The sequence below is a fragment of the Capricornis sumatraensis genome, chromosome 8 (assembly GCF_032405125.1).
Source record: "Capricornis sumatraensis isolate serow.1 chromosome 8, serow.2, whole genome shotgun sequence".
In the NCBI taxonomy this organism is placed as follows: domain Eukaryota; kingdom Metazoa; phylum Chordata; class Mammalia; order Artiodactyla; family Bovidae; genus Capricornis; species Capricornis sumatraensis.
Genome location: NC_091076.1, coordinates 23,482,239 through 23,554,327, shown reverse-complemented (window position 1 = coordinate 23,554,327; position 72,089 = coordinate 23,482,239). Strand labels below are relative to the sequence as shown.

At 39.2% G+C, this 72,089-nt stretch overlaps 4 protein-coding genes and 4 pseudogenes across 5 annotated transcripts; all 8 read right to left on the bottom strand.

Annotated features, from left to right (window-relative positions):
• Positions 1 to 2,042: 2,042 nt before the first annotated feature.
• Positions 2,043 to 7,456, bottom strand: LOC138083924 (olfactory receptor 8B3-like). Of its 2 annotated transcripts, XM_068977912.1 has the most exons (2): positions 7,443 to 7,456; positions 2,043 to 2,976 (listed from the first exon to the last, which is right to left on the bottom strand). In XM_068977912.1, the coding sequence occupies exons 1-2, from the start codon at positions 7,454 to 7,456 to the stop codon at positions 2,043 to 2,045; spliced, it is 948 nt and encodes a 315-aa protein (XP_068834013.1). The 2 variants fall into 2 exon arrangements, with proteins under 2 accessions (XP_068834013.1, XP_068834014.1); XM_068977913.1 differs by lacking the exon at positions 7,443 to 7,456 and having other exon boundaries at positions 2,043 to 2,984.
• Positions 7,457 to 12,748: 5,292 nt separating this feature from the next.
• Positions 12,749 to 14,491, bottom strand: LOC138083488 (olfactory receptor 8B8-like; annotated as a pseudogene).
• An 8,094-nt stretch (positions 14,492 to 22,585) lies between these two features.
• LOC138084404 (olfactory receptor 8B8-like) lies at positions 22,586 to 23,886 on the bottom strand (annotated as a pseudogene).
• A 5,293-nt stretch (positions 23,887 to 29,179) lies between these two features.
• Positions 29,180 to 30,112, bottom strand: LOC138083937 (olfactory receptor 8B8-like). The gene has a single exon (XM_068977940.1). It carries the CDS (start codon positions 30,110 to 30,112, stop codon positions 29,180 to 29,182), a length of 933 nt encoding a protein of 310 aa, XP_068834041.1.
• A 12,925-nt stretch (positions 30,113 to 43,037) lies between these two features.
• LOC138083487 (olfactory receptor 8B3-like) lies at positions 43,038 to 44,064 on the bottom strand (annotated as a pseudogene).
• Positions 44,065 to 49,662: 5,598 nt separating this feature from the next.
• LOC138083486 (olfactory receptor 8B3-like) lies at positions 49,663 to 54,121 on the bottom strand (annotated as a pseudogene).
• Positions 54,122 to 54,251: 130 nt separating this feature from the next.
• LOC138083365 (olfactory receptor 8B3-like) lies at positions 54,252 to 55,193 on the bottom strand. The gene has a single exon (XM_068977211.1). It carries the CDS (start codon positions 55,182 to 55,184, stop codon positions 54,252 to 54,254), a length of 933 nt encoding a protein of 310 aa, XP_068833312.1. The 5' UTR covers positions 55,185 to 55,193.
• A 2,963-nt stretch (positions 55,194 to 58,156) lies between these two features.
• Positions 58,157 to 60,710, bottom strand: LOC138084744 (transmembrane protein 225). Its single transcript, XM_068979115.1, has 4 exons — positions 60,533 to 60,710; positions 59,801 to 59,947; positions 59,373 to 59,507; positions 58,157 to 58,392 (listed from the first exon to the last, which is right to left on the bottom strand). Exons 1-4 carry the CDS (start codon positions 60,708 to 60,710, stop codon positions 58,157 to 58,159), a joined length of 696 nt encoding a protein of 231 aa, XP_068835216.1.
• Between the last annotated feature and the right edge of the window lie 11,379 nt (positions 60,711 to 72,089).

Here is a 72,089-nt window from a genome sequence, read left to right as displayed (position 1 = left end):
GGGATCAGAAAACGTTATCTTAGTTTTCTGAATGTTGCATTTTAAGCCAACTTTTTCACTCTCCTCTTTCATGTCCATCAAAAAGGTCTTTAGTTCTTTGCCAGAGTCCAACTCCAGCAGCCAGGGATTCAACCTGAAGAGATGAACGGGGTCAGTGATGAGACAGCCTCTCATTTTTCTTTTGGACTGCCCTTTTATTCCAAGTTTAAGATTCTCTTTTATACTTTTACAAAAACATTAGGCCAGAGGTTTGACATTTTCAGTTCCCCCTCTCCCAGATTTATTATCTCCATAAATCATTGTTGCTCTTGGAACAGAGTTCCTGCTTCAGGGATTCTCTCAGAATCAGCCTTATCATCTATTATCTACCTCTTCTAATGTGTCCTATAGTTAACTTGTGATTACATTGTAACTCATGCTACATTCCTCAGTTTACTACTTATGTTCCTAAATTCTGTGTGCCCCTAACATCCTGAGGTCACTATCTCTTAAAAAGGCTGCTAGCTATAGTATCTCTAGAAATTCCTAACTTCTATAAGCTATAGTAAAATATGCTAACTTTAAAACATTCCTTAAATCTTTAACTTGTAACTATTTTAATTATTTCTAAGCCCTAAATTCAGTAAACTCCTTTGCCATAGACATTTTCCTCACAAATAAGTTTCAGATAGCAATCTTTCCCATGGCTTCAAGCTATGGCTTATGTGTTCATCCTGGAACACTCTTTTGTAAAAGTTCTTGAACAAATGTCAATTATTAACTTTATGAATGGAGCTTCCCCTTCTGAGCACAGCTGCAGAAGGCTTTGTGCCTTTTCATGCTTCTCTCAAGAACAATAAGCACCTCAATATTCCTTTTCAGTCAACTCAGCCAAGGAGAGGAAAAGACAAGTCAGAATTACAAGGCCTAACTTCTTCATCCCGGGTCCATGCCTGCAGAATAAGGAGAGGACTGGGGCCATGCCTCCACTTTGTCAGTAATGCCTAACGCGGCTCCTGACAGTTCTTCTTCACTTTCAGCCATAAGGGTGGTGTCATTTGCATATCTGAGGTTATTGATATTCCTCCTGGCAACCTTGATTCCAGCTTATGATTCATGTAGTCCAGTATTTTTTCATGATGTACTCTGCATATAAGTTAAATAAGCAGGATGACAATATACAGCATTGACATATTCCTTTTCATATTGGAACCAGTCTGTTGTTCCATGTCCAGTTCTAACTGTTTCTTCTTCATCTGCATACAGATTTCTCAGGAGGCAGGTGAGATGATCTGGTATTCCTGTCTCTCTTGAACAATTTTTCCATGTTTTTGTGATCTACACAGTCAAAGACTTTGGCATAGTCAATAAAGCAGAAGTAGAACTTTTTCTGGAACTCTCTCACTTTTTCAATGATCCAACGGATGCTGGATCATCTGTTTACCTCTGGTTCCTCTTCCTTTTCTAAATCCAGCTTTAACATCTGGAAGTTCATGGTTCATGTACTGTTGAAGCCCGACTTGGAGAGTTTTGAGCATTACTTTGCCACCGTGTGAGATGAGTGCAATTGTGTAGTAGTTTAAGCATTCTTTGGCATTGTCTTTCTTTGGGACTGGAATGAAAACTGACCTTTTTCATTCCTGTGGCCACTACTGAGTTTTCCAAATGTGCTGCCATAGTGAGTGCAGCACATTCACAGAAATATTTTTAGGATTTAAAATAGCTCAACTAGAATTGTCTAGTGTTTTGAAATGCATTATTTGGAGAGTATTCATCTTTTCCCAGTGAAAAAATAATTTCAAAATGACAAATAAAATAAAGAGATAACATATTTACTATTTAATGACATAACTCAGCAGGAAATACAGATGATATGTAATTTGAAAACAGTAGGGAAAGCAAATACTTATATAAAAATGTAAATAAATCATTCAAGCAGGACTCAAATTTCTTTATGGTACTAGGTAAAAAAAGATAACATAAAGAATATGGTAAGAAAGCTGTCACTAAAATTAAAGAGATCTCACTGTCCTTTAACTCATGCATATAGTGAGTGTTTCTAATCAAAACTGTCTCCTCCTCAGGGTTTTTCTCAGAGCATGTTTGACATCTTTGTTCCTCACACTGTAAATTAATGGGTTAAGGAAGGGAACAGTATTGGTATAAAAGACAGAAGAGATTTTCCCCTCATCCATAGACACAGCAGAAGATGGTTTGAGATACATAAATGCCCCTGATCCAAAGAACAGAGACACAGCAATGATGTGGGAACTGCAGGTGCTGAAGGCTTTGGACCTGCCCTCCGTGGACTTGACATGGAGGATGTTGGACAGGATGAGACCATAGGAGACAAAGATTGTGAAACTGGGCACAATGATGTTGATGCCTACCACGATGAACATTTCCAATTCATTGATATAGGTACTTGTGCAGGAGAGCTCGAGCAGAGGGAGGATGTCACAGAAATAATGGTTGATGGTGTTTGCATCACAGAAGGTCAGTCTCAGCATGCATCCAGTGTGAGCCATGGCACCAGAAAATGCCATCAAGTAGCAACCAAACATAAGGCTGGAGCACACTTTAGGGGACATGATAACGTTATACAAAAGTGGCTTACAGATGGCCACATAGCGGTCATAGGCCATTGATGTCAACAGATAGCATTCAGAAATGACAAAAAAACAGTAAAAGTAGAGCTGGGTCATGCATCCCATATAAGAAATAATGTTCTTCTTTGATATGAAATCACTTAGCATTTTTGGTGTAAACACAGAAGAATAACAGAGGTCTATAGAGGACAAGTTAAAGAGGAAAAAATACATGGGGGTATGCAGATGTGAATTTAGCACAATTAGGATTATCAAGCCCAAATTCCCCAGCACAGTGATGATATATATTCCTAGAAATAAAAAGAATAGGGGGAGTTGGAGATCTGGTTGGTCTGTTAATCCCAACAGGATGAATTCAGTCACAAAAGAGTCATTTCCAGGAGCCATTCTTCTTTAAGGGAGTCTGTGGGCACAGGAGAAAATGTTCCTTTAGAGAACAACTCAGCGCTTGCCACAGTGTCTCATCTACAGGGGAGGGTAAACACTGGGAATGTCAGATACTAGTCCTACCTGGTCCAACAGAATCTGCCTTTATCTTTATCAGAATATAGAATGGTGTGGACTTATATAGGCTAAATGCAGCAAAGGAAATCACACACTTCAGAGTTAAGGCCAGTACTGTTCTATGCAAATACATTTCTGGAAACACAAAGGGCAAGAAGGATAGATCAGGACAGAGCCGCCTAATGTCTTTAAACATTCTGTGATGACCCTCTAACAGATTCCTCTGCCAGTTTCATGTAAGTCTCAGATCTACACAAAATGACAAACAATGGGCATGCATTCAGTGACTGTACCTTCATTTCAAAACAGGGAATAAGTATATAAATTGAATTCAGAAACTAACCTGAGCTCAGAAAACCTCAGGGCTCACTGCCTTATCCTTGGTCTTTACCCAGTTGGGGCTGGAAATGAAATTTCAGATTCCTGAGGCTTGATTTCTTTTATCCTGAGAGGTACGAGCCTAGACATATGGCTGAGAAGTCTCTCTGCACCACTATGATTTCTGATAGCTATTTCAGTCCTTTCAAGCAGCAGAGAAAATAAAGCCTTTTAATTATCACACTTGCTACTGGATTAGACACAGAGGATTCACAGTGAGTGTAATGATGAATGCACTTGGCAAAAACAAGCTAGAAGCTTCTCAATCTTTTCCCTAGGGAGTAGGTCATATGTATAGAAGGGAATATGGAAATCATATATCCTGGATCATGATCTGCCTTTAGTTCCTTTGGGACTCACTCTTTTGCTCTTTTTCATTTTACGTATGGTTCATCCCTCAGTGTAGATCCATAGTAAATTCCCATCTCCTCATTGTCTTCACCTCTGAACAGAGGCCACTACATTGCTTCATTCCCTTTTTATTCCAGCTTCTCAAATGGACATATCATCTGTAAGGCTCTTATTTCCAGGTTTCTGTGTTTTTTCATCAGAAAATTTTCAAATGTTTCAGTAACTCACTTCAGCTCTTCTCACTATGAAATGTCTCTGAAATAATTTGCAACATTGTATATTCTTTCTATAACTTATTTCTTAAATATAAATTTATTTATTTTAATTGGAGGTTAATTACTTTAAAATATTGTATTGGTTTTGCCATACATCAACATGAATCTGCCACAGGTATACACGTGTTCCCCATCCTGAACCCCCTTCTCCCCAACTCCCCATACCATCCCTCTGGGTACTTTAGGAAAAAAAAAAGAAAAAACTTGTAATTTCTATCTGATTCTCTCACTGGATCATTTTCTGCAACATGTCAGTAATTGGAGTTATCAATTTCTTCTCATCATAGAAATGAGTAGGGACTATGGAGCTAGAGAGAGCATTGTGAATCTTAACTTACCTACATCCTATAATTCTTTGGGAAATCTATTTAATCTTTCAGTTCAAAGTTGTAAAATTGGATGGTAAAAATGCTATCTCTTTTATCATGATGCAGAGTTAACTAAATGAAAAATATCTAAGTAAAATGGCTGAGTCAGTGCCTGGCATATGGTAAATAGTCAATACATATCAGCTGTCGTTATTCATGTTCTCATAAATTCTACTAGATTCTCCATCATAACACACATCAGAGTTTTTTTTTTTTTCTTTCTTCCCTGAATACCTGTGTTCCTTAATAAACTCTGAATTCTATAAGGAAAAATATTTTTCCTATCTTGTTTACTGTTTGGCTCCTAGATCTAAGCACAATGTAGAGAACATGGAAAGAACTTAATAAATATTTATGATAATCATGTTCTTTTTGTCCGAGAATGTATTCAACATTTTTCAAATGCTAAACCATAGCATCTAAAACCATAATGACCTCCACCCATGTACCTCAGCCACCACACAACTTCTGGCTTTTTGTGTTTAAGCTGAACTACTGTAATGTTGAATTATAGTGCTTCCTAATGATAATTTTAGTATTTTCCAAGATACTCCTATTTAGCCCTAAACACTGAGATCTGAAATCACAGCTCTGTCCTTCCCTAGTTCAATATTTTCAATGGTTCTCCATTACCCATTTGAAAATTGAAGCATGAATTAAAAGTATAATTCTCAAAATTATGATTAATCCTTCATTATAACTAAGGAAAAAACTGAGTCCATTTTATCTTTGATGAGAAGCCATGAAAATACCATTTTGATTGATATATGTATTTTGTGCAGATTAACCTTTGTAAAAATTTTAACCTTCTCAAAAATCTAAATAGAAAATTGGAGAATTTTTACTTTTTACTTGTCTTAAAAATTTTTTTTTTACTTGTCTTGGGAAGTTCAACCTATTCTATAAATATATGTGTGTTTGTGTGTGAAAAATAAAAGATATATATGTTTATATTTACACACATTGCTTATATATATTGGAAAGAAGGTTAAGAATACTACTCTATAATAAAATAGGGTTCTCTTCATAGTATAAAAGCATCGAACTCTCAAAAAAGTTCTTCAAACTGTTCATAAAGAAGGAGTTTCCTCCACAGTGACTTGTGCTATCATGATTATGTGATTTATTGATTTATTTTTTTGCATGGCAATGCCTAAGAGAGAGAGATGGAAAAGACCAATAGGCACTACATTTCTGATGAATCAAAATAAAGATAGTGTTATTTGAAATTTTAATTTTTGGCTTCTTTGAAACTTTACATAATTCTGTATTACTTATTTTGAATCTTTCCAAAATATTGTATAATATTTAAATCTACTAATCAAACTAAATCATGTAAGGAGCTGTATGATACATGATGCAGCATTATGAAAAAGGATTCAATGTAAAGATAAAATTACTAATTATATGAATTGAGGTTACAAATAACCCAGGAAACTTCACAAAAGCTTATAATATTTAATGAGAAGCTAGACAATAAACTGTGAGAAATTCTTAAAGGGATGGAAATACCGACCACCTAGCCTGACTGCTGAGAAACCTGTATACAGGTATACAGGTCAAAAGAAGCAACAGTTAGAACTGGACATGGAACAACGGACTGATTCCAAATTGGGAAAGGAGTACGTCAAGGCTGTATATTGTCATCCTACTTATTTAACTTACATGCAGAGCATATTATGCAAAATACTGGGCTGAATGAAGCACAAACTAGATTCAAGATTGCAGGGAGAACTATCAACAAACTCAGATATGCAGATGACAACATCCTTATGGCATAAATTGAAGTGGAACTAAGAAGTCTCTTGATGAAGGTGAAAGAGGAGAGTGAAAAAGCTGGCTTAAAACTCAACATTCAGAAAACCAAGATCATGGCATCTGGTCCCATTACTTCATAGGAAATAGATGGGAAAACAATGGAAACAGTGGCAGACTTTATTTTTTGTGGCTCCAAATCACTGCAGATGGTGATTGCAGCCATGAAATTAAAAGACGGTTGCCTCTTGGGAAAAAAGCTCTGACCAACCTAGACAGCATTTTGAAAAGAAGAGATATTACATTGCCCACAGACATCCATATAGCTAAAGCTATGTTTTTTCCACTAGTCATGAATGAATGTGAGAGTTGGAACATAAAGAAAGCTGAGTGCAGCATAATTGATGCTTTTAAAATTGTTGTGTTGGAGAAAACTCTTGAGAGTCCCTTGGACAGCAAGGCGATCAAGCCAGTCAATCTTAAAGGAAATCAGTCCTGAATATTCATCAGGCCCTCTATCTATCAGATCTAGTACCTTAAATCTATTTTTCATTTCAACTGTATAATCATAAGGAATTTTATTTAGGTCATACCTGAATGGTCTAGTGGTTTTCCCTACTTTCTTTAATGTAAGTCTGAATTTGGCAATAAGGAGTTCATGATCTGAGCCGCAGTCAGCTCCTGGTCTTGTTTTTGCTGACTGTATAGAGATTCTCCATCTTGGCTGCAAGGAATATAATCAATCTGATTTTGGTGTTGACCATCTGGTGATGTCCCTGTGTAGAGTCTTCTCTTGTGTTGTTGGAAGAGAGTGTTTCCTATGACCAGTGCATTCTCTTGGCAAAACTATTAGCCTTTGCCCTTCTTCATTCCGTATTCCAACGCCAAATTTGCCTGTTACTCCAGGTGTTTCTTGACTTCCTACTTTTGCATTCCAATCCCCTATAATGAAAAGGACATCTTTTTTGGATGTTAGTTCTAAAAGGTCTTGTAGGTCTTCATAGAACCGTTCAACTTCAGCTTCTTCAATGTTACTGGTTGGGGCATAGACTTGATATTGAATGGTTTGCCTTGGAAACGAACAGAGATCATTCTGTCATTTTTGAGATTGCATCCAAGTACTGCATTTCAGACTCTTTTGCTGACCATAATGGCTACTCCGTTTCTTCTAAGGGATTCCTGTCCACAGTAGTAGATATAATGGTCATCTGAGTTAAATTCACCGATTCCAGTCCATTTTAGTTGGCTGTTTCCTAGAATGTCAGAGTCAGGGGCAGTGGCCGGGAGGAGCTACCCCATGTCCAAGGAGTGGTGGCTGTGCGGGTGCAGGAGAGCCTAGAGGAGCTACTCCACGTTCAAGGTCAGGAGGGGCAACTATGAGGAGATACCCCTTGTCCAAGGTAAGGAGCAGTGGCTGCGCTTTGCTGGAGCAGCTGTGAAGAGATACCCCACGTTCAAGGTAAGAGAAACCCAAGTAAGATGGTAGGTGTTGCGAGAGGCAACAGAGGGCAGATACACAAACCATAATCACAGAGAACTAGTCAATCTAATCACACAGACCACAGCCTTGTCTAACTCAGTGAAACTAAGCTATGCCGTGTGGGGCCACCCAACATGGGCGGGTCAGGGTGAAGAGGTCTGACAGAATGCGGTCCACTGGAGAAGGGAATGGCAAACCACTTCAGTATTCTTGCCTTGAGAACCCCATTAACAGTATGAAAAGGCAAAATGATAGGATACTGAAAGAGGAACTCCCCAGGTCAGTAGGTGCCCAAATTGCTACTGGAGATCAGTGGAAAAATAATTCCAGAAAGAATGAAGGGATGGAGCCAAAGCAAAAACAACACCCAGTTGTGGATGTGACTGGTAATAGAAGCACAGCCCGATGCTGTAAAGAGCAATATTGCATAGGAACCTGGACTGTTAGGTCCATGAATCAAGGCAAATTGGAAGTAGTCAAACAGGAGATGGCAAGACCATTCAGGTATGACCTAAGTCAAATACCTTATGATTATACAGTGGAACTGAGAAATAGATTTAAGAGACTAGATTTGATAGACAGAGTGCCTGATGAACTATGGACGGAGGTTCGTGACATTGTAGAGGAGATAGAGATTAAGACCATCCCCATGAAAAGAAATTCAAAAAAGCAAAATGGCTGTCTGAGGAGACTTACAAATAGCTGTGAAAAGAAGAGAAGTGAAAAGCAAAGGAGAAATGGAAAGATATAAGCATCTGAATGCAGAGTTCCAAAGAATAGCAAGGAGAGATTAAAAAAAAAAAAAAAAAGCCTTCCTCAGCAATCAATGCAAAGAAATAGAGGAAAACAACAGAATGAGAAAGACTAGAGATCTCTTCAAGAAAATTAGAGATACCAAGGGAACATTTCATCCAAAGATGGGCTCGATAAAGGACAGAAATGGTATGGACCTAACAGAGGCAGAAGATATTAAGAAGAGGTGGCAAGAATACACAGAAGAACTGTACAAAAAAGAGCTTCACAACCCAGATAGTGACGATGTTGTGATCACTCACTTACAGCCAGACATCCTGGAGTATGAAGTCAAGTGAGCCTTAGAAAGCATCACTATGAACAAAGCTAGTGGAAGCGATGAAATATCAGTTGAGCTATTTCAAATCCTGGAAGATGATGCTGTGAAAGTGCTGCACTCAATATGCCCCCAAAAAGGGGAATCTCAGCAGTGGCCACAGGACTGGAAAAGGTCAGTTTTCATTCCAATCCCAAAGAAAGGCAATGCCAAAGAGTCCTCAAACTACCACCCAACTGCACTCATCTCATACGCTAGTAAACTAATGCTCAAAATTCTCCAAGCCAGGCTTCAGCAATACGTGAACCGTGAACTCCCTGATGTTCAAGCTGGTTTTAGAGAAGGCAGAGGAACCAGAGATCAAATTGCCAACATCCGCTGGATCATGGAAAAAGCAAGAGAGTTCCAGAAAAACATCTATTTCTCCTTTATTGACTATGCCAAAGCCTTTGACTGTGTTGATCACAAGAAACTGTGGAAAATTCTGAAAGAGATGGGAATACCAGACCACCTGACTTGCTTCTTGAGAAATCTGTAAGCAGGTCAGGAAGCAACAGTTAGAACTGGTCATGGAACAACAGACTGGTTCCAAACAGGAAAAGGAGTCAAGGCTGTATATTGTCACCCTGCTTATTTAACTTATATGCAGAGTACATCATGAGAAACACTGGCCTGGAAGAAGCACAAGCTGGAGTCAAGATTGCTGGGAGAAATATCAGCAACATCAGATATGAAGATGACACCACCCTTATGCCAGAAAGTGAAGAAGAACTAAAAGGGTTCTTGATGAAAGTGAAAGAGGAGAGTGAAAAATTTCGCTTAAAGCTCTACATTCAGAAAACTACATTCATGGCATCTGGTCCCATCACTTCATGGGAAATAGATGAGGAAACAGTGGAAACAGTGTCTGACTTTTATTTTTTTGGGCTCCAAGATCACTGCAGATGGTGATTGCAGCCATGAAATTAAAAGACGCTTACTCCTTGGAAGGAAAGTTATGACCAACCTAGATAGCATATTCAAAAGCAGAGATATTACTTTGCCAACGAAGTTGTGTCTAGTCAAGGCTATGGTTTTTCCAGTAGTCATGTATGGATGTTGAGAGTTGGACTGTGAAAAAAGCTGAGCGCTGAAGAATTGCTGCTTTTGAACTGTGGTGTTGGAGAAGACTCTTGCGAGTCCCTTGGACTACAAGGAGATCCAACCAGTCCATTCTAAAGGTGATTAGTCCTGAATGTTCTTTGGATGAACCGATGCTAAAGCTGAAACTCCAACACTTTGGCCACCTCATGTGAAGACTTGACTCATTGGAAAATACTCTGATGCTGGGAGGGATTGGGGGCAGGATAAGAAGGGGATGACAGAGGATGAGATGGCTGGATGGCATCACCAAATCGATGCACATGAGTTTGGGTAAACTCCAGGAGTTGGTGATGGACAGGGAGGTTTGGCGTGCTGCAATTCATGGGGTTGCAAAGAGTCTGACACAACTGAACTGAACTGATCTGAACTGAAGTACCTACTGTCCAGAATACATTCAAATCTAAACACATGCAATCTGTTTTCCAATTTTAAACACGTTTCTTCTGGGTTTTGAAATATAATCACTTCCTTGATGGCTCAGATGGTGAAGAATCTGCCTGCAATGCAGGAGACCTGGGTTCAATCCCTGGGATAAAAAGATCCCTTGGAGAAGGAAATGGCTACCTACTCCAGTATTCCTGTCTGGACATTTCCATGGAGCTTTTGGGTACAGTCTATGGGATCACAAAGAGTAGGACACTACTGAAAGACTAACACTTTCACTTTTCTTCATATGGTAGTGCGCAAGTTTAAGGTGTACAGTATAATGATTTGATTTACATGCATCAGGGAGTAATAACCACAATAAGAACACCCATCATCTGATAAGGATACAAAATTAAATGGAAAAAAAAATCCTTTTTTCTTTGTAATGAGAACTCTAAGTATTTCCTCTCTTAACAACTTTCATATAAAACATAGAGCAGTGTTATTTACATTTATCATATTGTGTATTACATTTAATCTTTATTTATCTTAGAATGGGGCATTTGTCCTGCCTTCATCCACTTCCGCTTCCCTCCAGATCCCCACCTTTGCTAACCAAAAATCTGATCTATTTTTCTATACATCTGTTTGTTTGTTTGCTTTTAAAGTATAGTTTACCAACAACATTATATTAGTTCCTAATGGGTAATAAACTGATTTGCTATTTATATACACTTTAAAATTAACACCACTATGTCTTGTTACCACCTTTCAGCATACAAAGATTCTACATTATAATCAACTACATTCCCCACAGTATTCATGCCTATCACTTGTTTCTTTTGTAGCTGGAAGATTATACCTCTTAAACTATCTAAATTCTCTCCAATCCCCTCTTCCTTTCCTCTGGAAACATAAACAATCTGTTTATGCTCTGCATCTGTAAGAGTTTCTGCTTGCCTATGTTGTTAATTTTTCTGTTTTGTAGATTCCAAATATAAGTGAAGTCATACAATATTTGTCTTTCTATTTACATTCTGTAAGTTCATTGATGTTCTCTCAAATAGCAAGATTTCATTCTTTTTTATGTATTAGGAATATTCCACATTTCCTTTATCCATCCATCTATTATATCACTGTGCCTTTAGGCAAGCATAATGAGGATGCAGTTAGCTTCAGGGTATGTATATACGTTGACTTAATGACTTTATTTCCTTTAGGAAAATGCTCAGGAGCACAGTGGCTGTTTTCCATTGTGTTTACATGCTGCCAATGGTGCACGAGGGTTCCCGTTTCTCCACATTGTCAGCAACAAATTTTGCTTGTTGTCTTTCTGTTTGCCATTCTGACAGTAGTGAAGTATCTTCTTGGATTTGATTTGCATTTTCCTGAATTTAGTGAAGCTGAGCATCGTTTCATGAGTCTGGTAGTCATCCATATATCTTTGAAAAAATATACCTCTGCCCATTTTTAAATTGAGCTTTTTGTTTTCTAGATGGCTGAGTAATACAGGTTATTTATATATTTTGGATACTAGCCTGTTATCAGACATATGGTTTTCAAATATCTTCTCCCATTCAGTAGGCTGATTTTTCATTTTGCTAAGTTCCTTGAGCTGCACAATGTCTTATCAGTTTAATGCAGTACTTTTTGTTTAATTTTGCTTTTATTTCTTAGGCTGAGGAGACATACCCAAAAAACTTTTTTATACTGATGTAAACTTTTCTGATACCCATCCTGAGAAAAAGTCACATACCACCCAAAGACAAAGTAAACTTTCAAATTAGAGTATTTTCTCCTTTCCATGTTTACTGAAACAAAAACAATGACATAAAGTAGAAGCAAAGTACCATTCTCAACTTAGCTCTCTCATCCAGGTAATATATTTTACCAATGTGTTACGTGCAGGACTGGATGTGCCAACTAAGAAAATTTTTTCCATAATCATAATGCTTAGAGAAGTAATGTTTAGAGAAGTAAAGTTGTTTATACTTAATCAACATAATGGAATCTGCCATCTCAGGCATTTAAGGAGATACATTCTTGCTCAAGAAAGACTGAAAAGATGGGAAGAGAAAATTTTGTCTGATTCATACTTCCAGTGGAAAGTGTCAGATGAGACATTCCCAGTGATGCTATTTCACCCTAATGTACCCTGATTTCATCAACTATAGAGCAGTTTTATATTTTCAGAGGGGGAAAATGTTCAAACTGAGAAAAAAACAAGAGGTAATTAATTTTTCTAAATAGTATTAATAAATGGAAGATGGTGAGAAAGTCTGCAAATTGTTAGGTAAGACACAATTTTGGCTCAACACAAAGTGGAAATAGAGAGATGACTCAGATTTCCTTCCACCTGGTTAAAAAGAATCAAAAGTATTCCAACAAAATTATTTTGATTAAACCCAGAAATTTCTACCCTGTGACAAGCTGCACAGAGAGATACTCTATCCATTCAAAATTCTCTCCTACTAAGAGGTTTTTCTGAGAGCAGCTTTCACATTTTTATTTCTCAAGCTGTAGATTAAGGGGTTCATCATGGCAACCACATTGGTATAAAAGAGAGAAGAGACTTTTCTTTCATCCATATACCAAGCAGATGAAGGTTTAAGATACATAAGTGTACATGATCCAAAGAAGAGAGAAACAAAAATGATGTGGGGACAGCAGGTACTGAAAGCTTTGGACTTGCCCTCCATGGAGCAGATACGGAAGATGTTGGTGAGGATGAGACCATGAGACAAAGATGGTGAGAGTGGGCACAATCATATTGGTGCCCATCACAATGAAAGCTACTAGATCATTGATGTGGATACTCGTGCAAGAGAGCTTGAGCAGAGGAAGGATATCACAAAAATAATGGTTGATGGTTTTTGCATGACAGGTCAGTCTCAGCATGCATCCAGCATGACCAATGACTGAGAATGTCATCAGTAGGAACCAAGCATAAGGTTGAGACACACTTTAGGGGATATAACAACATGATACAAAAGTGGTTTACAGATGGCCACATACATCTGTATGTGTATGGCTATACAGATGTCCAATGATGTCAGCATATATTTCAGAAATGGTGAAAAAACTGAAAAAATAGAGCTCTGTCATGCATCCCATATAATAGATAATATTCTTTGATATAAAGTTAATCAGCATTTGGGTGTAAAGACAGAAGAATAGCAGAAGTCTGTGAAGAAATTCCAGATGATCAAGTTCGATTTAGAAAAGGAAGAAGAACCAGAGATCAAATTGCCAACATCTACTGGATCATTGAAAAAGCAAGAGAGTTCCAGAAAAAAACATCTACTTGTGCTATTTTGATTACGCCAAAGACTTTGCGTGTGGGGATCACAAAAAAACTGTGGAAAATTCTTAAAGAGATGGGAATACCAGACCACCTAACCTGCCTCCTTAGAAATCTGTATGCAGGTAAAGAAGCAATAGTTAGAAATGGACATGGAACAACAGACTGGTTCCAAATTGGGAAAAGGGGACTTCAAGATTGTACATTGTCACCTTGCTTATTTAACTTATATTCAGAGTACACCATGCAAAATGCTGGGCTGGATGAAGCAGAAGCTGGAATCGAGATTGCCAGGAGAAATATCAATAACCTCAAATATGCAGATGACACCACCCTTATGGAAGAAAGTGAAGAACTAAAGAGTCTCTTGATGAAAGTGAAAGAGGAGAGTGAAAAAGTTGGCTTAAAGCCTAACATTCAGAAAACCAAGATGATGGCATCTGGTCCCATCACTTCATGGCAAGTAGATGGGAAAACAGTGGAAACAGTGGCAGACTTTATTTTGGGGGGCTCCAAAATCACTGCAGATGGTGACTGCAGCCATGAAATTAAAAGACACTTGCTCTTGGAAGAAAAGCTATGACCGACTTAGACAGCATATTAAAAAATGAAGACATTACTTTAACTACAAAGTTCCATCTAGTCAAGGCTATGGTTTCTCCTGTGGTCATGTATGGATGTGAGAGTTGGACTGTGAAGAAGGCTGAGCGCTGAAGAATTGATGCTTTTGAACTGTGGTGTTGGAGAAGACTCTTGAGAGTCCCTTGGACTGCAAGGAAATCCAATCAGTTCATCCTAAAGGAAATCATAGTCAGCCTACAGAGGGAAGGCCCATGCTACCATATGCAAACATACCTGCTGGAAAAACCAAGGGAGAAGAAGGTTGGATTAGGACACTATTTTGTACTCTCATCTTAACATTTCCTCTTTCAGTGACACTAGTAACCTTGCAGTGGTTTCTAATACACATTTAGACTTCATGTGGTCAGAACCAAGAATTGTATCTCTAATCCAGGAAAATAGTCTATGAGAATTAAGTAACATCCCTTGTCACAACATTCAGAAAACTTAGATATGGCTTCTGGTCCCAAAACTTCATAGGAAATAGATGGGGAAACAGTGGAAACAGTGTCAGACTTTATTTTGGGGGACTCCAAAATTACTGCAGATGGTGATTGCTGCTATGAAATTAAAAGATGCTTAGTCCTTGGAAGGAAAGTTATGACCAACCTAGATAGCTTATTAAAAACCAGAGATATTACTTTGCCAACAAAGGTCCATCTAGTCAAGGCTATAGGTTTTCCAGTGGTCATGTATGGATGTGAGAGTTGGACTATAAAGAAAGCTGAGCAGAAGAATTGATGCTTTTGAACTGTGTTGTTGGAGAGGACTCTTGTGAATCCCTTGAACTGCAAGGAGATCCAACCAGTCCATCCCAAAGGAGACCAGTCCTGCGTGTTCATTGGAAGGACTGATGCTGAAGCTGAAACTCAAATACTTCAGCCACCTCATGCGAAGAGTTGACTCATTGGAAAAGACCCTGATGCTTGGAGGGATTGGGGACAGGAGGAGAAGGGGATGACACAGGATGAGATGGTTGGATGGCATCACCGACTCGATCCACATGAGTTCGGGTGAACTCTGGGGGTTGGTGATGGAGAGGGAGGCCTGGCATGCTGCGATTCATGGGGTCACAGAGTCGGGCATGACTGAGCGACTGAACTGAACTTGTCACAAAGTAAAAGCCATAAAGGTGAAAGAGTGAGAGTTTTATCCTCTAGAGGAAACTTCCTTACTAAAATGTTTGAGCCCACTCATGTCTTGGAACATTCTCTGATCCCTCTCCAAAAGATTCCCTGGGTTCAGTTGAGTCTCAGAAATATACAAAATGAGAAAGAATAGACACATATTAAGTTCCTCAAATTTCACCTAAAACAAGGAATAAGTATTGTAAATTGAATTAGGTATGTAAGTTGAATTCAGAAACTCACCCTTCTTAGTTCAGAAAGCCACAGAGCTGGTTCCCTTATCATTGGTTGCCATTGAGTTGGTATAGGAAATATAATTTCAGGTTCTTGAGGCTTGATTTCTTTGATTCTAAGAGGAGACAGCCTAGACATAGGCCTAGGAAATGTTTATAATCTAGTGTAATTTCTGATTATATTAAGTCCTTTCAAGTAGTAGGAAAAAAACAAAGCTTTTAATTACACACATTATTAATTAGAAACAGAAGATTTAATGTGACTATAAAGATGTAATGCTCTTGGTTAAAAACTGGGTAGAAGCTTTCTAAGTCTCTTCGCTGGGGTATATATTATGTGTATATATATATATATAGAAATTATATATATATATATGGAATAAGGAAATTATAGATCCCAGTGTGTGATCTGTCTTTAGTTCTTATCAACCTACTCTTTTACTCATTTTTGCTTTACTCTGAGGACTGTAACTCCTTCAGGCAGATCCAAAGTAAATACCCATCTCTTCATTATCTTCACCTCTGAAGGCAAAGCTAGGACACTGCTTCAGTCCCTCTCTATGCCCATTTCTGAAGTGGACATATTTCCATAAGAATCCTACTTCCAGGTTTCTTTATTTCTTTATCTGAAAATTTTCAAATGCTGCAATATTCAAATTTTGCAATAATATGTTACATATTATACACGTAAGCATCCTAACTTGATTGGCCTCCTTTTAGTGAGGTTCAAACAGACACACAGAGCTTTAGTTGGTAACAAGATGTAATAATTAAGTTGATTCCTTAAGCCATTGTCAAATATAAACTTTAGAAGTGCTATTTAAACTTCTGTATGATTTTATCCACAATATTCTGATAGAATGAAACATAATTTGACAGAAAGTTTATTTTTTCTAAAAATGAAACTGTATTTTGAGGCTTTTGAAATGGAAATCTTGTGACCCACTTTAACTATTTTTAGCACATCAAATAATGGTAAAATACAAAACAGAGTGGCTGCACCTCTGTATGACTACCAAGGTTCCCAAATAGTGTAATTATTATTTACTTCTTAAATATATGTTTTTCTCAATAAGGAAGAGAAGTTTATGAAAAGGTTTAAGATGTAAATGAAAAAAAAAATTGCCAACCAGGTCAACTATTTTATAAATATAGGCCTTGGTACGTGAAAATAATATATGTTGGTATTGAGATCAAGAAATGTGGTATGCGTGCCATTGAAAACTATAAATCAAGGATATAGAAGGAGTTAAAAACTGTAGGTCAATGCAGAACATGTAAAAATACACAAAAGTAAACATATCAGTGTTGCTAAATTCACAATCTCTAACTCTTCAGAGGAGATTAGAAAGCAACAAAATAAAAATATTATTAAAGTTATCTTTAAATATGTTGAAAAGGCCACAAGTAAGGTAAGCATTTTAGTAACCATTTCCCCCTATTTTCTCAAAAGAAAAATAATTCAATATTTTATTCCAGAAAAGACACTGTCACAATGTCTCTCAAGTTCTCATAGTTCTAACTGCAGAATGATTTATGATTTCATGCCTTAAAATCCATAAGGAAGCAGCATAAGGAAGCCAACAAAAGCAGGAGTGATTTAGTTGTGCTCAGGTTTCACCAAATGGATGCAGGTTCATGGGTTTAACTTTTTTCTTTAAATAGCAAATGTTTAAGTTTTTATCCTATCCAGAAAAATCCCATGATCTCTATAATATTTCTATGGCTGTCCAGAAAGAAGAGACTCCTGAATATAGGTTTCTGTTTTTTATAATATTTTCTGGATTCCTTCTTTATAATTTGAGTTTTAATTACTACTCACCTTTTTATCTTATGAAAAAGTATCCTATTTCTATCTGGTGTTCTGGAATTCTGGGCACAGATTGTTCACCTTTATTCCCCCAAATACTACTACTGTATGGTCACTGTGCATTATAAGTTTAGAAAAACTTTATGGACTGGATATATTTACTTCACCAGATAGAACAGAATAAACATCCAAATTAAAATACAAGTCGTAAGCCTCATGACCACTCTCCACAGGGTCTGTTGGGGTCCAGCCTCATGAGAGGCTTATGGGCTCCTTTCTCTCCCATGCCCTGTTCTCTGAATTACAAAACTTGCAAGCATTCCAAAAACTATTTTTTGAATTTTGTGATGAAGGAGCATTCCTAATGACCAGTCATCTCCCCAGTATACTAGCCCAAGAAGCATTATTTTTCCCATAAACAACTACAACAAAAACTCCCTGACAAAATGTTTTCCTCAAAAAATAAAATAACAAAAGAGCAATATGCACCCTGAGAGAAATTCATCTATAACCCTGAAACAAAGTATTTCTCAGATTAAAAATTAGAATAGTTTTTCCTGTGGCATATTTACATAAACAAAATTAAAGAGATACAATAGAATCCAAGATTATTAAGGAGAGGAGTAAACTTGAAATCACAAACCTAAACTATTCTAGACTTTTTCATTAAAAATACATATGATTATAAATAAATCATTAACCACTGTATGTACCGGCCATATAATGAATATATTTTGACAATCTATTGCACGCAGGCAAGAAAATCGTTTGTCAAAGGAGTTATGCACAGTGCTTACAGATACAAAGTGGGTTATATTTAACAGTCACTATGAAGTCTTCCACCTCAGAAATTAAATGTGATATAATTTTGCTTAATGAAGCCTGAAAAGATGGGAAGAAGAAACATTCTCAGATTCATGCTTCTAAAGGCAATTGGCAGATAAGACATCCCCAGTGACATTCAGTTCAGTTCAGTTCAGTTCAGTTCAGTCGCTCAGTCGTGTCTGACTCTGCAACACGAAGAATCGTAGCACGCCAGGCCTCCCTGTCCATCACCAACTCCTGGAGTTCACTTAGATTCACGTCCATTGAGTCAGTGATGCCATCCAGACACCTCATCCTCTGTCGTCCCCTTCTCTTCCTGCCCGCAATCCCTCCCAGCATCAAAGTCTTTTCCAATGAGTCAGCTCTTCACATGAGGTAGCCAAAGTACTGGAGTTTCAGCTTTAGCATCATTCCTTCCAAAGAAATCCCAGGGCTGATCTCCTTCAGAATGGACTGGTTGGATCTCCTTGCAGTCCAAGGGACTCTCAAGAGTCTTCTCCAACACCACAGTTCAAAAACATCAATTCTTCAGTGCTCAGCCTTTTTCACAGTCCAACTCTCACATTCATACATGACTACTGGAAAAACCATAGCCTTGACTAAATGGACCTCAGTTGGCAAAGTAATGTGTCTACTTTTGAATATGCTGTCTAGGTTGCTCATAACTTTTCTTCCAAGGAATAAGCATCTTTTAATTTCATGGCTGTAATCACCATCTGCAGTGATTTTGGAGCCCCCCAAAATAAAGTCTGACACTGTTTCCACTGTTTTCCCATCTATTTGCCATGAAGTGATGGGACCAGATGCCATGATCTTAGTTTTCTGAATGTTGAGCTTTAAGCCAACTTTTTCACTCTCCTCTTTCACTTTCATCAAAGAAGCTTTTTAGTTCCTATTCACTTTCTGCCATAAGGGTGGTGTCATCTGCCTATCTGAGGTTATTGATATTTCTCCCGGCAATCTTGATTCCAGCTTGTGTTTCTTCCAGCTCGACGTTTCTCATGATGTACTGTGAATATAAGTTAAATAAACAGGGTGACAATATACAGCCTTGATGTACTCCTTTTCCTATTTGGAACCAGTCTGTTGTTCCATGTCCAGTTCTAACTGTTGCTTCCTGACCTGCATACAGATTTCTCAAGAGGCAGGTCAGGTGGTCTGGTATTCCCATCTTTCTCAGAATTTTCTACAGTTTATTGTGATCCACACAGTCAAAGGCTTTGGCATAGTCAATAAAGCAGAAATAAATGTTTCTCTGGAACTCTCTTGCCTTTTCCATGATCCAGTGGATGTTCGCAATTCGGTCTCTGGTTCTTCTACCTTTTCTAAAACCAGCTTGAACATCAGGAAGTTCATGGTTCACGTATTGCTGAAGCCTGGCTTGGAGAATTTTGAGCATTACTTTACGAGCTTGGGAGATGAGTGTATTTGTGCAGTAGTTTGAGCATTTTTTGGCATTGCCTTTCTTTGGGATTGGAATGAAAACTGACCTTTTCCTGTCCTGTGGCCACTGCTGAGTTTTCCAAATTTGCTGGCATATTGAGTGCAGCACTTTCACAGCATCATCTTTCAGGATTTGAAATAGCTCAACTGGAATTCCATCACCTCCACTAGCTTTGTTCATAGTGATGCTTTCTAAGGCCCACTTGACTTCACATTCCAGGATGTCTGGCTCTACATGAGTGATCACACCATCGTGATTATCTGAGTCGTGAAGATTTTTTTTTGTACAGTTCTTCTGTGTATTCTTTGCCACCTCTTCTTAATATCTTCTGCCTCTGCTAGGTCCATACCATTTCTGTCCTTTATCGAGCCCATCTTTGGATGAAATGTTCCCTTGTCATCTCTAATTTTCTTGAAAAGATCTCTAGTATTTCCCATTCTGTTCTTTTCCTCTATTTCTTTGCATTGATCGCTGAGGAAGGTTTTCTTTATTTATCTCTTCTTGCTATTCTTTGGAACTCTGCATTCAGATGCTTATATCTTTCCTTTTCTCCTTTGCTTTTCACTTCTCTTCTTTTCTGGCTAATTGTAAGGCCTCCCCAGACAGCCATTTTGCTTTTTTGCATTTCTTTTCCATGGGGATGGTCTTGATCCCTGTCTCCTGTACAATGTCACGAACCTCATTCCATAGTTCATCAGGCACTCTATTTATCAGATCTAGACCCTTAAATCTATTTCTCATTTCCACTGTATTATTATAAGGGATTTGATTTAGGTCATACCTGAATGGTCTAGCGGTTTCCCCTACTTTCTTCAATTTAAGTCTGAATGTGGCAATAAGGAGTTCATGATCTGAGCCACAGTCAGATCACAGTCACGAGGGGCGGCAGTGAGGAAATGCCCCTTATCCAAGGTGAGGAGCAGCAGCTGCACTTTGCTGGAGCAGCCGTGAGGAGATTCCCCACGCCCAAGGTAAGAGAAACCCAAGTAAGACGATAGGTGTTGCAAGAGGGCATCAGAGGGCAGATACACTGAAACCATACTCACAGAAAACTAATCAATCTAATCACACTAGGACTACAGCCTTGTCTGACTCAATGAAACTAAGCCATGCCCATGGGGCAACCCAAGACAGGCGGGTCATGGCGGAGAGGTCTGACAGAATGTGGTCCACTGGAGAAGGGAATAGCAAACCACTTCAGTATTCTTGCCTTGAGAACCCCATGAACAGTAGGAAAAGGCAAAATGACAGGATACTGAAAGAGGAACTCCCCAGATCAGTAGGTGCCCAATATGCTACTGTAGATCAGTGCTGAAATAGTTCCAGAAAGAATGAAGGGATGGAGCCAAAGCAAAAACAATACCCAGCTGTGGATGTGACTGGTGATAGATGCAAGGTCTGATGCTGTAAAGAGCAATATTGCATAGGAACCTGGAATGTCAGGTCCATGAATCAAGGCAAATTGGAAGTGGTCAAACAAGAAATGACAAGAGTGAACATCGACATTCTAGGAATCAGCCAACTAAATTGGACTAGAATGGGTGAATTTAACTCAGATGAACATTATATCTACTACTGCGGGCAGGAATCCCTCAGAAGAAATGGAGTAGCCATCATGGTCAACAAAAGAGTCCGAAATGCAGTACTTGGATGCAATCTCAAAAATGACAGAATGATCTCATTTCGTCTCCAAGGGAAACTATTCAATGTCACGGTAATCCAAGTCTGTGCCCCAACCAGTAATGCTGATGAAGCTGAAGTTGAACAGTTCTATGAAGACCTACAAGACCTTTTAGAACTAACACCCCAAAAAGATGTCCTTTTCATTATAGGGTACTGGAATGCAACAGTAGGAAGTCAAGAAACACCTGGAGTAACAGGCAAATTTGGCCGTGGAACGTGGAATGAAGCAGGGCAAAGACTAATAGAGTTTTGCCAAGAAAATGCACCGGTCATAGCAAACACCCTCTTCCAACAACACAAGAGAAGACTCTACACATGGACATCACCAGATGGTCAACACCGAAATCAGACTGATTATATTCTTTGCAGCCAAAGATGGAGAAGCTCTATACATCAACCAAAACAAAACCAGTGACATTGTGTCACACTAATTGTCCTTCTTGTCAAAACTATGGTTTTGCCAGAAGTCACATATGGATTTGAGAGTTGGACTATAAAGAAAGCTGAGTGCTAAAGAATTGATGCTTTTGAACTGTGGTGTTGGAGAAGACTCTTGAGAGTCCCTTCTATAGCAAGGAGATTCAACCAGTCCATCCTAAAGGAAATCAGTCCTGAATATTCATTGGAAGGACTGATGCTGAAGCTGAAACTCCATACTTTGGCCACCTGAGGCAAAGAACTGACTCATTTGAAAAGACCCTGATGCTGGGAAAGATTGAAGGTAGGAGGACAAGGGGACGAAAAAGGATGAGATGGTTGGATGGAATCACCAACTCTATGGACATAGTTTGAGTAAACTCCAGGAGTTGGTGATGGACAAGGAGGCCTGGCACTCTGCAGTCCATGGGGTTTCAAGGAGTTGGACATGACTGAGTGACTGAACTGAACTGAACTGAACCGAATGTTCCCTGACTTGATTTGTTGGCCAGTCTCCTATATTCAAAGGGAAAGCTAAGTTCAAACTAATGCAGAAAATGTATTATAATAAATAAATACAATTATTATAACGAATGATAAATAAGATAATAAATGTTCTTCTAAATAGTATTAATAAGTGGGAATATATGAGGAAGGAAATTATGAAAATGGTAAATAAGAAGAGAAGTCTCCTATTTGATAAGTATAAATAAATTGTATGTCAAAAATTTCTTTCAAAATGGTACAAAATGGGATAATAAAACTGCTAATAAAATCATTAAAATTAAAAAGAGAATATCTCTATTCTGTGATTATTTGCAAAAAGAGGTGTGGTTTCTAATCAAAACTATATAGTTTTTCTCAGAGCAGTTTTCACACCTTTGTGTCTCAAGCTGTAGATTAAGGGGTTCATCGTAGCAACCACACTGGTGTAAAAGAGAGAAGAGATGTTTTGCTCATCCAGAAATGTAGCAGAAGATGGTTTAAGATACATAAATGCACATGATTCAAAGAAGAGAGAGATAACAATGATGTGGGAACTGCAGGTGCTGATGGCTTTGGACCTGCCCTCTGTGGAGGTGATGTGGAAGATGCTGGAGAAAATGACACCATAAAGATAAAGATGGTGAGACTGGGCACAGTGATGTTGATGTCCACCACAGTGAAAACCACCAATACATTGACATATGTACTTGTGCAGGAGAGGTGAAGCAGAGGGTGGATGTCACAGAAATAACAGTTAATAGTGTTTGCATCACAGAAGTTCAGTCTCCACATGCATCCAGTGTGAGCCATGGCCCAGAAAATGTCATCAAGTAGGAACCAAGCACAAGGCTGGAACACAGTTTAGGGTACATAATGTTATACAAAAGTGGCTTACAGATGGCCACATAGTGGTCATAGGCCACTGATGTCAGCACATGGATTTCAGAAATGACAAGAAAACAGAAAAAGTAGAGCTGAGTCATGAGCCCCGTGTAAGAAATGATCTTCGTCTTCGAAGTGAAGTTAATTAGCATTTTTGGTGCAAACACAGAAGAATAACAGAGATCTATGAAGGAAAAGTTAAAGAGGAAAAAGTATGTAGATGTGAATTCAGTTGAATTAAGATTATCAGGTCTGGGAATCTGGTCACCAGGGCTTCCCTGATGGCTCAGAAGGTAAAGAATCTGCTTGCAATGCAGGAGACCTAGGTTCGATCCCTGGGTAGTGATGATCCCCCTGGAGAAGGGAAAAGCAATGTGGCGATGGTACTCCACTCCAGTACTCTTGCCTGGAAAATCCCATGGACGGAGGAGCCTGGTAGGGTGCAGTCCACGGGAGTCGCGAAGAGTCAGACACGACTGAGCGACTTCCCTTTCACTTTTCACTTTCATGCATTGGAGAAGGAAACAGCAACCTACTTCAGTGTTCTTGCCTGGAGAATCCCAGGGATGGGGGAGCCTGGTGGACTGCCATCTATGGGGTCACACAGAGTTGGACATGACTGAAGTGATTTAGCAGCAAGATGATCAAGCTCAGGTTCCCCATCACAGTGACCATGTACATTCCTAGGAACAGGAAGAAAATAGGGAGCTGGTGATCTGGTTGGTCTGTTATTCCCATCAAAATGAACTGAGTCAGGAAAGACCTATTTCCAAGAGCCATTATTCTCGAAAGGAATCTGTGGACACAGGTGAAAGGGTTCCATTAGAGAACAACTCAGCTCTTTCACAGTTTCTCCTCCTATGAAAGAGTTTACAACTGTGAACGCCTGACACTATCCCAACCTTCATTCATGTCAACTCTTCCCTCACCAGTCCAACTGGAGGCAGTGACCCTAGTAACCTGGTGCTGGCTTCTCATGCAGTTTAGACCTTATGTGGCAGGAACCAAGAACACTGCTTCAAGATGAGGTGACCCAAGTCTAGGAGAATCAAGTTACCAACCGTGTCACAGAGTAAAAGTCATAAAGGAAGGAGAGTGAGAGATCCCCCTACTTAGAGGAAACTTCCTGACTGATATGTCTTTGAGCCCCTCTAATATTCGCTGATTCCTCTCCAGCAAATGCATCCAGTAGATTTACTTGAGTCTCAGCTTCACAAAATGAGAAAGAATGAACATATGATAGGTCCCTGGACTTTGATCACAGAATGAGGAAAAAGTAATGTAAATTAAATTCAGAAACTCACCCAACTTTGATCTTAAAACTTCAGGACTTTCTCCTTACCCTATGTATTTACCCTGTTGGTTCTGGAAATGTCATTTCATGTTTTCCGGGCTTGAGTCCTTTGATTTTAGGGGAGAAGAAGTAGACATTAATTCACATATGCCCTGGAAATCTGTGAACTTCTATAATTTCTGATATTTTCAGTGTTCTCAAGCAACAGAAGAAGATAATCCTTTTATTATAATACTTGCTACTTGATTAGACCCAGAAGATTTAATGTGAGTTTAAGGATGTAATGCACTTGGTGAAAAACAGGTTAGAAGCTTAGCTGGTCTCCTCCCCAGAGTGTAGATTATATGTTTAATATGGAATAAGGAACTTTTGTTTCCTGGTTCATGATCTGTCTTTATTTCCTTAGGGACTCACTCTTTTACTCATTTTTGCTTTATTCTAAGGACTGTAAATACCTCAGTTAGATCCAAAGTGAATTTACATCTTCTCCTTATCTACACCTCTGAAGGGGAAGCTGTTACATTGTCTCACTCCCTCTTTATTCGCATTTACTAAATGGACATATTTCCACAAGAGACCTACTTACAGGTTTCTTTATTTCTTTATCTGAATTCATCAAATGTTGCAGTGACTCATTTCAGTTGTTCTCTATCTGAGATGTCTCTGAAATAATTTGCAATATAGTATATCCCTTCTATAGTTTATACTTTTAACATTTTCCTGAAATTTCTACCTGACTCTTCTGCTGGCTAATTTCTTTTAACATTTCAGTAACTGAAATTAACAATTTTTCTCATGATAGAAAAGAGTAGGGGTTATGGAGTTAGAGAGAGTCCTCTGAATCCTACCTTCCTCTTCCACTTTTACACACTATAACACTTTGGACAAGTTATTGAATCTCTAGGTTCACCTACATGAAGTAAGAAATGTCAAAATAGCATCTCTTTCATTGAGCTGCTGTATTAATCAAATGAATAAAAAATAAGTAAAATGGTTGGGCCAGTATTGGCATATGAGTGTCAATAAACGTCAGCTGTTACTACTCATGTTCTCATAAATTTCAGTAGATTCTTTTTCATAATACTCATCAAACTTTTCCCCTTTAATCCGTGCTTTTCTATAAACTGTATATTTTATTAGGACAAACATTTATTCTATCTTGTTAACTATTTGGATCCTGAAACTAAGAACAATGCTGAGCACACAGAAAGAACTCAGTGAATACTTCTGAAACTCATCTTATTTTTATCTAAGAGCTTTCAGAATACATTCAAAACTTCTCTATGCTTAACCACAATGTTTACAACCACAAAGACCTACACCTACCTGTCCCCAGCCACCACACAACTTCTGGCTTTATGATTAAACTGAACTAGTGTAATGTTGAACTATAGAAGCTCATAACTATTATTTTAGCACTTTCTCATATATTCACCCTTATTTGGTTATGAACAATGCTACAAGGAGAACCAACCAGTCCATTCTAAAGGAGATCAGTCCTGGGTGTTCTTTGGAAGGAATGATGCTAAAGCTAAAACTCCAATACTTTGGCCACCTTATGCAAAGAGCTGATTCATTGGAAAAGACTCTGATGCTGGGAGGGATTGGAGGCAGGAGGAGAAGGGGACGACAGAGGATGAGATGGCTGGATGGCTTCACCGACTTGATGGACATGAGTTTGAGTGAACTCTGGGAGTTGGTGATGGACAGAGAGGCCTGGCGTGCTGCAATTCATGAAGTCACAAAGAGTCTGACATGACTGAGTGACTGAACTGAACTGAACTCAACTGAATGCTGCTAGAATAAGGTCTGAAAGCACAGCTCTGTCCCTCCCTGGTTCAAGAACTTTCAGTGGTTCTCCATTACCCACTTGAAAATTGAAGCTATGTAGTAAAAACATATTTCTTAAAACTATGATTAAGGCTTGGTTAAAACTAAAGAAGAAAGTGAGTCAGAGTTAACTTTGATGAGAAGCCATGAAAGTACCGTTCTGATTGACCGAAGTATCTTACACACTTTAAATATGCTACAAAACTTTTAACTTCTCAAAAACATAAAAAAGAAAGGAGAATGTTTACTTTTCAAAGACCACTCAATTGTCTTGGAAGATTCAACACATTTTAGAAATACATATGTTTTTGTGTGAAAAACAAACCTACATGAGTTTATCTTGAGGGAGAAGAATATCATTCTATGATAATAGAGTTTTCTCTCTCTTATTGACAGAAAAGCATCAAATGGTCAAAAATATGCTTTCAAAATGCTCCAAAAAAAAGAGGGCCTCCACAAACAAAATAATTATTTGTGCAGCTACCACAATTATGCAATTTACTTGTTTGTTTTTAGTGGGGCAACCCTCAAAAGGGAGAGATGGAAGAAACTGCTAGTAATTGAATTTCTGATGAATGAAAATTAAAATCATGCCATGTGAAATTTTAAATGTAAACTTCTTTGAAACATCTTCTTTGTACTCTAGCTCTTGTTTAGAATCTTCCTAATATATTGTATAATATTTGAAATCACTAGTCAAGCTAAATTAGGTAAAGTGAAAAGTGAAAGTGAAAGTGAACTCCCTCAGTCATGTCTGACTCTTTGCGACCCATGGACTGTAGTCCACCAAGCTCCTCCGTCCATAGGATTCTCCAGGCAAGAATACTGGAGTGGGTTGCCATTTCCTTCTCCAGGGGGTCTTCCCGACCCAGGGATCGAACCCAGGTCTCCCACATTGCAGGCAGACGCTTTAACCTCTGAGCCACCCGGTAAGAAAATGTATATTCATGATGCAGCAACTTGGAAAAGAATCCAATTTCACATGAACTTAGAAAAGCTCTGTCCTGGTTCATGGGGACAGGGGAAACCAGGGCTTACGAGGTTGACTGTAAGATGGAACACCTTCAGCAGAACCATAACTTCCTTCAAAACCTGTCAGTGCCAATCACATAACTCAAGAAAGGAAGAACTACAAAGGAGATCAAATCGGTCAATCCTAAAATAACTCAGTCCTGAATATTCACTGGGATGACTGATGCTGAAGCTTAGGTGCAGATACTTTGACCACCTAATGAGAAGAACTGAGTCATTAAAAAGATGCTGATGTTGGGAAAGACTGAAGGCAGGAGAAGGATGACAGAATGTGATGGTTGGGTGGCATCACCGAATATGAGTTTCAGCAAGCTCTGGGAGTTGGTGAAGGACAGGAAAGCCTGGTGTGCTGCAGTCCATTGGGTCACAGAGTCAGTTTAATCAGAACGACTGAACTGAACATTTAAAATCCTCTGGCTTGATTCCCCCTCCACTTAAAAGAAGTCCAAGTAGAGAGATGCACAGTTCAATTGCTAACTAAAACACGATTAAGTTGCCAAACAATCAGCAAGGTTGCCTCCTTTACAATGTTACTACCCGTAATTATTACAAATTGTATTTTAAGTTATTTATATATTTTTTGGATTAAACAAAGATATATGTTACTCATTATAAGGAGCTTTATTTTTATGTTAATGAACATATTTCATTCTAATTTTGAGGCACACGAAATGAAAGATTAGTGATCAGGCTTAACTTACTCTTGGGGATCCTCAAATTGTTATAAAATATGTAACAGAGTACATGCACCAGTATTCTGTGGGTTTCCAAATGGCCCAGTTAAGTTCACTTGTTTAGACACATTTGTTTCCATTTGAAAAACAAGTTTATAGAGGGAAATACTAGTTTCAACAAACAAAACTCTAATCAAGATCAATAATTTTAGGTAAATAGATCTTGTTAAGGAAAAATCAATCATGTCCATATTGCAGTCAGGAGATGGAAAAAGAGTGGTCATCTAGAAATATCAGCCAAGGATTTTTAGCTATGCTGAACATCTCAAAAAATTTTAGTTATGCTGATCATCTCAAAAAAAGTAAAAATTCAGCTTTGCCAAATTTCAAAACACATAAATACTGACTGGAGATTAAGAAGAGTGTTTGGTAACTAATATTTTTCAAAATATCTTAGAAAATGATTACAGGGTCACTGATACAGCATATTGAAGATTTTTAAAGTAGCACACTTTTGCTTTCAAAAAATAATCCAACCTTCTTGTCATAACTTGCTTTATTCTCCAAATATTTCTTTCACATTGTCATTAGTCTCCCAGCTGCAATTTGATGTTTCTGTACCTAAAACTCCATATGAATGTAGCACACAGAAGCCAACAAAACCAGAAATAATCTACTTGTTCAAAAGTCATCTAGCCCTGTTGTTTTAACATAAAATCATAAATAACTTAAGCTTTCATTTTTTCTAGAGAAATCCTGTGATCTCAATAGTATGTAGGGTCTTGCACAAGGAGTGAGTCCATAGATAAAGGTTTTCATTATCCAACACTTTTCTGTGTAAATTACTTTTTCCTTTCTTGATTCAATTACTCCTCACGATTTATCCTTATTGTAAGTTGATAGATAAAAACAACCCTAGTGATATGTTTTCAGTCTAGTGCTATATAATTCACTATTTGGAGACCATTCATCTTTTCCCAGTGGAAAAATAATTTCAAAATGATAATGAAAAGAGATAATATATTTGCTATTTAATGTTATTACTATGCAAGAAAAAGAGATGACATGTATCTTGAAAACAGTGAAAAAAATATATATCAATGGAAATAAATTATATAAATAGGACTCAAATTTATTTAAGATACTAGGTAAAAAAGATAATAAAAATATGGTAAGAAGATTGTTATTAAAATTAAACACTCAATATCACTGTCCTGTAACACATGCACACAGACAGTTCTAATTAAAACTGTCTCCTACTCAGAGTTTTTCTCAGAGCAAGTTTAACATCTTTGTTCCTCAAGCTGTAGATTAATGGGTTAATCATAGGAACCATATTGGTGTAAAAGACGGAAGAGATTTTCCCCTCATCCATAGACACAGCAGAAGGTGGTTTGAGATACATGAATGCCCCTGATCCAAAGAAGAGAGAAACAGCAATGATGTGGGAACTGCAGGTGCTGAAGGCTTTGGACCTGCCCTCTGTGGAGCTGATGTGGAGGATGTTGGTGAGGATGAGACCATAAGAGACAAAGATGGTGAGACTGGGCACAATGATATTAATGCCCACTACAATAAACACTTCCAGCTCACTGACGTAGGTACTTGTGCAGGAAAGTTCAAGCAGAGGGAGGATGTCACAGAAATAGTGGTTGATGGTGTTTGCATCACAGAAGGTCAGTCTCAGCATGCATCCAGTGTGAGCCATGGCACCAGAAAATGCCATCAAGTAGGAACCAAGCATAAGGCTGGAACACACTTTAGGGGACATAGCAACATTATACAAGAGTGGGTTACAGATGGCCACATAGCGGTCATAGGCCATTGATGTCAGCACATAGATTTCAGAAATGATAAAAAAACTGAAAAAGTAGAGCTGGGTCATGCACCCCACATAAGAAATAATATTCTTCTTTGATATGAAGTTAATCAGCATTTTGGGTGTAAATACAGAAGAATAACAGAGGTCTATGAGAGACAAGTTAAAAAGGAAAAAGTACATGGGGGTGTGTAGGTGTGAATTCAGTGAAATTAGTGTTATCAATCCCAAATTTCCCAGCACAGTGACCATGTACACTCCTAGGAACAGGAAGAGTAGAGGGAGTTGGAGATCTGGCTGGTTGGTTAATCCCAACAGAATGAATTCGGTCACAAAAGAGCCATTTCCAGGAGCCATTCTTCTCTAAGGTGATCTGTGAGCACAGAAGAAAAAGATTACATAGAGAACAATGATTCAATTTTCACACAGTATCTCCTCTCACAAGTGTGGTGTTTGGGCTGGGGATATCTGAGAGTAACCCAGCCTAGACTTATGGAATTGTCTTACCTACTCTCTCATGGAACTGTGTTACCATTATCATGAAACGAAGTGACAGGGAATTTTGCTTTTTTGGGTCTTTATAAACTAAGTAGGAAAGCGTATAAAACTTAGCCTACAGAAGAAAGAAACCACTGCCCTGTGCAGACTTGACTGCTTGGGGAAAGAAACAAACAGTGGGTAAAGGAGAGGTTTGGATGAGGATTGACTCATTCTTTCCATATCTCAACATTTCTCCTTTCACTTGGAGTCTCCCCTCACCAGTAAGACTATAGACAGAGACTCTAGTGCTTGAGTGCTGCTCTTTAAAGCAGATTAGATTGGTGGGGAGAGAACAAAGAAAATTGCTTCTTAACTAAAACTAAATGGTCAGAGTCTGCTGTTAAGTCACTTCAGTCGTGTTCAACTCTGTGCGACCCCATAGACAGCAGTCCACCAGGCTGCCCCATCCCTGGGATCCTCCAGGCAAGAACACTGGAGTGGGTTGCCATTTCCTTCTCCAATGCATGAAAATGAAAAGTGAAAGTGAAGTCGCTCAGTCATGTCCGACTCTTAGCAACCTCATGGACTGCAGCCTACCAGGCTCCTCCGCCCATAGGATTTTCCAAGCAAGAGTACTGGAGTGGGCTGTCATTGTAGGCCAGAGTCTACAAGAGGTTAACTCTCCACCCCACATCAGAGTAAAAACTGTAACTGTAGATGAGTGAGACTTCCATCCATGGAGAGGGAACTTACTGACTGATCTAATGCATCCTTTTAGGTCCCATGTCTCTGAACAGTCACTGATCCATGCCTTGAATAGATATTTTTCTAAGACTTATGTGAGTCTCAAGAGGCAAAATTGGGAAATAAATTGTGATATCTTAGATCCTTGGACTCCCAATTCAAACAAGAATGAAATGAATAAATGGAATTGAGAAACTCACCTTCCTTTCTCCAGAAAACCCCAGGGCTTTCTTATCATTGGTTTTACCCTCTGGTCTTAGTAGGGCAATTTCAGGTTCTGAAGCTTTGGTTCCTTTGATTCTAAGAGAATGCAGCCCACATATATCTTCTGATTTGACTTCAAAATCTTTTAGAAATATAGATCATAATTTCTGCTTTTGACTTTCAGTCCACTCAAGCAGCAGATAAAATGTTTTATTACATTCTTCTTTATTATTATTTTTGCCGCTTGGTAAGTCATAGAAGATTTAATGTGAGTATAATGCTATAATGCACTCACTTATAAATGTGGCAGAAGTTTGCTCAGTCTCTTCCCCAGAGAAACAGTCTATGTATAATAGGGACCTGGGGGGATTGCATCTGCAGTCTGTACCTTAATCTGTCCTTAGTCCCTTAGGGATTCAATAGTTTACTCAAGTTTTTCCTTCTCTTAGGGATTTTCCATTCCCCAAAGAAGAGCAAAAACTCCAATTTTCTGTTCATTTAGATTACAGAAATGAAGAGGAAGCCCTAGTCTCTTTTTTCCTACAAAAACAACTGACGCAAAAACAATTTATGTAGCAAATATGTAAGAAATTCAGAAATTTGTTAAAAGAGTCTTTCACCCAGGTTATACATGAAGCCAGACGTATTTAAGCTTGGCATAAGAGCAATTCTGGAAAATATGGTTCAGAAATGAGTCCTAGCAAATCATTGCTGGTGCTATGCTTAATCACTCAGTCTTGTCCAACTCTTTGTGGCTGTGAGCTACCAGGTTCCTCTGTCCATGGGGATTCTCCAGGCAAGGATACTGAAGTGGGTTGCCATACACTCCTCCAGGGGATCTTCCCAGCCCAGGGATTGAACCCATGTTTCCCTCATTGCAGACGGGTTATTTACCATCTGCACCACAAGGGAAGCTCAAGAATACAGAGTGGGTTGCTTATCCCTACTCCAGGGGATCTTTCTGACCCAGGAATTGAACTGGGGTGTCCTGCATTCCAGGTGGATTCATTACCAGATGAGGTACCGTGGAATCCCAATTAACTGGCCTGTCAATGACTCATTTATAGAAAAAATGTTCCCTCTCAGATTTCCTAATCCATAAATTCTCTACACAGTCTAGAAAATAAATCTTATTAAAGGAGGAAAGGAACACTAGGTCTTCAGGAGAAAGATTTCTTATAATTTTAGCAGTTCTAAATAACAATTGTCTTCTATATCAGAAGTAGAATAGTGCAAAAAACTCAGGTTTGTGAGCACCTTCACCATTTTTGGTTTTTACACCAGAGGTTGAGTTTGTAGTGAGACTGTATCTCAGCCTGTTCTATCCACTTCATGTAACTTTTTCTCACCTTACGATGTGAAGAAGGTGCTCAGCTAGTTTTCAGATCTTTTTCAGAGGTGACTGCTTCATATGTAGCTGTAGATTCACTGCATTCATGGGAGGAGGTGAGTTCAGGATCCTCCTATGTCACCATCTTGAACCACATTCCCTAAAACTGGGCTTCCCTGATAGTTCAGTTGGTAAAGAATCTACCTGCAATGCAGGAGACCTCGGTTCAATTCCTAGGTCTGCGAGATCCACTGGAGAAGCGATAATGTACCCATGCCAGTATTCTTAGTCTTCTGTGGTGGCTCAGCTGTTAAAGAATCCGGCTGCAATGCAGAAGATCTAGGATTGATCCCTGGGTTGGGAAGATCCTCTGGAGAAGGGAAAGGCTATCCACCCTAGCATTCTTGCCTGGAGAATTCCATGGACCATATAATCCATGGGTCCACAAAGAGTCAGACACAACTTAGTGACTTTCACTTTCACTAAACACATACAGTCAATTTATCTCAATGAGTGAGTAAGTGAAGTTGCTTAGTCGTATCCGACTCTTTGTGACCCCATGGACTTTAGCCTAACAGGCTCCTCCATCCATGGGATTTTCCAGGCAAGAATACTGGAGTAGGTTGCCATTTCCTTCTCCAATTTATCTCAATAAAACTGTAAAAAATATGAAAAAGTTACTATTTAACAAAATATGACATTTTATTTTTTAAATGACACAAAATGTATGGCCATGGAACTTCCCTGGTAGTCCAGTAATAAAGAATCCACCTGCCAATGCAGGGGACACGAGTACAATTCCTAGTAAGGGAATGCCACATGTCCTGGGACAACTAATTCCATTCACCACAGCTACTGAGCCCTTGGGCCACAACTACTGAAGCCCATGCTCTAGAGCCCAAGTGCGACAACTACTGAGCTCATGAGACACAACTTAAGTAGGGATCTATCTCTTAAATTGTAAGTTTTGTGAAATCTAAATAGAGATCAAGCGTTTTTAATTAAAAAGATTAGTATAACATTTATTTGAGCTGTTCTGAGAACATTTTGAAAACCTAGTACAATAAAAGGTAAAAGTATCTTAATTTTTATATTGGTTGTATGTTGAAGTGATAATGTTTTGGATCTATTGAGTTACAGGAAACATTATTATAATTAATATCACATCTTTCTCTTTTGCTTTTTTAATTCGGCTAGCGGAAAGTTTGAAATCGTATGTGGGACTTGAATTATATTTAAATTGGATATCGCTAGTCTAGCACGTAGATGGTGCCTATTAGGTTTCATTTTTTGGTTAACTTTTATTACAGTGTAATTGCTTTACAATGTTGTGTTAGTTTCTTGCTGTACAGTAAATTTAATCAGTCATCAGTTCAGTTCAGTTCAGTCACTCAGTCGTGCCGACTCTTTGTGACCAGATGAACTGCAGCACTCCAGGCCTCCCTGTCCATCACCAACTCACAGAGTTCACTCAGACTCATGTCCATCAAGTCAGAGATGCCATTTAGCCATCTCGTCCTCTGTCGTCCCCTTCTCCTCCTGCCCCCAGTCCCTCCCAGCCTCAGAGTCTTTTCCAATGAGTTGTTTTTTTTTGTTTTTTTGTTTTTTGCATCAGATGGCCAAAGTATTGGAGTTTCAGCTTGAGCATCAGCATCAGTCTTTCCAATGAATATTCAGGACTAATTTTCTTCCAGATTGACGGGTTGGATCTCCTTGCAGTCCAAAGGACTCTAAAGCCCACTGATACTGAAGCTGAAACTCTAGTACTTTGGCCACCTGATATGAAAAGCTGACTCATTTGGAAAGACCCTGATTCTGGGAAGGATGGAAGGCAGGAGGAGAAGGGAATGACAGAGGATGAGATGGTTGGATGGCATCATCAACTCAATAGACCTGAGTTTGAGTAAACTCCTAGAGTTGTTAATGGACAGGGAGGCCGGTCGTGCTGCATTCCATGGGGTTGCAAAGAGCCAGACATGACTGATCGACTGAATTTAACTGATTATTAAGCTGTTAAATGTATATGTGTATGATGTATTATATATATCCACACACACACACACACACACACACATATATGTGTGTGTTATATATATATATACACATAATGCCTTAGAAAGCATCAATACGAACAAAGTTAGTGGAGGTGATGGAATTCCAGTTGAGCTATTTCAAATCCTGAAAGATGATGCTGTGAAAGTGCTGCACTCAATATGCCAGCAAACTTGGAAAATGCAGCAGTGGCCACAGGACTGGAAAAGGTCAGTTTTCATTCCAATCCCAAAGAAAGGCAATGTCAAAGAATGCTCAAACTACCACACAATTGCACTCATCTCACACATGAGAAAAGTAATGCTCATAATTCTCCAAGCCAGGCTTCAGCAATACATGAACAGTGAACTTCCAGATGTTCAAGCTAGTTTTAGAAAAGGCAGACCAGAGATCAAATTGCCAACATCCACTGGATCGTGAAAAAAGGAAGAGAGTTCCAGAGAAAACATCTATTTCTGCTTTATTGACTATGCCAAAGCCTTTGGCTGTGTGGATCCAAATAAACTGTGGAAAATTCTGAGAGAAATGGGAATACCAGACCACCTAATGTACCTCTTGAGAAATCTGTATGCAGGTCAGGAAGCAAGAGTTAGAACTGGACATGGAACAACAGACTGGTTCCAAATAGGAAAAGGAGTACATCAAGGCTGTATACTGTCACCCTGCTTATTTAACTTATATTTAGAGTACATCATGAGAAAAGCTGGGCTGGAAGAAGCACAAGCTTGAATCAAGATTGCCGGGAGAAATATCAATAACCTCAGATACGCAGACGACACCACCCTTATGGCAGAAAGTGAAGAGGAACTAAAAAGCCTCTTGATGAAAGTGAAAGAGGAGAGTGAAAAATTTGGCTTAAAGCTCAACATTCAGAAAACTAAGATCATGGCATCTGGTCCCATCACTTCATGGCAAATAGATGGGGAAACAGTGGAAACAGTGTCAGACTTTATTTTTCTGGGCTCCAAAATCACTGCAGATGGTGACTGCAGCCATGAAATTAAAAGACGCTTACTCCTTGGAAGGAAAATTATGACCAACCTACATAGCATATTCAAAAGCAGAGACATTACTTTGCCAACAAAGGTCTGTCTGGTCAAGGCTATGGTTTTTCCAGTAGTCACGTATGGATGTGAGAGTTGGACTGTGAAGAAAGCTGAGTGCCGAAGAATTGATATTCTTGAACTGTGGTGTTGGAGAAGACTCTTGAGTGCCTTGGACTGCAAGGAGATCCAACCAGTCCATTCTAAAGGAGATCAGTCCTGGGTGTTCTTTGGAATGACTGATGCTAAAGCTGAAACTCCAGTACTTTGGCCACCTCATGCAAATAGTTGACTCATTGGAAAAGACTTTGATGCTGGGAGGGATTGGGGGCAGGAGGAGAAGGGGACGACAGAGGATGAGATGGCTGGATGGCATCACTGACTCCCGACTCAATGGATGTGATTCTGAGTGAACTCCGGGAATTGGTGATGGACAGGGAAACCTGGCGTGCTGCAATTCATGGGATAGCAAAGAGTCGGACACGACTGAACGACTGTGACTGAACTGAACTGAATTGACATATATATATAATTAATTTATATGTTGATTTGCACTTAGGTGGCTTCCACGTCTTTGCTATTGACAATGATGCTTCTGTGAACTCTGGTTGCATATAATATTTCATGGTACTTGAAAGATTTCATTTTCTTCAGACATATACTGATTGTTGGATAATAGGCAGTTTTATTTTTAGTTTTGTGATGAACCTTTGTACCTTTTTCCAAGGGCTTCCCTGGTGGCTCAGAAGGTAAAGAATCTACCCACAATACAGGAGACCCGGGTTCAATTCCTGGATTGAGACGATCCCCTGTAGAAGGGAATGGCTACCCAAACCAGAAATCTTTCCTGGAGAATCCCATGGACAGAGGAGCCTGGCTGGCTACAGTCCATGAGGTCGCAAAAATCGGACACAACTGAAGCAACTTAGCACATAAGCGTATTAGGTCCATATACGTTTCTGAACATTATATTCTCTTCTGCATTGATCCTTTTAAGGTCCTTCTTTGTCTTTCACTATTGACTTTGTTGTAATGACTACTTTGTCTTATTTGGGTATAGAACCCCCACATTCTTTTTTTCCTCTTGACTTGTATCTTTTACTATCCCTCATTTTATTCTGTGTGTCTCTTTAGATTCGAAGTGAATCTCTTATAGGCAGCACATGTTAGATAGTACTTTGTTTTGTTTTGTTTTTTAATCCATGTAGCCACCCTATGTCTTCTTATTGGAACATTTACTCTATTGACATGTAAATATGTATCTATTTACTATCTTTTGTTATTTGTTTTCTGGATGTTTCTGAATGTCTGCTCTGTCATTTTCTATTGGTCTCTTCCATTGTAGTTTGATGATTCCTGTAGTTTTATGTTTGTGCTCCTTTCTCTCGAGTTTTTATCATGTCTACTGCAGGTTGTTTATTATGGTTACCACCAGTTTCATATATTTTGACCTATATCTATAGCCACTCATTTTAAACTGCTAGTAATTTAAGTTAAAACACATTCTAGGATATTTACAGTTTTACTTGCTTCCCCCACATTTTGTGTTTTAGATGTTGTATTTTACATTTTCATGTCTATTCCATTTGTTGTAGTTATGGCTGAATTTATAATTTTCAACTTTTTACAGAGGTTTATATCTATCTACAATATTACATGTTTCAGGTGTACAACAGAGTTATTCAAATTTTAAAGGTTTTATGTTTATTATACAATATTGGTTATAGTTCCTGTGTGTACAGTATATTCTTATAGCTTGTTTACTTTATACATAGCAGTTATATCTCTTGGTTCCCTACCCTTTTATTGCCCCTCCCTCTTCTAATTCTTCTTTGGTAACCATTAGTTTATTTGCTATATCTGTGAGTCTGATTTTTTAATATTTACTAGTTTGTTGTATCTTTTAGATTTCAGATATAAATGATATTATTTAGTGTTTGTCTTTCTCAGTGACTTATTTCATTTAGTATAATATCCTCCAAGTCTATTCATTTATTGACAATGGCAAAGCTTTATTCTTTTTAACAGTTGAGCAGTATTCCATTGTGTGTGTTTATCACACCTTTATCCATTTGGCCCTTGATGAACATTTAGGTTGCTTCCTTTTCTTGGCCTGATTTTACAATTTTCATTTTTAACCACTATATTAGCTTAAAGTGGTTGATCCACAGCCTTTACTAGATAGTTGCCTTTACCAATAGAATTTTCCCTTCCTCTAATTTCTTATTCTTCTTGTAGTCTTTTTTCAACAAAGACTTTTAAACATTTCCTCTATAGTTGCTTTTGTATTGGTGAACCCTTTTATGTTTTGCTTGTTGGAGATACTCTTTATTTTTACTTCAATTCTAAAGTATAGACTCACTTGAAGAGTATCCTAGGCTGCAGGGTGTGTTTTTTTTTTTTTTTTCCTTTAGCAGTTTAAATATATTGTGTTACTCCTGGAGAAGTCCTTCAGAAAAATCAGCTTATAATAGACTTAAGTGGGTTTCCTCCAATGAGATTCTTTGTTTTCCTATTGCTGCCTTTAAAATTCTATTTTAATCTTTAACTTTTGCCATTTTAACTATGATATACGCAGTGTATTTCTCTTTGGGTTCATCTTGTTTGAGACTCTCCATAATTCCCAAACCTGGATAGCTGTTTCCTTCAAGTGTTCAGCCAAAATTTCTTTAAATACATCTTTTACATTTTCTCTTTTTTTTTCTGCTGGTTCCACTACAACACAAGTGCTAATAAGCTTGATGTTGTTACAGAGGTCCATTAAACTACTCATATTTTTTTTTTTAATCTGTTTTTCTTTTTTGCTATTCTTATTGTGTGGTTTCCATTATTCTATCATCCGTATCACTTAAGCATTCTTTACAGTTATTGTATACTTGAGCTATAACTGCCTTTTTTTCCCCCTAGTTTCTTGTTAAAATACTCATACTGTTCATCTATTATTTCCCCCAGTTTCATTAGCATTCTTGTTACTATTGCTTTGAATTCTTTATCAGGTAAATTAGTTATCTACTTTTCATTAGGGTTTTAATCAAAGTTTTAGTTGCTCTTGTTCTTTCATCTGAAACAAATTCTTACAACTTCTTATTTTTCTTAACTTTTTCTGTCTCTCTGACATTAGGTAAAGCAATTGCATATTCCAGTCCTTGAAAGTGGTTTCTTGTATGGCAGTGTCCCTATGAAGTCTGTGTATGTTCAATGGCATTGGTAGGAGAACTGAATCTGAAGTGAGCATGGACCATATCTTTCCCTGGGGTGTGATGGCAGCCACTGCATTGGTGGGATGTAGGGCTGAAGTTGGTGGCACCAGAGCCAGAGCCAGGTATGAGCAAAGGCTTCCCAGTTCTCAACGGCTTTCACCACCTTATCAGGGGTAGGCATGTGGCCAGAGGAGCTGGAACAAGAGTATTGAGAAAGTGGGTTTCTCCTGTATGTGATGGCACTTTCTGAATTATTCTAGGCCTGTGAGCTTGGGGCTGTGTTGGTTTCTTGGCTCTGTGCTGGTTTTGATTTTTTCCCTAGTATGCAAAATGCTTCCTTCGTGGCTCAGTGGTAAAAAAAAAAAACATCTAACAGGCAAGAGGGAGATCCAGGTTTGACTCTTGGGTCAGGGAGGTCCTCTGGAGCAGGATATGGTAACCGATTTCAGTATTCTTGGCTGGGCAATCCCGTGAACAGAAGAGACTTGTGGGCTACAGTCCATGGGGTCACAAAAGAGTTGGACATGACTTAATAACTAAGCATCAACAACCTTTCCTCAGTTAGTGGCTGGGTAGTGGTGAGGGGTTGGTGCCACAGCATAGAGCTGATCCTGCCCTTTCCCAATATGGACAGGAATGTGCACTCTGGTGATAGTGTTCTCTTCCCTGGATCTAACGTCACTCCTCCTGGAGTGCTTGCAGAGACATGAGTTGACAGTGGCTCGGTTGCAGCCTCAGTGTCCAAGTCACTTCCTGTCCCTCCAAGTGTCCATACTTTTGTTAACAATGAAATCCATCTTCCCCTTTAGTGGGCAGCAACCACAGAAGCATGAGAGACTGGGGCAGGAGCTCATTAGGGCTGGGTAGAGGGGATGCTGGGGTGGTCCTGGCCAGCTGGATGGAGTCCCAGGCAGTTTTCAATCTGCTGCCTCCATGCTGTGACTGGGAGTGAGCAGGTCTGCCACATGCTCTTCAAGAGCAGGGTCTCAGTTACTTGCAGCATTCAGGTAAATCTCCACTAGTTTTCAAGCCAGAAAGGGTGCTTATTTCTTGTTAAACCCTAAGGCAGGTGTGCCTAAACTCTTGCCCCAAATCCTTGCTCCTGCAGGAGGATTCCCCAGCCTATGATATCCCCTTTCCTCTTATCTGCCCCAGGTGAGAAGTATAGGTCCCAACCAAATCGCTTCTTTCCCCTTCCTGGAAGACTCCATATGGATTATTCTTTATAACTTTGGTTGTAGAACAGTTGTTCTGCTCTTGCCCATGTGGATTTCAGCGAGAGTTTCTCCATATGTAGTTGTAATGTGATGTGTTCCTGAGGAGGGGTGAGCTTAGCATCCTGCCAACCTGCCATCTAGGACTCCCTTCTCATTTTTATAATTTAGATTGCTATAGGCCATCTCTGTGCAGAGGATCAGGTTTAGGTGAAAAATTTAAATTCCTTTCTGGTCTTTTTGAGCCTGTATCATTCCAGGTACGTACATGGAGACCTTCCCATTATCTCTGTATATGCTTCTTACTTTACAAAAGTCCTAGTCTTTAATGTCTGGCTCCAAAAAGAAAAACAGGATGGGAAGGGAAAATGGTACAGGCCTTTAAACTCCATGGAAGTCACTTCAGCTGGATCAGAAGGGGATTATAGCCATGGTGGGGAGACACACCAACAGTGATTGCTCCTCCTGTGTCTGCAGGTCTGGTTCAGAAGGAACAATCAGTAATCAGAGCACAGACACTGGATATTGGAGGGGAAAGGTCCTACTATCTGACCTTCAGTTCCATAAGCTTTATAGAAGCCTCTCCTGGATATGTGCATGCCTGACATCCATGGAAAATATTTACATTAACCCTTGACACATCATATTGAGGCTTTTATAGGTTGCATTTTTGCCTTAAAAAATAATAATGCAACACCTTTTCCAGCATACACAGTGCAAAAATATGTGTATCCACCAAGAATTTCTTTCAAGATGTCATTATACTGCCAGTTGCACTTTGAGGTTGAGTAGTTTAAAATCTGTATGGAAGTAGCATATGAAGCACCACATACACACACACACACACAAACTGTCAAAAATCAAATAACTTAAGCTGATAGCCTATATAGAGAAACACTGTGAGCTCAATAATATTTCTAGGGCATTATAGAAAGGAGAGCAGGGCCATAGGTAGGAGCTTTCAAGTCCTCCAATTTACTCTCTAAATTCCTTCTTCCTAACTTGAATTTCAAGTGCTCTTAACTATTTAGGACTTCCCTGGTGGCTCAGATGATAAAGCGTCTGTCTACAATGTGGGAGACCCGGGTTCGATCCCTGGGTCGGGAAGATCCCCTGGGGAAGGAAATGGCAATCCATTCCAGTACTATTGCCTGGAAAATCCCATGGACAGAGGAGCCTGGTAGGCTACAGTCCATGGGGTCACAGAGAGTCGGACACGACTGAACGACTTCACGACTTCACTTAACTATTTTATCATCTGTAGCTGCCGTCTTTCTCCCTGGTTCCAAATGTGACACACCTTTTTCACCATCATTTCCCAATGCTCTACTACTGTACAGTCATGTACACTATAACTTTGTCAAAGATTTATATACTGTGAAATACATATACATTCCTGTACAGAAGAATACAGTTTCAGAATAGAATTTGTTTCCTAAGCCTTATGACCACTTCCCACATAGCGACCTCTTATTTTCTGGCTATGTGTCTTCTAGAGGTCTTGATGTGACTCTGGACTCCTTTCTTTACCACGTCCTGCTCTCTTAATAATAATAATAATAAAAACACTTTCAAACACCTGAAATTCATTTTCTTAATGTTAGGCACGTACAAAACCCCTTCCTGTCTGAGTCAATCATTTCACCAGTGTGTGTGCTAAGTCATCTAGTCATGTCTGACTCTTTGTGACCCTATGGACTGTAGCCTTCCAGGCTCCTCTGCCCATGGGATTCTCCAGGCAAGAACACTGGAGTGGGTTGTCTTGCCCTCCCCCAGGGGATCTTCCAGACCCAGAGATCAAACCCACATCTCTTACGTCTCCTGCATTGGCAGGCAGTTTCTTTATCATAGTGCCCCCTGGGAAGCCCCATCTCACCAATATACTAGTCCAAAAGACCTTCCTTTCCCACCCAAAGAAACCCATGAAACTCTTTACCTAAACAAGCAAACAAACAACAAAAAAACACCATGCACCATGAGAGAAATTCATACATCCCCTGGAATAAACAACAGTTAAGCTTCAGATTAAAACTATTTTCTCATTAATGATCATAACTGAAACAAATAGAATAGAATGAAGTAGATGCAAGTAGACTACGCAAGCAGCAGACTTGAAATTAGAAGGCTAACTGCTTAGTCTAGATGTTTTTCTTTATGAACCTGTGACATTTAATCATTAACCATTTGGAGCTTCATTTTACCATCAATGAAATAAATATATTTAGATGATCTGCTGAGTTCATTGTGCAAAGGTAAAGGGAAAACTCCAGCCAAAGAAGCTTGATGTAAAATATTTACCAGATACAAAATAAATTACAGATAAAGCCTTTATGGAAACTTCAATCTCTGACATTTAAAGGAGACATAGTCTTCCAAGTCACAGAATGGAAAGATGGGAGTAGAAACAGAATATCGGGTGCATGTTTCTAACAGCAAGTGGCAGATAAGCACACTCCAGTGAGACAATGTGACTTATATAGCTGATTTTTATCACTGGTCTGTCATTATATCAGAAGTGTCTCAAATTTGATCACTTGGGGACCATTTTTCTTTTCGGTAAAAACTGAAAGTGTGAAATGACAGTAAAAATAACAGAGATACTACATTTTTAACTTAAAATGGGGATGGCCCAGAGAGATGGTATGGGGAGGGAGGTGGGAGGGGGGTTCAGGGTTGGGAACACACGTACACCCATGGCGGATTCATGTTGATGTATGGCAAAACCAATACAATATTGTAAAGTAAAATAAATAAACAAATAATAAATAAATAAATAAAATTAAAAAAAAATTACTAGTAAGAAGGAAAACTGCAGGAGATATCTTGCAAATGATTAGGGAAAAAGAAGCAACAGACAAAAAAACCAGAGATGAATTATTGGGGGAAGGCTCAAATATTATTTAAATCATGTTATTTTAAAAAAGAGAGATATAAGATTCTAATTATACATATTTAAATGAGCACACAGAATCTCCTTCTCCTAAAACTATATGCACAGACAGATAATATCTCTGATCAAACGTTCACTATCCTCAGGACTTTTCTCAGAGCAAGTTTAACATCTTTGTTCCTAAAGCTGTAAATTAAGGGGTTCATTATGGGAACCACATTGGTATAAAATGCTATTGATCAGCATTTTAGGTGTAAAAACAGAAGAATAACAGAGATCTCTGAAGGACAAATTAAAGAGGAAAAGTTACATAGGGGTGTGTAGATGTGAACTCAGCCCAATTAGGAGAGACTTTTCCCTTATTCATGGGCATAGAAACTGGTTTAAGATACACAAATGCACTTGATCCAAAGAACAGAGAAACAGCAATGATGTGGGAACTGCAGGTGCTGAAGGCTTTAGACCTGTCTTCTGTGGAGCTGATATGAAGGATGTTGGAGAGGATGAGGCCATAAGAGACAAAGATGGTGAGGCTGGGTGTTGATGCCTGACACAATCATAACTTCCAGCTCAAGGATATAGGTACTTGTGCAGGAGAGCTAGAACAGAGGGCAGCTGTCACACAAATAATGGTCGATAGTATTTGCATCACAGAAGGTCAGTCTCAACATGCCTGCAATAAGGATCATGGCATCCAAAAATGCCATCAAGTAGGGACCAAGCATAAAGCTGGAACACACTTTAGGGGACATGGCAGTGTAATACAATAGTGGATTATAGATGGCTACATAGCGCTCATAGGCCATTGATGTCAACACATAGTATTCAGAAATACCAAAAAAAGTGAAGAAGTAAAGCTGAGTCATGCATGTAGGAGATAATCTTCTTCCCCGATATGATGTTGATCAGCATTTTAGGTGTAAAAACAGAAGAATAACAGAGATCTCTGAAGGACAAATTAAAGAGGGAAAAGTACATAAGCGTGTGTAGATGTGAACTCAGCCCAATTAGGATGATCAAGCTCAAATTTCCCATCACAGTGACCATATACATTACTAGAAACAGGAAAAACAGGGGGAGCTGAAGAACTGATTGGTCTGTTAATCCCACTAAAATGAGCTGAGTCATGAAAGAGTCATTCCATGGAGCCATTCTTCTCTAAGGGGATCTGTGAAAACAGGGGAGAAGGGTTACATAGAGGAAAAAGAGTTATTTCTCACATCTCCTCACATAAAGTGATGCATGCACTGGCAATGACTGTGAATAGCCCAAACTGGACCCATAGACTTTACTTACCATTACCATGGAAATGAGTGACATAAATTTCCCATATGAACACTTTACAAACTAAAATGTTTGTAAAGAAAATGCTTTACAAAGTGTGTGAGGCTTCGTACAGCAAAAAAAATTTGGCCTTTTATCCAAAAGAATAATGGTGGCTCAGCGGTAAAGAATCGATGTGCAATGCAGGAGACACAGGAGAGGCAGGTTTGATCCCTGGGTCAGGAAGATTCCCTGGAGAAGCGAATGGTAACCCACTCCAGTATTCTTGCCTGGAGAATCCTATGGATCCTTCCCGAGGAATCAGGAAGGCCACAGTCCATAGGGTTGCAAAGAGTCGGAAACAACTGAGCAACTGAACAGTAAAGGAAAACAAGTGTGAACCAGGACAGTTTCCCTTCTCTCATGTCACCATTATTTCATTCACTTGGACCCTCTCCTCACCTTTCCTCTTCTTTTGGCCAAAAGCCTGGTTTTTGCTTCTAGTGCACATAAGACTCTACAGGGTAGGAACCAAGAATATTGCTTTCAATTTATTTAAAAAACAAACAAACAAGGCTAGAGGAACTAAAGTCTAGGACAGCTTAAGTTACTCCATATCAGTTCAATTGCTCAGTCATGTCTGACTCTTTGCAACCCCATGGACTGAAGCACACCAAGCCTCCCTGTCCATCACCAACTCCCGGAACCTACTCAAATTCTGTCCATCATGTCGATGATGCCATCCAACCATCTCATCCTCTGTCATCACCTTCTCCACCTTCAATCTTTCCCAGCATCAGAATCTTTTCCAATGAGTCAGTTCTTCACATCAGATGTCCATAGTATTGGAGTTTCAGCTTCAGCCTCAGTTCTTCCATATAGCACAGAGCAAAAGATATAAAAGTAGAAGAAAGAGTGTTCCATCCATGGAGAATAAACTTACTAGGAAACTGCATCTCTTGTGTCTGAAAATGATTCTGAACATTCCATGCTCTTTCCTCAAGCAGATTTCTCTGCAAGATTCAATTGACTCTCAGGACTGCAGAAATAGGAAATGGACTATCATATCTTAGGTTCTCCGTCTCCCTCTCAAACTGGAAAAACATGAATAAAAGTGGAATTCAGAAACTCAACCTCTTAAAGGCAGAATATTCCAGGGCTTTCTTCTTGTTTTTACCCCATGGTCTTGGAAGGGCAATTTCAGGTTCTGAGGATTTGGTTCATTGATTTTAAGAAATTTAAGAGACCCGGATGTATAGAACAGTCTTTTGAGCTCTGTGGGAGAGGGAGAGGGTGGGATGATTTGGAAGAATGGCATTGAAACATGTATAATATCATATATGCAATGAATAGGTAGTCCAGGTTCGATGCATGATACTGGATGCTTGGGGCTGGTGCACTGAGACGACCCAGAGGGATGGTACGAGGAGGGAGGAGGGAGAGGGGTTCAGGATGGGGAACACGTGTATACCTGTGGCGGATTCATATTGATGTATGGCAAAACCAATACAATATTGTAAAGTAATTAACCTCCAATTAAAATAAATAAATTTATATTAAAAAAAGAAACCACCATCTATAATTAATTTTTATATTCCCTAGAATTCTTTCAGAATTAGAGATCATAATTTTGATTATGATTTCAGTCCTATCCAGCAGCAGAAAAAAATAAATGGTTGCTATTATTATCACTTTGGCCCCATAGGAAGTCACAGAGGATTTAATGTGAGTGTAATGATATAACGTAACTCAGATATAGATATGGCAGCAGCTTGTTCCATCTATTCCTCAGGGAACAGTTTCTATGTGTAATAAGAAACTAAGGGGATTGTATATACAATCTGTCTTTAGTTCCTTATAGACTCAATATTTTACTCAAGCTTTTCCTTTGCTATAGGGATTGCTCATCCTCCAAGGAACAGCCAAAATTAATGACCATTTCCCACCAGCAAGATGGCAAAAGAGCAAGCCCTAGAATCTCCTTCCCTGCATGAACACACTGACTCAAAACAAATTATGTACAGATTTCCTCTGTAAGAAATCCAAAACTTAGTTAAAAGGATGCTGCACACAGTTCCAGCATGATACCAATCATGTTGAAACTGTTAAGAAAATGCAAGGTACATCTTGCCATATACCTATGGTGATCCAGAACTATGTGATTGGGACAAAATTCTCCAGTTCCCAGGCTCTCCCTGAGGAGAGAAAGAGATTGACAATACATCCAAAGCCCCAACTTTTCATAGGGCCGTTCAGAAGACTGGTCTCTGTATAGCTTGTGTGAGAAAGCTGAAGGGATATGGGATATGGCATAGTTTAGCTGCTTGAGGTGAGAGAGAAGAGAGACAGCAATTTGGGCTAAAATTTACTATAGCTTCCTACTCCTCATTAACTTAACATAGCTAGTAGTAGTAGAAAATATTTTTCCTACAGTTTCTCTTTGGTAAAGGAAAATGTACACTGTTCAACCAATGATGCAACTGATCTGGGAGCTGCCCGAGGAATTGACTAATCTCCTGTGTTAAGGGTTTATGGGTCTACGGGACGGGCAGGGCCGCAGCTCTCCTTTGCTATTTGCTCAATCCTTTGTTCTATGAGCCAGCCAGGCTGTGCCTTAGGTTAGAGATTTGTGCAGGAAAGTTCTCTATTTCTCTCTCTCTCTCTTTTCTTTCTCTCTGGCTATCCCGCAGTTTGGATTGCTATCTCACAGTTAGCTCCTTCAGATTGTCCTCAGGGCATTCAGGCCTGGTCCTTATCCTAAGCATGCACCCCACACCTCCCCTGCTCCCTGGTGGCAGACGCAGGAGTCTGGACTATTTCTCCTCTGGGATTTGTGGTTAAGGGACATATTCTGTGGGTTTTGTGTTTATTTGTTTGTTTTTTTTTTTTCTCTTCCCTCCCGGTTATGTTGCCCTCTGAAATTTCAAAACTCCCCACAGACCTGCTGGTGAAAGAGTTTCCTGGTGTTTGGAAACTTCTCCTCCTTCACAACTCCCTCCCTGGGACGGGTCTCCAACCCTAACTCTTTTGTCTCTCTTTTGGTCTTTTATATTTTGTCCTACCTCCTTTCGAAGAGAATGGGCTGCCTTTCTGGGTGCCTGGTGTCCTCTGCCAGCATTCAGAAGTTGTTCTGTGGAAGTTGCTCAGCATTCAGATGATCTCTTGGTGAATTTATGGGGGAGAAAGTGGTCTCCCCATCCTACTCCTCCCCCATCTTAGGACCGCCCCCGTGTCTGTTTCATTTATGGTTTTCTCAGGGTATATTCCCAGTAGTTGGATTGCTGAGTCAGTGGTAAAGAGCCTGCCTGCCTGCCAATGCAGGAGATGTAGATGTAGGTTAAATCCCTGGGGCTGGGAGACACCCTGGAGGAGGACATAGCAACCCATTCCTGGTGAATCCCATGGACAGAGGGACCTGGTGGGCTACAGTTCATAGATTCAGAGTCAGACACAACTGAAGTGACTTAGCATCCATGCATCCACAAGGTTTGTTTTCCCCCAGTTTTTAAAGAAATCTCCATACTGTTCTCCATAGTGGCTATAGCAATTTATGTTGCCACCAACTGTGCAAGAGGTTTTCCTTTTCTCCACAGCCTCTCCAGCAATTATTGTTTGTAGATTTTGATTGTGGCCCGTTCTGATTGGTGTGAGGTGATACCTCACTGTAGTTTTGATGTGCATATCTCTACTAACGAGCTAAGTTGAGTATTTTTTTCATGTGTTTATTGGCCATCTGTATGTCTTCTTTGGAAGAATGTCTGTTTAGGTTTCCTGCCCATTTTTTGGTTGGGTTATCTATTTTTCTGACAGTGAGCTGCATGAACTGCTTGTGTATTTTGAAGATTAATCTTTTGTCAGTTGTCTCATTTGCAATATTATTTCCCATTCTGAAGGTTGTATTTTCATTTTGTTTATAGTTTTCTTTGCTGTACAAAAGTTTTTAAGCTTAATTCAATCGCATTAAAAAAAATTTGTTTTTATTTCTATTACTCTAGGAGGTGGGTCAAAGAGGATCTTGCTGTGATTTATGTCAAAGTGTTCTGCCTATGTTTTCTGAGTTTTATAGTTTCTGACCTTACGTTTAGGTCTTTAATTCGATTTTATCTTTCTGTATGGTGTTAGGAAGTGTTCTCATTTCATTTTTACATGTAGCTGTCCAGTTTTCCCAGTACCAGTTACTGAAGAAACTGTCTTTTCTCCACTGTATAATACATTCTTGTCTCTTTTGTCAAAGATAAGATGCCCATAGGAGTGTCAGTTTATCTCTGGGTTTTCTGTCTTGATCCGTTAGTCTATATTTCTGTTTTTGTGCCAGTACCATACTGTCTTGATCATCGAGACTTTCTAGTATGTTATGAAGGGAGGAAGGTTGATTCCTCCAGTTCTATTTTTCTTTCTCGAGATTGCTTTGGCTGTTTGAGGTCTTTTGTGTTTCCATAAAATTGTGAAACTTTTTGTTCTAGTTCTGTGAAAAATATCGTTGGTAATTTGACAGAATTTCATTGACTCTATAGACTGTTTTAGGTACTATATTAATTTTCACAGTATTGATTCTTCCAACCCAAGAACATGATACATCTCTTCATCTGCTTTGTGTTGTCTTTCATTGATATCTTATAGTTTTCTGCATGCAGGTCTTTTGTCTCCTTAGGTAGGTTTATTCCTACGTATTTTATCCTTTTTGTTGCAATGGTGAGTGGGATTTTTCCTTAATTTTTCTTTCTGATTTTTTGTTTTTAATGTATAAATGCAAAGGATTTCTGTGTATTGATTTTGTATTCTTTGCTAAATTCATTGATTAGCTCTAGTAATTTTCTGATGGTATCTTTAGGGTTTCCCATGTACAGTATATCATCTGCAAAGAGTGATAGTTTTACTCCTTTTCCAATATAGATCCATTTTATTTCTTTTTCTTCTCTGATTGCCATGTGTAGGACTTCCAAAACTTTGTTGAATAATAGTGGTGAAACTGGCTACTACTTATAATTGTCTTCTCTTATTCCTGATCTTAGAAGAAATGTTTTCAGTTTTTTATTATTGAAAATAATGTTTTCTGTTTTTTACATATTACTTTTAAAAGAACTTTATGAAGTCATTTTAACAGACAAAAGCAAATCAAAGGGAAAATCCATTATCTCCTCCCACAATAACCAGAAAAGAAAAGAAAAACCCTCAACACTAAAATAATAAATGCATATGTATTATTAAATATTTCAGATATAACAGAAGCATTTGGGAAACTCCCCAGTTTCAAAAGTTGTTTACTAGTAAGCAAACCCTGCTGGATATTCCCATCAGCTCCTTCAGATCCCTACTCCATCTTTCTGCAACTTTCTCTGGACGTCTCCCTGAAGTTTGGCTTTTGTGGGCTACATCAGGGGCTCCCTGGTTACCTGGTGTCTAATTGGGAACTGTCAGGGGAGGCACTAGCTGAGAGGGAAGGAGGGAGGGGCAAATTATATTCATGGGACTAAGACATACAAACCACTAGATAAAACAGAGAAGCAACAAGAATATATTGTATAGTAATATTTGAAGATTTAAGAAATCAGGATGGTGAAACTGGGTACTGTGATGTCAATGCTCACATAAATGAGAACTACCACCTCACTGGCATAGGTGCTGGTACAAGAGAGTTGGAAGAGTGGGAAGATGTCACACAAGTAATGGTTGATGACATTAACACTGCAGAAGGTTAGTCTAAGCATGCACCCTGTGTGGGCAGATGCTCCAGCAAACCCCATCATATATGCAGTCAAAGAGATCACCAAATAAACCTGATGGGACATGGACCTTATACAGCAAGGGATTACAGATGGCTACATAGCAATCATAGGCCATTGAGGCCAACATATGCACTCAGAGTTGACAAAAAGGAGAAAGAAAAACAGCTAAGTAATGCATCCCACATACGAGATGATATTCTCCCTGAACACAAAGTTCATCAGCATCTTGGGGGTGAAAACAGAAGAGTAACAGAGATCAGTGAAGGACAGGTTGAAGAGGAAATAGTACATGGGGGTGTGGAGGTGAGAATTTAGACCAATAAGGATCAAGCCCAGGTTGCCCACCATGGTGTCAACACAGATCATTAGAAACAGGTAATAGAAGGGTTGTTGGAGCTCTGGACTGTCTGTTAATCCAGCAAGAATAAATTTAGTCACTAAGGAGTCCTTTATAGCCAGCTTTCTATTCTCAACTTTGGAAATCTGTGAGAACAGAAGAAAATTTCATTAGTAGGGAACACAGCTTTGTCCTTACAAACTAACTTTTATATGAGCTTTATTTATGAGAGAGAGTCTCAGATGGGCAGAAATCATGTAAGTCCTCCTCTGCTTCATAGTGGCTGAAGGCACACACATCTCAACATTTAAATCACTGTCTTTTTATTAAATTTATTTTTAATTGAAGGATAATTGCTTTACAGTATTGCATTTGTATCTACCAAACATCAACATGGACCAGCCATAGGTTTACCCGTGTCTCCTCCCATATCTTTGGTTTTCATGAGTTGTATGGGACAAATAATAGCTCTAACTTTACTAAAAGATAGAGGGATGGGACACCTTCTACTTGTTGAAGAGTTTCAGTAGTAAGAATGTATCCCCATCACTGCAACCAACTCATCTGACCAGTCACTTTTTCATTCCTACTCAAGTTTTCATCACTCTACTAGATATCTCAGATTCCCTGTGATGACCTTCAAGACAGAGAGAATTCATATAGAGCAGAGGTCACACCAATATTCTGTTTCCTGGAAGGAAGTTGTTAACAGTCTCTAGGATTTACAGACACTTTACTACAAGATATCATGAAGTCAATTATTGGTGACAGGCCTGGAGGAGAGCCTTGGTGGCCTAAACTTTATACTTAACCATATACTCCATTGCTTCTACACATTCACCTGCTATATTCCATCTTAGAAGAACAGAAGATGAATAAAAAAAGGTGAATATACTTTATCATGTTTTGTAGGATGGCATGAAAGAGAAATAAATTAATTTGGGTGCTAATTAAATTAGCTGTTAAATTAGTGAAAACATACCAAGCTTTATTCTTATAATGACATGTAAAGTTGTATAATACATATATTTCAACAAAAGAATTTTAGGAGAAAAGCAGATATTTTCTTCATCTGATATTACTATGCTCTGGATTTGTCACTTGGAACTGCTATAGTTCTCATGCTGCCAGAATGGGGACAAGGCCAACACAGAGGATATGCTCAGCATACAAGCAGTCAAGTCGGAGATCCAGACCTTGGATCTTGTTATTCAATAGAAATGTTTTTCCTCATTTTTTAGTGACGAGAGAAAAATAAACCTGGTTAACTCACATTCCTTCCATGGAGGGAACTAAGTGCCGAGGGAGCTTTATATGTGTTTCAGCTCCACTCTTCTGGAAGAACTGGCTTTGGAGATATTGACGCTGAGATGCAGTCACAGAATCTTCTCTCTGTGTTGGCTAAAGAGTCAGAGTATTGATACAGCAGTCTGAACATTACAGGAGTTAGTCTGAGGTTCAGATTAAAGTTGTAGCTATAAATCTATTAGGAGACTGAAAAGGGAAACCACAGACTTGGCAGCTATACCACCATGTTATAGATTTCATGGCATTTGCTTAAAGCTTGTAATTTTTTTATACCTGATTAGAAATCCAGGGGTAAGTTTCCCTTAAGACCTTCCCATCATGATAAGCTCTGCAAGCAAGAAATTGGTGTCTGTTTTCACACCCTAATCATTTCCTTCAGGGAATGTGCATCCCTGAAGCATAGAAAAAGATCCTTTCTGTTCTTCATAAAAATGAAAATAGTTAATGTCACTGAGAATTTCATTAACTGTCATTCCAGATAACATATTAATTTTAGTAAAATTTATAAACGCTTCAGTAAAGGTTATTTATCTTGCTTTATAAAATAGTCTGAGTATCTTTAAATATTTATGAACATTTTATAGACATATAGAGAAAAGATATTTTATTGCTTTTAGACATTATTGTTTCAGTAAAATGCTATTAAGTATAATTCTAATTCAACATTCCATGAAAATTTTCTTTGGGCTGCTCTGACTCAATATGTCCTTGCTTTTAATAAATTAATTCTATAAGAAAATCAGGGGCTTCCCTGGTAGATCAGCCAGTAAAGAATTTGCCTGCAATGAAGGAGACCCCGATTCAATTCCTAGGTAGAAAAGATCCCCTGGAGAAGGGATAGGCTACCCACTCCAGTATTGTTGGGCTTCCTTGGTGGCTCAGCCAGTAAAGAATCCACCTGCAATGCGAGAGATCTGAGTTCAGTCCCTGAGTTGGGAAGATCCCCTGGAGGAGGGCATGGCAACCCACTCCAGTATTCTTGCTTGGAGAATCCTCATGGACAGAGCAGCCTGGCAGTCCATGAGGTCACAAAGAGTTGGACATGACTGAGTGACTAAGCATAGAGCATGTAAGAAAATCACTGTTCTTAGACTTCTTTTTCAAGAAAATATGACTTTAGAATTCCTCAGTTCAGTTCAGTTCATTTCAGTCACTCAGTTGTATCTGACTATAATTCCTAGATATGTATTAATTTGTACTTGTGCTTACGAGATTGCAGCTCACATTTATTTTGAAATAAGTATAGATTCACATGGAATTGCTAAAATAATGCATAGAGTTCCTTGAACTCCATCTAGCTTCCTATCATGATGACATCTTTCACAATTGCTGTGTAACAGTAAAACCAGAAAACGGACACTGGTTTAGTAATGGTAACAAGACTTCAGGACTATAGACAGTGAGATTTTAGCAGACTTATAGGCATTGAGTGTTTGCATTGTGTGTGCATACATGTGTGTAGATCTATGCAATTTGATCCTTTGCATATATTCATGTAGCAGCACCATGAGTGGATACAGAATTGTTTCACTACCTTTAGAAACTCTTATACTACTCTTTTATAGTCACACCCATCCCCTTCCACCTTCATCTCTGTTTTCTCCATCTCTATCTCTTTTATCTCCACCTTCATAGTCAAGTCATTTGGAGGATAATAAAAGAAATCAAACAATATGCAATCTCTGAGACTGGCTTTTTTCACTAGTCACATTTGTTACATATATCAATAGCCATTTCCTTTACTGTTGACTAGCATTTCATTTTTGACAATTTAAGTTTATTCCATCTTCAGTAGTAATTTAAATATTACTCTATTCTTGTATTTATACAAAAGTAAATCTGTTTTATTTATGGAAAATATTTCAGGGGCAGGGGGTAGAAATCACAGTTAAAGCTGATTCTTCTTTGAATCCTCTTTAAATCAACCTAAGTCAAGGCTCTCATTCTTCCTTCTCTAAGAATAAAGACTGAGACATCCAGATTTTTAGCAGATTTTTAATAATCGGTCAAAGACAAAGGGAAAGCAAGGAATGCCCTACCACTACCCTTTGTGAGAGTGTACAGCATCATTACCAGTCATAAGCAAATTAGTCAGGAAAAGGCATTTGATTATAACAAAATTTCTATTATCTAAATTTATTATCATTCATTCAATCCCAGTACACATGTGATAGCTTCAGAATTGCAAGTCAATACCAGCGTGAGAAACACATTTACCGTCTGGAGTACAGTGCTTATATACAGTTTGTTTGTTTTTTTAAAACTCTTTCTCCTTATAATGTACAGTCAAATAAGTAACTGATGCCATCAAAGAAAGAATTTACAAATACACAAAAAGGAAAGTCTATAATGAATTCTGTGGTGCTAGATTAAAGTTGGAAATAGCATGTTTCTATTAAATATATATTAACATTCATTGTTATTCAGTCACTAAGTCATATCTGACTCTTTGCAACCCCAAAGACTTGCAGCACACCATAGGAGCCACAGTTTTAGGGGACTGCCACACTTTCTTGGATTTTACCTCCAAAATACCCCAGCAGGTTCTCACAGTGAAGATCTGAGAAAGAATCATCTTGGTTCTCACAGGGAGGGAAAGAGTAATATTTGTAACAATTACTAGTAACAAATAGTACTAATTATTGATAACAAATAATACTAATTATTAGTAACAAATAGTACTAACAAATAGTAACAAATTTCATTTAGAACTCCCTTTTCCTCAAAGTCTTACTCAGTGCAACTTGGACATTGCTGTTCCTCAAACTGTAGATGAAAGGATTCACCATTGGCCCCACAATCGTATAAAAAAAAACTATGGACACTTTATCTTCATTCAGAGACCCAGAAGGAAACTTTCTGAGATACATGAATGTTGCTGATCCAAAGAAAAGAGAAACCACGGTTATGTGGGAGCTGCAGGTACTGAAGACTTTGGACCTGCCCTCTGCAGAACGGATGTGGAGGATGTTGGAGAGAATCAAGGTGTAAGACACAGAGATGGTGACACTGGGCACTATGACATTGACACCCACCACAATGAAAACCACCAGCTCATTGATGGAGGTGCTTGTGCAGGAGAGCTGGAGGAGAGGAGGAATGTCACACATGTAGTGATTAATGATGTTTCCATCACAGAAGGAGAGTCGCAGCATGCACCCAGTGTGGGCCATGGCACCCACAAGCCCCGTCGCGTATACACCCACCGTCAGCATGAGGCAGACCTGATGGGACATGGAGACCTTGTACAGCAGGGGCTTACAGATGGCCACGTATCGGTCATAGGCCATTGACGTCAAAATACAGCACTCACCCACAACAAAGAAGGAGAAGAAGCAGAGCTGAGTCATGCACTCTGCATAAGGGATGATGTTCTGGCTTACAAAACTCATCAGCATTTTAGGGGTAATGACAGAGGAATGGCAGAGATCAGTGAAGGAAAGGTTGACGAGAAAGTAGTACATGGGAGTGTGCAGGTGAGGGTTCAGACCAATAAGAATAATCAAGCCAACGTTCCCCACCACAGTGACCACATAAATTGCTAAGAACATGAAAAAGAGAGGCAGCTGGAGTTCTGGCTGCTGTATTAAACCCAGCAGGATAAACTCGGTCACTGAAGATTCATTCCCTGGGGCCATTCTTCCCTAGGATACCCAGGGAACAGGACAGAGGGTAATGTTAAAACAAGTACCCCATTCTCTCCACCCAGCCCCACTCTAATGAGACAGACCCAGAATGTGAGAAGGAACCCCACCCCACCCCTCTGTGCCTTTGTTTTCTCTTCTGTATTAAGGCTGAGGGATTTTTTAAAGATGCGTATCAAAAACACTAACAGGCAAGTTCTTCAGGAATAAGATTCAGTGACCCTGAACCTCATGACAACATCTCTGCTCCACTTCTGCCCTGACAGTTTACCAGGCCCACCCAATGATCAGTGGTAGGCACAGCAGAGAGAAGACGCATCATTTCAGAGTCCTTGGCTTCTATAGATGAGGTTTGGAAGACGAGTAACAGGACAGATAAAATTCAACAGTCACCCTTCAGCACAAAGACTTCAGTGTTGGGACTTGCTACCTCTGCTTCCTTATTCTTAAAGAAAAGCAAGTGGTTATGATTAATTTTAGAAATGAACAGACCAGAACAGAGATTCTTCTTCTTCTTTGCTATTGTTTTTGTTGTGAGTGCACTTTGGACTCAGAGAGTCAGAGCAGAGACCTCGGTACCCCAGGCTCTGAGGTGCCACGAGTTACAGGTCATGATTTCTGATGTTGGCTCTGCCAGAGTGTCCTCTCCAGTCCAGGGGGTGAAAATAACATCTGCTGGTGCCCAGGGAGCCACCTGCTAATATGACCCAGAGGTTATTGAATTGGGAAATCCTAGATACCTGATTAAAACTTAGAAGTCTTAGGTTTTCATTGTGTTTTCCCCAGAAAGCATGATTTGTAGCAAAGAGAAATTGCCTACCCTGCATTAAAGCTGAGCTCACTATAACAATGATGTTTTGAAAGTAATCCATTTTGCATACATTTTGCTTTGTTGCCAAATGGGGCACATCCTCAAATAGAAAAGTAGGTGACCTTCCTGAATACACAGCACCTACCCCTCTATGAAATATGAGCCACTTATTTGTTTATTTAATTTGTTTTCCCACAACACATGCATTCATATGCTCACTTGCATTTGAATCTAAGTTCCATAAAGGCAGAGATTTTGTCTATTTTGTTCAGTGTTATTTTTGTGGCAACTTAGAGTAACACCTGGTATATGCAGTAGGTATTGAATAAATATTTACTTAATAAACACTTTATTGGAATGAGAATAAGAAGCCCTTTTTCCTATGTTTCTTGGGACCAATTTTAGATATTACAATAGAATTGTTACCCCACAGGCAAAAGCTTATATAGCTTTAAGTCAGTGTTTTTCTTTGTAGACCTGAGTGTGGTGCAGGAAAAACATCATTAAGATATGCCTAGCTGTTTCAGTAGCCTGGCCCTACACTTTTGTGGGTTTCTAATAGGTGCTCTTTCAGGTACTGAGGAATTATTAGGGGACAATCCTATGCCTTCTAGGAGCTTATGGTTTAAGAAAAGTACACATATAAAAAGAAACATTTTAGCATTTGTTACAAATAAGACTGAGCATGGAAGAAATGATGCTTTCCAGTTGTGGTGCTGTAGAGGACTCTTGAGAGTCCCTTGGACTGCAAGGAGATCAAACCAGTCAATTCTAAAGGAATTTAACTCTGAAAATTCATTGGAAGAATGGATGCTGAAGCTGAAGCTCAATACTTTGGCTACCTGATGCAAAGAACCAACTCATTGGAAAACACCGTGATGCTGGGAAAGATTTACTGCAAAAGGATAAGGGGGTGGCAGAGGATGAGATAGTTAGACAGCACCACTGACTCAATGGACATGAGTTCAAGCAAACTCTGGGAGATAGTGAAGTACAGGGATACTGGTGTGCTGCAGTCTATGGGGTCGCAAAGAGTTGGACACAACTTAGCAACTGAACAAGCAGTAACACAGGCAGTTATCATATTGAAAACACTGTCTGGTACAGCTGGTCTAGTCCTAAACACCCAAGAGAAACTCTAGCTCATGGGAAGAGGGTACTGTGTATAAGAATATTCATAGCAGCACTATTTGTAACAGAAGAAAGAAAACAGGGCTGCCCTGGTGGCTCAGTGGTAAAGAATCTGCCTGCCAATGCAAGAAACATGGGCTCGATCCCTGGGTCAGGAAGATCCCCTAGAAAAGGGAACGGCAACCTGGGAAATCACATGGCCAGAGGAGACTGGTGGGCTACAGCCCATGGGGTCACAAAAGAGCTGCATACAGCTTCGTGACAAAACAACAACAAAAGAAAACTGCTAGCTTCTCATCGACTGGAGAATGAGTATTTCACATTGTACCCCTAAAGGGGAAAACTTAACAGTAGTTTGAATGAACGAAGTAGGTCGAAACTTATCAATAAATCACAAAACCATAGAGTTGAGTGAAAAAAATGAGTTGTTAAAAATAATCTGTAAAGGATGACATTTAATGATATTTGGACACTGGGATAGATACTCTCTACAAATTTACAGATGCATAAAGTTGTAAGAAAAATGACATGAATGTACAATTATCAACAATGCATCATATAAAGGTGTTTTGCAGTGAAACAAATGAGGGAATTGAGATTAGAAAAAGAACTAGGAGAATATCAGTTATACCTGTAATGTGAAAGTTGGGTGATGTATATAAGGTGTTTATTATGTTGTTTTGTATTTTTTCTGAAGGACTGAAATATTTTACAATAAAACCAATGAGACTAAAGGTAGTACACATTATTCTAAATCATTGTGATAGAGTTAATAATATAGTAACTATCAGTTATATGATGATATTTATTATATCAATAACGTTATTAAATAGTGAGAACAAATAAAAGCTGGTCAGGGTAAAAAAAAAAGAAATTAAGGCTTCTGGATCTTCTTATAGACCCCAACCCAGTTTTAGTCATTTATATAATGCCAAACCAGACCATACAGCTGGACCTACGCACACCGCATATGCACAAGCTTTTGCCATCAAGATGAACATATACAGGAAGATAAATTGTCAAATTATAGAGCCCAGGTTACACGCCGTGCTTGGATGTTCAGTTTTTCTGGAGAATCTTCTTTCATGTGGGCAGAGTGTACCCGGACAATACTACGAGGCACTGTAGTATCTGCTCGTAATGAGACGACTTTGATAGAAACCCCATGTTGCTCCATAACTTGACTTTTTCTGGCAGACTTGTGGATCAGGCTGCCAGAACCATCGATGGACTGCTTGTACTGTAAGAGAGAGAGGAATCCTGGGAAAAAGAGAAGCCGAGGGAGGGTGATGAAGGAACAACAGAGAAGTCACAGAAACACTTCCCTCCCTATGGGCCACGAGGCCCAGCTCTAAAGCCTAATGGTTCCCTTTGAACTGCCCCAAGCCATTCGGGAGGGGGATGCTTTAGTAGGAGAGTTTAGAAGTGTGTGCAGAATAGCTTAAATAGAGCCCAACTACAGTTCCTGGGGTTACAAAGAATCAGACTCGCCTGAGCATACATGCACAAGGTTTGGGGCTTCCCTGAGGGCTCAGCAGGTAAAGAATCTATCTGCAATGCAGGAGATGCGGGAGACTTGGGTTCAGTCCCTAGGCTGGGAAGATCCCCTGGAGGAGGAAATGGCAACCGACTCCAGTATTCTTGCCTGAAAATCTCATGGCCAGAGTAACCTGGCAGTCCATGGGGTCGCGGAAGAGTCGGACACGACTGAGTGACTGAGCACACACACAGGCAGTGCTCAACACAATTGAGCATTCTTTCTGACAGAGGACATGCTTCTGAGTTACGAAGTTTAGTTCCAAGGGAAATTTTAAAGGCTTCTTAGAAGAGTCTCTGGTGTTTGTAAGTGGTCACTGTGCATCAGACACTGATTGTCTCTGACCCCAGGCTATCCTGGCAGGACACTATGACCCCAGGGTCACCGCCTCCTCATGAGTGAACGTTCCCTATCAGCCATTCTCCTTAGTCTTGAAGTTAGCGGTTATCTCCACTCTGAATGGGGCAGGTGTGAAAGAAAAGGTGGAAAAGAAGTTTTCCTTTGGGGGCAAGCATATTGGACATCTCAGTCAGCCCACATCCTTGCAGGAACCATCCTCAGAGTGAGTCTAACTCCCCCACTAGCCCTTTAAAATGCAAAGGTTGGTAACTTTCCCTCTGTCTTCTTTCCCATCCTCTCACTCTCCTGCCTATCAGAGATGGATTGGTTCTTAGCTCCCATCAAGGGCCCTGAAGACACTCACCAGAGGCGAATAACAATAAAACGTTTAAGTATGCAGTGAAAATGATCCAGCTGATCTTATAACTCGAGTAGTACTTGGATTCACCCTTACTTAGCATGTGGTGATACAGTAGGAGTGCACCGAGCAGAAGGATGCCTGATGTCCAGACAAAAGGAGAAAGAAAAGTCTCTTCTGAGGGACGCTGGCACTCATACTTAAGTTAACCTGAGATATGCTTGACTTCCAAACCCCTACAATGCACAACTGCACCTTGTCCAGAGGCCAATGACACTTGAGTGGTGGCTCCAATTTGGCAGTTGCATATCTAAGCCAAAGAACTGGGAAGGCTGAGTTAGTCAGAGACCACAGCCTGGACCTAAACCAAGTATGCCTCCGATCCTATGTCAGGGAACACAGGAAGTTACTGGTGATTGAAGACAGGGAGTTACCTGTGAGGAAAGCGAGGCAGGCAGTCATAATGAGAGTATATTTGGTTTGAGGAATCATATAGGTGACTTCAAAACCCAGGAGCAAGTTATGCATGAAGGAAAGGCTGAACACCACAATCAGAATGTTCCTGACTACTTCCAGGCCATCTGTTGAAAAGAAGAAGCTGTATTGAGGGAGGACAGATATTTCTTCTGGCTCATTTCTACCTGGGGCACACACATCTCTAGGTAAACAAGAATGAAGTGAAACATTTGATTAAATAATAAAGAGCAAAGATGGGGCAAGAAAGAGATAGGGGTCTTAAGCTAAATGGGAGATGGAACCAAAAGAAACTGTTCTCTATCTTTGTATCTCTGTAAACTTCTTTCTCTTCTATTTTTTCAAAATGTATTTCTTGCTAAACACTCTTGTCTTCCTCTAGTGGCAGTGTAATGTGATTTCTTTGCTGCCGGTCACCTTTCTTTTATATCCTCACATTCTAGATGTGCTAGATTCCCTGTTGCTACTGTCAGGGCTTCTCAGAAATCCATCAGGTAAGTCTGTGAGCTTCTAAGCCTTTCTCCAAAACATGCTAATACTGAGCTTCTGGGGTAGCCTTGACTGTTGATTATGGAAGTGGGCACACTGCAACCACAGGTGGTTACACTAGAGGATAATGGTGAGATGAACAGAAGTCAAGGAAGGATAAACCCTCATTCTCTACCCATCTCTTTCCACATAATAGCTCTGACCTGATGGCCACAGGGAAGTACAACATATCCACGGACTGTGGGTTATTGTAGGTTTTTGGGGTCCCAACTTCAGTTCAGCCCATTCTTCTATGATGAGTCCTACTGCCAGGAAGACTAAGACCCAGGAGGAGAAGAACATGTTGGTGGCCTCGACCTTTCTGATAAGTATGTGCACCATTGAGATTGGAGATTTTAAGCAGAGACCATCACCAATATCTCACGTGCTTCTTCTCAGATAAGATTAGTCACAAGAAAGAGGGCAAGATTCTAACTTTTAGTGATTGCTGACACGTTGGCAGTGGCAGAAGCTGAAGTAACTTATGAAACAAATGACAAATCCCACTGTTCCCCACTCCTCCGCTTAGGCTAGTCTGTCGTGATGGCTGCCAACTGCCATGGAATCATCTTGGTCTGACCCTTGACCCTGAGAACTACTGCTGTGGAAGCACCTAGGGCCTAGAGGCCTTGAAAGAAGATCCAGATACAGGAGGTATGATACCACACACAGAGAACACCTATCAGATATAGGAGCAACCAGCAGTCTTGAAAGAAGTTAGATATGTATGATGGAAGACACTAGGATTATATGTTCCAGGATTGATGAACATTAGATAGGGATCAATGAAATGCACAAGGTATTTGGATCACTATGTGAGACATCAGCTAGCTAGCATCACAAAAGAGAAAGCCCACTCATAATTTAGGGTGTTTTGAAGATAGGTGAGAGATTAGTGAGATACAGGTCAGAGAAGAAATCATATATGTAGTTAGGGAAAACAGGAATCAAGATACCATTAAATAAGATGTAAACCATGGGAGCAAGCACAAACCTGCTTATGAGAAAGAATTTAGTAAGTACTGGGTTTTTTTTTAAGTTTAAGGTGCCCCTTAAATTTATGGTGAGATGAACAGGGCATATGATAGAATTAGTCTTGAAACTTAACTGTAATTTAAGAGTTATCAACCTAGGAAAGGCAGTTGAAACATAGATGTGCATATCACCATGAGACGATATCACACAGAAGGTGACAAGAGGCAGTGAAGGAAATTCTGATTAACATCATCATTTATGAGAAAGAGCAAAGGAGAGATCAGAGCAAGGCTGTGTGTGTGTGCATGCATGCTAAGTTGCTTCAGTTGTGTTCGATTCTTTGCAACCGTATGAATTGTAGCCCACCAGGCTCCTCTGTCCATGGGACTCTCTAGGCAAGAATACTGGTGTAGGTTGCCATGCCCTCCTCAAGGGGAACTTCCCCACCTTGGGTTGAACTCCTGTCTCTTATGTCTCCTGGATTGGCAGGCAGGTTCTTTACCACTAGTGCCAGCTACAAGAATACAAATGTTGCTGAATAATTAAAGAAGCTTGAATTTTGAGGAGACGTTAGATTCCTAAAGCAGAGAAATCTAATTAGGTGGAAGCTGAACATATGCCACTTGAATTGATGATTAGAATGTCACTGGTGGTTTTGGGCATGGCATTTTCTGCAGAACAATGGGAGATGTGAAAGTAGAAGGGAGATTGTTAGGCTTTATGTTTTTTTTTTTTTTAATAGGCAACTAGATTAAAGAAATAATAAGTGGAAAAAGAAAATCAGAATTTCAGTTTCAAAAGGGAAGTATGCAATTTTGGAAAAATAGAGACTGATGGGATAGTTCCCATGTACCCTTTACTCTGCTTCAGTGCTCATCCCTGAGTTATTCTGAAACAAACCCAGAGAATTTCATCCTTAAATATTTGTTGGTGTCACTTAAAGATGAGGATTAATTTTTCCTCCTGGATTTACTTTTCTCCCTCTTTGTTTTCTTAATCTGATTTATAGAAGGTTATCAATTTGTTGATATTTTCAAGATCCCTTTACATATTTAATCCATATGAAAATATTATTTTAAATAGATTTACTACTTTAAGTTTTTACCTCATTATTTCTCTTTCCAATTAATTTTTTATCTCTCAAATTTCTAAAAACAGTTAAAACTTCTTTAAAATGCCAGGATTTAAGGTGACCCATGTTTATCTGTGCACAGAGTTTGCTATATCTCACATACTTTTTTCTACTAAACAAGTTAAAAAAAATATTTTAAAGAGCAGTTATGTTTTTCCAGCAAAATTGAGCAGAAGAAAAAAACTGAGCAGAAGATGCAGAGATGTTTTCATATACTCCCTGTATATCCCACACAGGGACAGCCTTCCCTGTTCTCAACATTCCCACCAAAGTGGCACATTTGTTGCATTTATAAACCTACAATTACATATTATTATCGTCCATAGTCCAAGGTTTATGTTAGGGATCACTCTTGCCTTATGTCGCATATATTTTCACATTAGACAGATCTAAATGCCAATTTTGACTTCACCATTGAAATCTATTTGGGACTGTGTTCATGCATACAAATGTTTCCCACTGGAATGTAAAGAGTATCTTTACATTCCAGTGAAACTATAATATTGTAGCATTCATTATTGCAAGATTCACTAGTAAATAATTGAACATAGTCCCATCTGGGACAATTAAAGCTTTTCCTGGGACTTACCTGGTGGTACAGTGATTAAGAATCCTCCTACTGATGCAGGGGACATGGGTTTGATCCCTGATATGGGAAGATCCCGCATGCTGAGGAGCAACTAAGCCTGTGAGCCACAGCTACTGAGGCTGTCCTCGAGAGCCTGTGAGCTGCAGCTACTGAGCCAGTGCAGCACAACCACTGAAGCCCCTGCACCCGGAGCCCTTGCTCTGAAACAAAAGCCATTTCAATGAGAAGCTTGTCCTCTGCAATGAATATCAGCCCCCACTCGCCGCAACTAGAGGAAGACCGCATGCAGCAGGGAAGACCCATCACAGCCATAAATAAAGTAAATGAATTATTTTTAAAAAAGAAAGAAAGGAACCAGCTGCTCTCGCACACCTGAGGGCAGGAATGAATGCAATTTCTCAGCGAGGCTGGAAGATCAGTGCCCAGACCACCTGGGCCTCCCTTCTCTGCCCTTCTCTGCCCTTCTCTGCATCCCTCACCTCCACCTCCCTGGAGCCCAACTCCTCTCCCACTTCTCCTCAAAAAGCAGAATCTTTTACTAAACACCAATGGCACCCCACTCCAGTACTCTTACCTGGAAAATCCCATGGACAGAGGAGTCTGGTAGGCTGCAGTTCCTGGGGTCGCTAAGAGTCAGATAGGACTAAGTGACTTCGCTTTCACTTTTCACTTTTCACTTTCATGCATTGGAGAAGGAAATGGCAACCCACTCCAGTGTTCTTGCCTGGAGAATCCCAAGGACAGGGGAGCCTAGTGGGCTGTCGTCTGTGGGATCGCACAGAGTCGGACACGACTGAAGCGACAGCAGCAGCAGCAGCAGCAGGAACTCTGGAGACCAAAAAGAAAAATGGAATAATTATTCATCTAAAGCAGTGTCTGTGTCACTTATGTGCTTGATTAGGTGCCTCTGTGATCCAGTTTCAAGACGAGAGTACACACTAAAACTCCGTACCCTGGACTGGGGTATCATGGACAAGTCTGGGACTGTGTTGTTTCTGGGTCTCTCTCCTGGATATTTGTTATCCTTTATTTCTAAATGAAAGTATGATAGCTATCTTCCTCTACTCTACTTGGAATACCCTTCAGCTTGGGAGTGAGAGACCATAGGCTAATACTCCTCACTATCTAAGACCTAGATGGTCTGATTCCTGCCTGTGGGATATGTATTCTAGGCAACACTTTATCATGATCGCTGGAGCTGAAACAGCTCTTCCTGACATCTTGAAGAGAAAGGCACAGAGGGCCAACCCGAACATTGGGGCACACATACATGGGCAAAAGATCCGCTTCTGCCTGTTGGAGGTTAGCGAAGGTGATTGCAGTGTTTATGGGTGGGGAGTCTCTATACAGCATGTCTATGGTCTATGTCTGTATTCCCACTCAGATACTTTTCAGGTTATTTGGCCTCCCCATCCCCTTCTTAATCAGATGTCTTTCTGAGGTGTGGACTTTGACCTTCAGGATAGACTCATGTGCAGAACTAGGCAGTGGCATTTTGCTACATCCTAGTCCAGGATTTCTTGATTATGTACCTCTCTGGAATGCTACTGAAATAAAAAAAAATTCATTTTCCAACCCCAGATTTGCATAATCAGACAACTGGAGTTAGAGGGAGCCACTGTAGCTCTATTTCCTTCTGACAGGTAGAAACCTGAGGGCAGTGTGAAGCTCTCACTGAGAATGGACTCTGAACCATTTCTTTTTGCATTTTCACAGTATTTGAAGTATCTAAAAACCCATATTTGATTTTGGTAGAAATCTCTACAAGGTGTTGCCACACATTACCATTTGTTGGATAAACACCCAGCAAAGCACAACAGTCATGCAGACCATGTGTGAGAATGTGTCTTCACTCCACCGACCAAGGCTCCCTTCAGGCTAAAGCAGCCATGTCTGGTGGAGCAGCAGCAAGCCCAGGGTGCCCATGGGGGCTGCCAGGCACTGCGTATGGTGGTGGAGTGGGCACTCTCCCTGGTGGCTTGTACTTAGGACAGTGAAGGCAGGATTTGAAGGGAGCAGTGGTTCTTTCCAAACCTGAATGCCCCAACAGAAAGCTTCAGAAGGTCATAGCTTAAAAAGAGCTAAAAAAATTAAAAAACAAGATGAAAAGACAAAATTACCTCTCTAGTGTCCAGGCTTTTCAGTAGCTCACATGACTTTAAACATTCTCCTTTCCTCTACCTTGAGACAGCACCTAAATCATGGCTTTTGGATAAAGGAAAAGAGGAAGAAGAGAGACGGCAGCCAAATCATTCTCTGTGCTTACTCTTAATGCTTGTCTCTGTATAACTTCTTGATCTCTAAGATTTATTCCATTCCAGAAGCTTTCCCCCAGGAAGCAAAGGAGAGTGACAGGTATAAAGTCAATAAAATCTTCTATATTGATATCCCCAAAGCAGCAGCCGAGTTAATTTTCACATGTTATTTCACATAATCCTAATAATTCAAATCCTATATTATTTTCTGTCTAAGGATTAAAGAAAAATATCTCCTAGAGGTACAAGTACCCTTTAGTACTTTTTTTTTTGGATGACTACACCATGCCAGTGGTGGAAAATAGATTATGTAATTATCTGCATGAGAATAATATCAGTGATTTGCTGTGCCCCACAGAGAAGGATTTGATACATTTCAAATAATTATTCTAAGTCAGAAAACATGTTAACAATTATATATAGGGACTCAGCTCACTTTAATTCAACAAACAAATTAGCACAAATAGTGAGTCACCTAGATTATCTCCTTCCACATTGGAAGGGATATCTGGCATAACTGTGAAGAAATTGCTTTAGCTCATTTAATTTAGACTTATCCTCATTACAAAATGCATATGAGATAGTTCAAATATTTGCCCTTGCCTTTGAATTACATTTATTGTTTTTTGCAATCTGGTAGGTGATTTTGTAGCAAATTGCAAATAAATTTTAGCTCCAAACAAACTACTTGTGTGGTGAGACAGTCACACACACATACACATACACACAGAATCATAATAGTCTGAAATGAGATTTATTTAACTAAACATTATTCACGATCTGTGTGATTCATGGACTTGTAGAGGGCTTGTATAGGTACTGGGTATACCTGAAGTTTTGTGTTTAAAATACTTGACTCCAATTTTTTAAAAAATAATTAAAATAAAAAGTAAAAACTTGGCTCCAATAAACCTTATGCAATAATTTTTCTAGACCATATATAAGGAGAACAGATGCTTATCTGTAATGCTGCAAGAATATGTGAGAATCCTGTGTCAAATATCTACTCTTCTAATACCATAAATCATATCTTTGAGGACTCATTTCCTTTCACTGAGAGATGATCTCTTAGCAAAATTCAAGTATACAAAATAATATTATGAACTAGATTCACACGCTGTACATTAGATTCCAGGAATTTATCTTATAACTGAGTGCTTTAAAAAATAGTCACTATATAAGGTGGTGATATGTTAGCTTGTTGTGATAATCATCTCACAGTATATCAAATCATCAGTTGTACACTTTAAGTGTGTGTGTGTGTGTGTGTACTCAATTGCCCAGTCATGTCCAACTCTCTGAGGTCCCATGGACCATAGCCCAGCAGGCTCCTCTGTCCATAGAATTCTCCAGTCAAGAATACTGAAGTGGGTTGCCATTTCCTTCTCGGGGTGATCTTCCTAACCTGTAGACTGAACTCTTGATTCTTGCATTTCCTGCATTGGCAAGTGGATATTTTCAAACTAGGGCCACCTGCGAAGCTTACACTTTAAGTATACACAATATCTATAACCTCAGATATGCAGATGACACCACCCTTATGGCAGAAAGTGAAGAGGAGCTAAAAAGCCTCTTGATGAAAGTGAAAGAGGAGAGTAAAAAAGTTGGCTTAAAGCTCAACATTCAGAAAATGAAGATCATGGCATCCGGTCCCATCACTTCATGGGAAATAGATTGGGAAACAGGGGAAACAGTATCAGACTTTATTTTTTTGGGTTCCAAAATCACTGCAGATGGTGACTGCAGCCATGATATTAAAAGACGCTTATTCCTTGGAAGAAAAGTTATGACCAACCTAGATAGTATATTCAAAAGCAGAGACATTACTTTGCCGACTAAGGTCTGTCTAGTCAAGGCTATGGTTTTTCCAGTGGTCATGTATGGATGTGAAAGTTGGACTGTGAAGAAAGCTGAGCGCCGAGGAATTGATGCTTCTGAACTGTGGTATTGGAGAAGACTCTTGAGAGTCCCTTGAACTGCAAGGAGATCCAACCAGTCCATTCTGAAGGAGATCAGCCCTGGGATTTCTTTGGAAGGAATGATGCTAAAGCTGAAACTCCAGTACTTTGGCCACCTCATGCAAAGAGTTGACTCTTTGGAAAAGACTTTGATGTTGGGAGGGATTGGGGGCAGGAGGAGAAGGGGATGACAGAGGATGAGATGGCTGGATGGCATCACGGACTCGATGGACGTGAATCTGAGTGAACTCCGGGAGTTGGTGATGGACAGAGAGGCCTGGCGTGCTGCGATTCATGGGGTTGCCAAGAGTCGGACATGACTGAGAGACTGAACTGAACTGAACTGAATATTTATTTGTCAGTTATACCTCAAAAATCTAGGGGGAGGGAAACCCAATCTTACTTTGTGATTTTTCTTCCAGGAAATGAAAATCTTCTTGTATAAATTAGCATATCTTACCTCTTTTTCAGGCCATAAGTCTCTAAGTTGGAGAAAAACAAAATATTCTGACTGAGTTAGGTAACTGATGGTGATTAGCTTATCTTACATCTGAATATCCTCTTGTATGCTTCAGCCTAAGTGAGTTCTCCCTACTTCCGAAGACAGTTTAAAATCTACCCTTCCCTAAGGACTGCTGTTATCGCGATAGACAGTAGTGGTCTGCCTCATCTCTGAAACTTAATAAGTTCTTACTGCTTTTTATAATGACTTGTTGGTCCCCTCAGGGATGGGCTTGATATATTAGAAGTGATGGTTCTAATCCAAAGAGAGCACTGGATACGGTGATTCATTCATTCAGCAGCTGGTCAGGATGAGGCATGTGCTGGCCACTCCTCTCCTCACTAGACTGCAAGGCTGAGAAAGAACTGAAGCTGCATCATCTTTCAGTGAGCTCATCTGTAGTAGATATCCTCAATACTCGTTTTGCCCATGTTCTGTGACTTGTGGGATCTTAGTTCCTCAACTGGGGATTGAAACCCAAAGCCATAGCAGTGAAAGCACCAAGTCCTAATCACTGGAATGTGAGAGAACTCCCTAAAATATTTAATGAATAAATTTAAAAGATTCCATCACTTGTCACTTAAAGTTATATGACCGATTTTTTTTTCACTCCTGGACATATATTCAGAAAAGACAAAAACTAATTTGAAAAGATACATGCACCCCCCATGTTCATAACAATACTATTAACAATAGCTAAGACATATTTCAATGGTAAAGAATTCGAGAATCAAGCAGGAGACATGGGTTTGATCCCTGGGTCAGGAAGATCCCCTGGAAGAAGAAACAACAGCCTGATCCAGAATTGTTGCCTGGGAAATCCCATGTACAGAGGAGCTTGGCGGGCTACAGTCCAAGGGATCACGAAAGAGTTGGACACAATTTAGTGACTAAATAACAACAAAAAGACATGGAAGCAACTTAAATGTCCATTTTCGGATGGATATATGAAGAAGATGTGATATATATAACATACACAATGGAATATTGCTCAGCCATTAAAAAAGAGTGAAAAAATGCCATTTGCAGCAACACGGATGATCCTAGAGATTATTACACTAAGTGAAATAAGTCAGATAGAGAAAGACAAAAATGATATCAGTTATATATGAAATCTAAAAAAACTATACAAATGAATTTATTTACAAAATAGAAATAGAGATAGAAAACAAACATAAGGTTACCAAAGATTTGAAAAGGCACAGAGGGATAGATTAGGTGTTTGGGATTAACAGATACCCACTACTACATATAAAATAGATAAACTATAAGGACCTACCATATAACACAGGGAATTATGTTCTATATTCAATATTTTGTAATGGTTTATAAAGGAAAATAATTAAAAGAGAATACATATATACAGACATATATATAACTGAATAACTTGGCTGTACACTTGAAACTGATACAACATTGTAAATCAACTATATGTCAATAAAAATTTTTAAGGGAAAAAGAATAACTTTAAATAATTTTGGAGTAGGAATAAATTTATGTAATATTTGAATTATTCCTATTTTTTAATGAAAGCTTTATCCACATCTTATTTAAAAATATGACTGGAAATCTACCACTATAGTTTAAAATAATTCCTATGAGAATATTACACTCTTTTCTTTACATATTTTATTTCTTTGTCATTGTGTTCTAAATATATATCTGATAAGGGGCTATGTTAATTACATTGTTCTGGAAATGTGATGATATTATGCAGGTTTCTGCATATAAAAAGAAATTATAGGATATATTCTTACAAATATTCAGCCCACTAAACCCCAGATGTCAGAATCCCTTGAGGAACACTTGCTTTTATATTTCTAGGCATAAAATACTTGAACTGAGAAGAGAAGTCACATTCACTTAAACCTGCTTTTTCTTAGCTTAAAGAAGAAAGGGAACAATTGACATCTTTGCTCTTAAAATGATGAGAACAGGGAAAGAAAAGATACTCAGCTAGTTTCAGAGGAGGAAGGTGAGTTTCACAGTCACAATGTTCATGTTGTATAGGAATTAAAACAAATGGATTCTAAATTAATTCCTGATTTTCCTGTAAGCTAGAGATTCTGATGTTTGCAGGCCTTCAAGCCACAGGAGTGGAGAGAAGAACCTGCGGACACCTATCTTAGACTCAGATGTGTAGTGCCCACTTTGCTTACTTAAGTCACTTAGAGTCTAATGTGTGAATTAGTCTGTGACATCATCGGCCTCTAAAACAGGAACTTTAATACTGGAAATACTTTTATACACAATGGACACTGCACAAAATGTCTTATTTAATTTACATGACAATTCTTTGAAGTATTCTCTTTTTTCTTACAGGTTAAAACATGATCTCAGAGAGCTTCTTTGATGGGTCAGATGTTACACTGTGTTAGAGCGGGCAATGAAGCAAAATGCATTTGACTCGTGATTCAGTGCTCTTTCTGCCACTTTTGAGTTAATGGTGCCTTTCTTTAAAAGGGGGTAATTATTTGACAGTCAACTTCGATTAAAAAAAAAATTATGCTGTATTGGTGTTTTTTCTTTCTGGCTTACTTCACTCTGTGTAATCGGCTCCAGTTGAAACATGTATAATATCATGTAAGAAACGAATCGCCAGTCTAGGTTCAAAGCAGGACACAGGATGCTTGGGGCTGGTGCATGGTGATGACCCAGAGAGATGGTATGGGGAGGGAGGTGGGAGGAGGGTTCAGGATTGGGAACTCATGTACACCCGTGGCGGATTCATGTTGATGTATGACAAAACCAATTCAGTATTGTAAAGTAAAATAAAGTAAAATTAAAAAAAAATTATATTCTAGACCTGTTTGTCCGATACTACAGCCACTAGCTTTATGTGGTCACTGAGCAATTGAAATGTAGTGTGATTTGAGGTGTACTGTAAATATAAATATATTATTAATTTCAAAGATTTGTACAAAAAAGCACAAATTAATCCATAGGGATTTTTATATAACCATGTGTTAAAATGTAAGTTTTTGTATATACCAAATTAAATACAGTATTAAATTGATTTCAGAAAAAAATGGGCTTCTAGGACATTAATCACTCATGTGACTGTATTATCTTTCCTTTTCTAAAATTTTTTCTGTTTTTAATTTTTTGACCATGTGACATGTGGGATCTTTTTTCCCTAACCAGTTTTCACATCTGTACCCCTTACACTGGAATGGTGATGTCTTAACAACTGGATCACCAGGAAAGACTCTGTATTATCTTTCTATTGAGAAATGCTGATCTAGACTACGTTTGAAAAATACTTTCAAGTCTCATAGTTTTAATAGTAGTAGGTAGTGCATGGAAACATTAAAAAAATTAGCTTCTAGATTGCTAAACTGTTTTTGAATTCCAAAATGCACCTAAGTGTAAGGCGAGTGCAGAGGAAAAGACAGCAAGCTGGGAAGTCAGCAAGAAGAGGGAAATTTATTAGAGGGAAACAAGACAGTGACTGGCCCTTAAGGATAACCAGCATCCTCCCTTTCTGACAAGGTCTTTCTTATACTGCACCAGTGAAAAATTCTCTGAAGGGACTGTTAATTTTTAGCTTGTAGTTGAGACCTGTGGTCATGTAAGCAGAAGTCTGGAATCTGGTGGTCTCTTAGCTTTGAGTAGTAAGCACCAGTGAGAAAACAGAATGTCATTTGGGCAATTTGGTCAGTCTCAAGGATCACTGTGATTTTAATCTTTGCAAGGTCAACATAATGAGCCATTTTAACAATGAGACCCCATGTGGGCCCTATCATCCCAACCTTTTCGATTTAGGATAAAGGCCAAAGGTCAGTCTTCCATAATTGCTTCCTGTGGGACAGGGGCATCATGGGGGTGAGATAAGAAAAGGCTAGAATGTGGGTGAAGGGGATTTGTGTGGGGTTGACTTTTCTGATAATCTGAGTGAGTCAGAAGTAGCTTGTGGACAGTTCGGTTGGTGAAGCCTTGTAAGAGGTGCTGAAGAAATTTTGAAAAAAAGACTCATTAAACATGGGTCATAAGTTAGAATAAAGGTAAGTAGAAGAAGAGGGCCTGGAAAAGGTAGGACCCAGAGTATCCAATTCCAATAGCTTAACCAGTTTTCCCATGAATTACTGAGGTGTTGAGGTATTCTCGAGGACCTGTCTGTCAAGTTTTTTGCTGCTGCCTTTCAGTTCAGTTCAGCTGTTGAGTCGTGTCCAACTCTTTGTGACCCCATGAATTGCAGCATGCCAGGCTTTTCTGTCCATCATCAACTCCCGGAGCCTACTCAAATTCATGTCCATTGTGTCAGGGATGGCATCCAACCATTTCACCCTCTGTCGTCCCCTTCTCCTCCC

Excerpts from the sequence above, each read along its gene's own strand:
- LOC138083365 (XM_068977211.1), bottom strand. The coding sequence starts at position 55,184 with ATGGCCCCAGGGAATGAATCTTCAGTGACCGAGTTTATCCTGCTGGGT.
- LOC138083937 (XM_068977940.1), bottom strand. The coding sequence starts at position 30,112 with ATGGCTCCTGGAAATGGCTCTTTTGTGACCGAATTCATTCTGTTGGGA.
- LOC138084744 (XM_068979115.1), bottom strand. The coding sequence starts at position 60,710 with ATGGTGCACATACTTATCAGAAAGGTCGAGGCCACCAACATGTTCTTC. Across the intron at positions 59,948-60,532 it reads TACTTCCCTGTGGCCATCAG|ATGGCCTGGAAGTAGTCAGG; the intron begins GTCAGAGCTATT and ends TCTTTTCAACAG. Across the intron at positions 59,508-59,800 it reads CTGCCTCGCTTTCCTCACAG|GCATCCTTCTGCTCGGTGCA; the intron begins GTAACTCCCTGT and ends TCTGGACATCAG.